We start from the raw sequence: 63,008 nt of genomic DNA on the forward strand, positions 1-63,008 counted from the left end.
CCTAATTTATCTGGATTTGTGTCAAAGATCATTCACCTGTGGTCCCATGCAATCATCTACAACAATAAATATGACAGGGGCATACATGCACATAATCAAGATAATTACTTTTTAGCCTGTGTCCAAAGCTGCAGGATGAAATTCATGTCTCTCTACATATTCAACATATGAATGGACACATAACAGCACCGTTTACTAATTTGATTATTTTAATCTGTGAATAATATGGATAATTCCATTTCTAAAAATCTAGAAGTTGCAAAAAAAAAAGATTTCAACAACAATATATGACGTATATCTTTGTCCTGAGCGTGGTGAACTTGTTCAGACTGTACAGTATTGGGGCCATGCTGTTCTTTTTACAGCAGAGCTGAATGGGAGGCTACGGTACAGAGGCCTCACTAGGGGTCTAGGGTTTTGGCAGCAGAATGTGTTTACATAGTAATTAGGACTTAATTGTCCTAATTAGAATCCCCAAACCCTGATTACTCAAAGCCTTGCAACCTGCTGAGCCAAACGACCTGACTTTGCTCATGTCGTCAACCTAGAAACTGTATAATGCTTGTTCCAAGAGCATGGAGTAATTTTCATTTCCAAAAGGCTCTGATAAAATGGAGGACTATGTAAACTGCCCAGGGAGCATTGGGAAAAATGGATTTCCTGGAAATGTGTTTCTTGCCTAAGGCCGGGAATGTTAGCAATGAAAATCATATGCACAGGCCTTTATGCATAAGGGAAGCCTTTGTCACAAACTGAATCCTACAGGAATCCTCTATTGATTTTTATTGAGCAGATACATTTTAATACCATCACATCACATTTTCTTTTCTTGCCCTCCATTCTATGTCCCCCTGTTTTTCCCTTTGTCTGGTTTCACCGTCTCTGTCAAAATCAATGGCAAGGGCATCTGTCCTAGCCTCTGAAGGAGGGAGGGAGGGCAACAAGTAGAATATAAACACACCTGTCTCTCTCATCCTTTCTACCTGCCCTCATGGGGCTCTGTGCAGAAGGCCCCATCCACGGCCCATCTAAGCTCTGTAACCAGCACTGCCAAGCCCAGCTCCCAATAGAGCACACTGGGCTGACAATCCGAACGGTGCGTGTGGGAACGTTGGGAAAGTTGGCCGTTCAGCCGGCTGTCCGGCTGGCTGGCTGCTGCTGTGCTGGAGGGAAGCATGGACCATGTCAAACCACAGTCAGTCTTTCCCAGGACTCCGCACAGCTGGACGAGCCTGGCGCTCTCAGGTGCACAAGGCTAAATCGATTCACAGCCAAGTCATGAGAGGCCACCACACATCATTGTCAGCCAGGAAGGAGCATTGCAGAGTGTGCTCAGTGCCTTCAAACTAGGATTTTTGAAGTTTTCTACACACAGCAGTTTGCATTATGATCAAGTTTTGCAAAATGTACATGAAATATATTTGCAGAGACTTTAACTCTATCTTTATTCATTAAGCACTGATGTCTTAGCTAAATTAACAAAGAGGAGAGGTTTTTTTCTGAAGCCACACCACCCACAGGGGGCGTGTCTTTTTGGGACCAACTGATAATGTTGGTTGCATATAGCTGCAGACTTTGTCTAATTTATTTTTCTTCTGCAAAAACAGACTGAACCGAAGAAAAACACAGGGGCAGCCTCTCAGTGTGTGATCTGTGCTTATAGTCCACACCTTGCTCACATCATTTAATGAACCAAGTTTTCTCACTAATGAGGCTAGCAAAGGACTCGAGGGTCAAGATCACTCCCCCCCTCCCCTCTCTCTCTCATATACACAGTTACACACACACACACACATTTGTTAAGAAACTAGGTACACTTTTGAAGCTTTTAGTTCATCAGTAAGGACAGGTCACAGTCTCTTCATTAGACTTAAGTTCATTAACCTTCAACGACATCAGGCAATGACGTGTTGTTGGAATTTCTGATCGTTGTGGGAAATCGCACTTTTGTGAGTCATGTAAAGTAAATGCAGGGAATATTAACACATTTACCAGAGATCATTATTCATATACTTTTATGTTGCTTAGCAACCTGTCTGACAACGTTGTTGCTGGGGAGAATATTAGGAGTATTATTATCATCATTATGAATGATAAATTAACTTGTATCAGTAAACCTCGGCTTGATGCCGTGCAGCCTAACTGAGGATGAGTGTGGCAGTAGATTCAGACAACCAATCAGCATTGGAGCGATTCTTCCTTGACAGGAGAGTCCCTTTGTAATTTTAAAGATTCTTTCGAATGAGGCAAATAAACATAGTTGTTACTCCACAGTCGTGTCTTGTCTAGTATAGACATTCTGGTGATGAATCTTGTATCTGTGCATCTGAAGGCATCCTTCACTGAGAGGCAAGCACAATCACAAGGAAATAATGCTGACATGCACATACACACACATACACACACACACACACACACACACACACACACAATCAGATTCTCCATCTCTGCAGGTGCTGTCATGAGCCCACTCTTCAGCCTCCCATCTTTTCCCCAGCTCTCCTCTTCTTCCTTTGTTCCCAGACTGCACACCGACATGTCCAGGTCTTGCCTCTGGGGAGTTTAGCCTGGCAGGAGGCTTGTTTTCAGAGCTTTGCTCTTTTTTCCCTTCCTCTTCTTCTCCTTTCTCCTTCCTGGGTTTTGTTCGTCTGTACCGGTGCTGGCTAATTACCGGCACATTCTCCTCCTGCCAACAGCGTGCTGCTGCTGTCGAGCGCCTCCCCAGCACCCACCCTCCCAGCCACCACCACCTCCCCCCACTCTTCTGTCTCTCTCTTCCTCCTCACTAGAAGAGAGCGGAGAGAGGAGGTGGAGGGGAGTGCCGGGGTACAGATGTGTATTAATGAAGCAGTGAAGGGCAGGAGGTGACTCATAGAGAGGGAAAGAGAGATGGAGGGAGAGAGGAGCAAAAGACTATTTGCATGCAGAGACAACGAGAACCAACACTTCTACAATGCCTCCCTCTCCTTCTCCCTCTCCCTCTTCTTCTCCCTCTACCTCTCCCTCTCTCTCTCCCTCCACATCCACCTCCCATCATTCTGCATCCTCTCACTTTCTACCCCTCTCCCTATCTTTCCTCCTCTCTCTACTCTACCTCTTTGCCTCTCTCCTTTGCTCTCTCCGGCTTGCTGCCACCACTGATTTGAATAATTCAGCACAAGCCGGTATTCTCCAGGGCCCCATTGTCTGTGAGCGGCAGGAGAATGAGAAGGAGAGAGATAGGGTAAGAGAGGGGAAGAAGATAGAGAGGGGGAGTGCAGGGCAGTGTGTGTGTGTGTGTGAGTGTGTGTGGGGGAGGTGGGAGGTCCACCCTGTCTGCTTTCACCTAGCTGTGGTGTAAATCAGCACTAATGAGGTAGAGGAGGAATACCTAGGCCACATAACAGACTATAGAAGCCTTCACAAGAAAAGCGCACTAATGCTCACAGGTAGTCACACATTTAGCAGTCTACACGCATACCACACCTCTATAACCTTCATTGCTCTGCTGTGTTTTGGTTATTGACTTGTTGATAACCCTCACTCCCAGGTGTGCTCAACTGAGTGCATGTTCAATGACATCTTAAAGGAGGAGGAATAGTGGAGAAGAGAGCAATCGTAGCCAACAAACACAAGACAAACAATCATTGTAAGTGATCAATAGCATTGTTAAGGTCATATGTTTGTAAGTGGTCAGCAAACTAACCTAACATTGTGAAGACATTTGCATTAATGACAATGAATTCATCGTCCACATCAAAAGGAAAATAGAATAAAATCATGACGACTGGTTATCTGCTGGCATGAAAAGGAAACGCTGCTTTTGCTTCCTCCATACATCAACAATGGATCTGTAATCTAACAACAATCATAGAGTATGCTCGTGGCGTGTGAGTCTCCTCTCTTGAGATTTTCTGATGTTGTACTTTTTACTGTGCTGTTGAGACCATTTGTAGTGTTTACAGTTGAGTGAGGAAGAGACAGGATTGCACGTTAAATATGCTTTAAAAAAAAAAAGAGATCACAGACAATGATTCAATCAGAAAGAGTGGACGGACATCCAAAACTGCTGAGTACACAAGTCACAACAGATGCTCTCCCATTCTGTCTCTTTGACTTTTGCTCGAGAATCTCCTTGATCGTACATCTTTCCTGCTGTCACCCTAATCTCGCAATCCACCACGGACTTCCCCGCACGACAGGCGCAACAAACACAAAGACTGGACTCGGTGTGACAAACTCCAGAGACTGGTGTCTACGCTGCAGCTTCCTACACCCTACTGGTGATTTGTTCTCATAAGAAAATATGTCAGTAATAGCTACACCTTCATGAATATGGACCAATGTGGAAGCTTTGTACTGTCTACACAGTGACTTCAGTCAAGTACTTTTCTCTTAGGAGATGACACACTAGTCCGTCAGATGTAGGGCTTTTAGTTTCTCAAAAAAAAGGAAAGAAAAAAAGAAACATATAATGTCTAGACATCAAAGGAATGACGCAAATGTTGTGAAAGGGCTTTCTTTTGTAAGTTATGTGAACTCGCTGTCAGGCATCGCTATAACGTGCATTTTAAAACATTTGAGAGTGTAGATTCTAAACTAAATCTTGCACATTATTTCTATCAGAGCGCCTTTAGTTCTATATTTGGCTCCTGTGGGTGAAGAACTCAATAAAAAACAATGAACATGGGGGAGGCATGATCACAAGTTTTTTATATGGAGGAACTGATTCCCTAGGTAGAATTTACAACTGTAATAATGTAATCTGGGGAACATTTATTGGGTTGTTTGTCTGAAATAACAAGCTAACAACGTGTTAGATAGGCTCAATTAACCAGCGGATCACAAAACCAGCAAAATGTCTCTGCCTTCTCCTCATTTTTCTGATTGTTTGCTATTCTCCACCCCCATAGTTAAGAAGTCTGAACCATTAGGTGTTTTTTAGCCATCGGGAAACAGGACTTTTCCACGCATTATCAAGCTTCACATGATGAATGAGTATAATGGTCAAATAATCAGCTTCAGGGTTTTTCTCAGTTAATCAAACGCCCATGTATGATTGTACTCAATGGGTGGAAAGAGCAGAGAGTAACTTTTTGTGTTTGCCCTCTCACTTTGTCTGCGGCCCCCCATCACTCGCCTCGTCAAAAGCATTGACTGGAAGTCCTCCAGGCCAACAGCAAATTTGAGAGATAGATCGAGTGACATAAAAAAGGGAGAGAAAGGCCGACTCAGAAGAAAAAAAGAATCGTAATAAATGTAAATGATGTTGCAGCCTCCATCACAATCATGGTTTTGTGGGTATCTCGTGTGTGGCTGTGTGGTCAGAATTATGAATTCAGTCATCGTCATGGCCATGGGGGAGTTATATAGATAAAGGGAAAGGAGGATGCAAAAAGAAAGAAAGAACGATATTCGACATCTGTTATGCAGCTGGGAGTATTTCTAAGGGACGCCAGGAGAAAAAGGAATTAAACACATGGAGGAGGAGGGGACGCTGAGGGAAGGCTGAGAGAGAAGAGAAACACAGGATCCAAAATGGATGGACTGGATTAAGATGGCAGGAGTAGAAGAACACCTCATATTAGCCTGGTTGTATTTCCATGTCAAACAGGATTCATTTCTCTGTGATGATTAACTTTGGAAGTCTAGTTGAGAACCAGACTCGCATGCTGACCTTTATCGTAAACCTGGCTTTTACAATAAAGGTGGGCAATTTGCACCTTGCCTAAAGTTTCACCTAATGAGTAGTAAATGTACAGCAATGTCAGGGTTCATGTAACAGCAATCTACAGTTGTTGAATGCAAATTCAAAGTCCTCATCCTCTTCCTGATAACAGCCTCTCAACAGCTGTAAAGTGGCTGTGAAAATAGGGCCACTCACTCACACACTCACAGACACACACACACGCACAGAAAATGTACGGCAGAGTGGGGACCCAGCCACGAGCTTCGCCGCGCTGTGTCACTGCTACAGGCCCTGACAGTAATCAGGAGGAGAAGTGAATGCTGAGGAAGTGTCAACAGAAACAAACCCTGTGGTTCGTTTGGGCCAGATTGAACTGATAGCTCATTGCTAGTGACATAATTTAGATGAATGGTGGGTGCAATCCATCAGAGGAGTATCGCTGGTGCGAGTGTGGGGAAGAGGAGGGTGAGTGACCCTCTCCGTGCCTGGCTGCCAGTAGGGATCCCATTACCCTACACCTGTTAACAACACCAATCCCCTTGTATAAACAGTAAAGGGATCTTTTTATCGAAGACAGGGGGAGGGAAAGAGACAGACGGAGAGAGAACGTGGAGAATGTTAGAGGAACGAAGGAGAGAACCGAGAGGAGAGATGAAGCTGAGGAATAAAGAAATGTTTTCTTGTTTGGTTTTAGAGAGACTAGCTAGGACATGATGGATGAACCCTGGGTCTGGATAGACAAGTCCTGGGCAGATGGCTCAGATACACGCTCCAGTCACAACACAACAGCCTCCAGACTAAAGCAAGAGGGACATCTAGTGGTAGAGAGCTCAACTCCGCCATAACCAGGTTATATATTACTCCTGGATGTTTAATTTAATGTTTTAATGTTTTTAATGTTGAGTAATGTCTGTACACTTAATGAAAGTATTTGTATATTTTTTGCCTCATCGCCATGTAATGAAAAGATTATTCACAGCAAGTATCGATTAAACTCGTTAACTCCGATAAGAAAACCTCTCTGTCACTTTTAATGATTTCAAATGAAAAAGCAAGGAATAATAACAAATCCCTAATAGATGTTGACACTTCATATTTATTTAAGAGTTCAAATACTTAAATAAAATGGAGGAATATACACAACACTTTGATACCATGTGTGGTTGTTGTTGGGAGGAGTGAATTGTTTTTGGCTGAGAAACCTGTGAGAGTAATCCCAGCAATGTGTTAATACTTATAATTAGAGAGCCAAATATGTTATATGCATGCTTGTTGTACAGCAGGTTTCATTTGTTGCAATCAGAATTTAGATGTATTGATATAGAATGAAATATACAAATAGCACAGTGTGAAAAAAAACATGTGGAACCTCTGTGTAGATAGGGTTTATAATTTAAATGTAATTTGTTATTTAATTTGCCAATGAAAGATATTATCATCCCTCGATGAATGGTTCGTGCAGAAAAAAATAATAAGAACAACTATGGTAGACTAATTGCTCTTTCTTAGAAAATAATAGGCCAAAAATCCAAAGCTGTCCAACTTGACTAAATTACCCTCCTATGGCTGGAGAGTGGATATAATGAGAAGAAGAAGAAGAACACAGGCAGGTTTTAAGGTAAGATTTAGGGGCCGCAAATATCTGCATGTTTTTTTAAATTATCGTTCAGTTTTCACTGTCAACTTGATATATATTGGAGTAAGCAAATAAGACTGTTAAGCTAGTTCTTTTTTAGCTATCACTTTCTCCTGACTTAAAACAGGTGAGAAGAGTTGCAACAGCACATCACGGCTTTGAGACTGATGTGTGGACATACTCACTTTCTCTGCTTTTGAGAAATTACTTTCTCCTGCTCTCCGTCTGCCGAACTCAGCTTATTATGAAAGCTCTATTTGGCTAATTCAGTTTCGTCTCAGCAAATATTTTTTTTTAAAGCCTCTGATTAAGTTATAAATGTATCTGGGGAAAACCTTGCTAGATTTATAACAACACTGGCTATCAAAAAAGGAATGTGTCTGAAACATATACCGACCTGGGTGTGAGACGAGAGCCACTCATCTGTCTGTTAAAGTTGTAGCTACTACCAAGAGATGGTAGCTTAGCTTAGCATAAAACTGAAACAGCTAACCTGCCATGGTATAAAATATATATACAAGAATAACCAATCAGCACCATTAATGTAGCATCATATTGAACGGACATGAGTGGTATATCAATCTTCACATCTAACTCTTGGCAAGTAAGCGAATGAGTGTGTTTCCCAAAATGTCTAACTATTCGTTTAACATGGAAAAGTATTAAATAAACATCTAATCGCAGCAGCTCCCACAGCCCAGAGAAAGTGAGTAGTTATTCACCTAAATATCACATTCATTAGTAAAGCCATCAGGAATGTTGAATGCTATGATGAGGTGCATGCATAATAGCCTATTAGTGTTTAACACAAACCTGTGGGAACTAGACAAATGTTAACCTGTGTAGAAACTCATTCAGGAATGTTTTAGTTTCTAAATGAAGTAGTTTCATATTTCCACAATGCTAATGACAGTGCGACTAATTCTCTCCATTTCCATCTCATCAGTCCCCAGTATCACTCATCAATGAGTTTGTGCAAATTGCAGTGTGTTGGAGCACAAGTGGTGCAGCCCGACGAGCAGCATTCATCTTCCGAAGAGTCACTCTCGTCCTCGTCCTCCCTCCCCCTCAATACCTTTCTCTCCCTCTCTTTCCATTCTCATTTTGTGTCTCTAACGAGTCACGTCCATCTAGCAATTATTATGAAATTAAAGCTATTTTCCGTGGCCGATGTTTGCCCCGGTAATAACCACATAGAGATAGGATTCATTCATTTAGCCTTTTAGTTCAGCTCAATTCCTGTCGCATTAGCAAGAGGAGCAAAATCAGAGTGTCACTCAGATATTCTGCTTAATAGCGTGGGCTTTTTTTTTCTCTTTTTCCTTTCGCGATCCTCCTAACCCTATCTCCCTGCCAATTACGCTGTTTAATCTATATGTAGATAATGGTGTCCAGGACCTCCCTGTTGAAATGTCAGGTGTGAAGAGGTTATTAGCTAACTTTTAATTACTGTCCATCATTCACCAGTCAGCAGGACCGATTGGCCCTCTCCAACTGTCCGCTCATCTAGTCTCTGAATGTTCGCTGCAGAAAGGGGAAAGAAAGGCGTTGAGGAAGCACCAGGTCTCCGACTTAATATCACCATTTTCACAGTATTAACAGGATTTAGCGTGTGGAAGAAAGACATGGAAGGGTTGAGGATATGGTGTGACCAGGTAGATCATGTGTGAGAAAGTTTAATGGAAGCAGATCATGTGTTGACTAGTTTAATGGAAGATGATTTTAAAGTTTAGAAGCAGAGAGCGCAGGACATGCAGAAAGAATCAGCAAAGAAGAAAGTATTTTTGGGACAGCGCTGCAGAAAAATCTATGCAAGTCATTTTGCATCATCATAAAGCAAGAAACCATGTTCTCAGATTTTCATAAAATACTACAAAATGATGTTGTGTGGTTTTACAGACATTGAGTTCTTGGATGTTGTGATTATCTGAAGAACCAGCAGGCTGGTTAAAACAGAGATTAGCAGGATTTTCCTCTTCTTTGAATGTTTTAGAAGTTTGCAAACCATTTTTGTGAACTCCCCCTGCCCTTGCGTTGAATCCACTATTGTACATTATAAGACCTGCAAATGCAAATGCTGCTGCTCCCCATTTCCATTCCTGCTCTTGTATTGGGGCCCACAATAATATGAGCACTGGCCATGAGCTCTGGGGTCTGTCTACATCTGCTACGTAGCAGATTGCAAACGGGCAACTTTATGATACAAGAATAAATGTGCAATGTCAACAATAAGAAAACTAGAAATGATTTCTTGGCTGTACATTTTTTATTTTTTAACTGTATCATAAAGTATATCTCTAACTAATCCAAGTTTGGTAAATAATGATAAAGAACTGCATTTTTCCTTTTTGCATTATCATGCTGCAAGTTTCTTCATAACTCCTGCTGGTGTCTCCAAGAGATGACTTACAACAAGTGCTGATTACAAAGCCACAGAGAGAAGCACTTCTTCCCAAACTCACTTTTTCTTCTTCTCCCTCGCCATCTTTTACAGCTTACAGACAAATTCCATTGGAGGCAGAGAGCTGTTATTTCAGCAGGCATCCTCCCTGTGATGGAGGCTCTGGTTACAGAGAGCGGCCTCTGGTTCACACACATAAACACAGACACACACACATGCACTTGTGCACAGACATTCCTTGTTCTTTTTTTCGGAGAGTAAAACAGAAATACACAGTTGGTAAAATCTCCACAAAATCTGAATCGTTGAGATAATTGTGGAACTATTTCTTGCTTTCTGTCTCTCTCTCTCTCTCTCTCTCTCTTGGCCACACATGCCTCTGTGGCATCCATGTAAACTGGAGCATTATTGTGTTTTCAAAGAATGGCTAAACTAACAGTCATCCAGAGATCATCATTAGGCCGATTAATGTTTTTTTATACCAACATACCTGCCTTTGAACTGGAGTTTGTGCGATATTCAAGACTTTAAGTGGAGCCTCAGTGTTCTGTGAGGGGGTTTGTGTGTGTTAAGACTCTGCTCTCTGAGCTGTGTGGTGAATTACAGCTGACCCATGAAGACCCTGAGCCCCGCTGCTCCTACCTTTGGAACCCCAGTCATCTGGATCACATCGGGCTCAGATGGGGGGCAGAGCAGAGCCCCCTCTGTCTGACACAAGCAAAGGAGGAGGATGACGATTTATTTTGCATATTTGAAGAGACACTTGTACACATGCTGATGTTATAAATGTTACCCCTGGCATTGCCAACCAAGAGTGTCTCACCTTTGTGTTGGATGACACCAATGTAATTTTTTTAAACAACCAAAAAACAGTCCATGATAAATATGGGGTTGAAAGTGAATCAGAAATGCAAACAACCACAAAACAGTAACTATTTAAAGTGTAACATCCAAATAAAATAAATACAGTGAAATCATTGCACCACTGCAAACAGGTGTCCATTGGTGGCAAATATATGGAATAGCTGCACCAAACATCAAATCTTCTGATCTGATGAGTTGCTGCCCCCTGCTGTAACACTTTATGCAGGAAATATTGAAATATTTCCATCAATGTGTTGCAACATGTATCAGGACCGCATTGTTATTTAAAAGATGTTAACATAATATTCAGAGGTGACACAAGGTGATCTAATTGCATTACCTATAACGATGACAAAGTGTTAAATGAATGTAAATAACCCAAACTCATGCCGCTTTTGAGTAAAAAAACATCCTGAAAACATTTGTTATTTATGAATTGCACAGATTTAAATTATTATTATTATTGGTAATAGATGTATTCTGCAGGACTCTCCGTAGCGATGAACATGCTGTGACAGCAATCATTGTTCAGTGTAATTCTAGCAATCAAGAATCAAGAGAGTAAAGATGTTATTTAGGATAATAGCGCTCCTGGAGTTGACACTTCACATTTCCATAGAAATAAAAAAACGTCTAATTTTCTCGCTGGGTTCAGAAAACATGTTCCTGGACAAGACGCCGCTGTTCCTATTGTTGTGGATAATTGTAATGCTTGTCTGCACGGGATCTTTTGTATTAGACTCCGTAAGTTGCAGTTTGTCCTGTAAATAGCAAAAAAACAAAAAAGATATGATACAATAAACCATGTTTTATTTATCTGTGAACATTTTTTATTTCAAAAGCATGTAAAAGGACAACTGATAAATTAGCAATATAGTACAAAACTAGTTGTGTACATTATATTTATTTTTCTTTACATCCATGATACTTCACACAGTGTATTGTTTGGAAGGTTTAAGGAGTGGTCAGTCACTGTGGATGCTAAAACGGCTAAAACGGCTCTATGAATATAATCTGCATTGATATGTTAAATGTCTTGTTTGAGAGAATAAACACACACACACACACACACACTGTTGTGCTCTTTCTTTCACACACAGGCACATCAATAAGTCATTCTTAAAAAACTACATTATGTTAGTACATTCAATAAGTGATGCAACTCCTTAAAAAAGGGTGCTTCACTAATTCTGCCACTCAGCACAAAGTTAGTGATTTTAGTTAGTTTTTGTTAGATTATTAGTTTATTAGTGGGTTAGTTTGTTAGTTTGCAGAGACCTAATACAATCTATCTGGTTAGTACCTGTTCATTTAACTTTAGGAAATGTTAGTAGCGTGTTTATAAGGATTTCTGAAGAGCATGTCATTGGTCATTGACACAGTTAGACCTATAGCTCCCTTTGCTAAAAAGCATACACACTCATGGCACTAGAAGATGCTTTGGATAAAAGCTTCCATGTACTGACATTTAATAAGCAGCCCTAGTGCCACGAGGCACGCTTTGATTTAATTAAAGAAGAACAAAGAGACGGAATAATTTGATTGCAGACGTCGGGATGTTTCCGTCACAAGGAACACGGATGTTAGTAAGACAGGTGGGTCTTAAGAGCCTCACCACTGTTAGTATCAGTACCGTAATAAGTTAGTAGTGGAGTTGAGGTTTGCCTGTGGTGACAACAAGCTAGATACTCATCTGCAAGGGTTGACCACACAGGTAGAGACAGAAAGACAGTCTCTGAAGATGTGAATTTAGCCTGTGAAGTGAAGACAGTGCAGTGATATTATATTTTGATCAGATCATAATGGGTTTTGTGAGGATTCTTAAGTATATGGTCAACCCAGTTTGATATCAGCAGCTGATTCTCCTCCTCTTTCCATCGAGTGGTTAATAACATTTCCCTTCCCAAGTCCTGAAACCCTTCTAGACGTGCTTACTTTAACAGTTTTCATACATTTTCTTCTTTAATAATTCATCTTAGTCTGTGATTTCTAGAAGAAGGATTACAGGATCATGAGAGAGGAGCATGTGCATCGGACTGCGGGCATAAAGCAGAGGGTTAGTCAGCGGGTTAGAAAGAACAGAGCCAGCCATCAGCATTCAGAGTACAGGTTAGTAGTCATCTGACTGTTAGCAGACATTAGTATTGTTAGATATTAGTCAGATTTTGTTAGTAGAATCCAGACCTGGGTAAAAAGCTATTTGCACATAATTATTAGCATTTGCTGTAATTTGCGGAAGTATCAGATGATGGGGAAGTAGGCATCGGGACAGTTTCATTAATGCCAGAAGGCATTAGAAAAGTACACACCATTCATTTCCAGCGTCATTCTTGCGATTATTTAGATCACAAGAACCCCCACCTAACTGGTACTTCAATGAGGCCTGAACACATGCTAAGAACCATGTGTAAATATGTTTTAATCCTTTGTCTGGTGCATTCAATGTGTTAAAAGAAGAGAGATTCAGGCATTTAAAATCTGTGCAGCAATGACAAATCCACTGAAAAGCAGGTCGTTGCTTAAGGACAATTACAAAAGTGTTTTATCACACAGACACATGCACAGATACAGGAATAAACACACAAACAAATAGAGCACATGCACACAAACACACACACACACACACACACTGACACACACCTGCCCACACACAACAGTAAAAATACAGAGTACACACAGTAGAACCTTAAAAAGAATTGGTCTCACGCCCAAATTAAGTTAGGTTTCAAGACAAAAAAAGAACATATTGTGTGAATTACACATTGTCAAAATGTGAGAAAACTAGTCATTCTCTCTCACTTCAAACAGATTTGTTTTTCTTTTATGCCACAAGCTTAACATATCAAAGCTTTCCAGATCTGGATCTGGCACTGTTCAATTTTATCTTTGGTGAGAAGTGAGCACATGTAAAAACATTGTTTCTGGTGAATTTAAAGCGTCTTATACGAGGAAAAGTGTCCAACGTGTTGGACAGAGTAACCAAAGCCATGGAGCGAAGAGGTCAATGCACACGCAGCTGAAGAAAACAAGCGTGAGAGGTGCTTGTTGGCTGCAGTGTGTTTTAGATCAGCCAAAAAACTCATGATTGTGGGGGTGGATGAAGCTATATTAGTATTACTCACAGCCGAGAGAATGTGCACATTTGAAACGGGAAGGAGCGCTAGAGCAAATTATTTTGGACTCAAAACACCAGCCGTTGACACTGTCTACAAAGCAGCAGGGACATTTTGAATTCTTCAAAGCCCTTTTCAGTGATACACAAAAGCAGCAGAAGTCGTCTCTCAGTGGGGAAACACCTGGACAGGGATCCTCTCCTTCGGAGGGTCTGGACATCGGCGATGGCACCATGCATCGATCGTTGCTTGAGAAATGACACGACAGCTGTTAGAGGCAGAAATACAGAAGAGATCTTCTGGTCGTTCTTATTCTTAACATCTTAAACCAGTTGGACATGACATATGACATGAGATATTTTTGTCCTGGTCTAACAAACATTCAAACAATGTATTTCCAGGATAATCCTGAATAATGTTGAATAGCGAATCTGAAAATATGATTATGCTAAATCTGATTTGGTCATGGTCTTCACTTTCAGGTTGGTTTATCTCCCCTCTTTACCATAATCCTGGAAAAGGATAGCAGTATATAGCTGAAAATATGGCAGCGATTTAACACATAACTAATCTCCCATGTTCTATCTGCTCCCCATTTATCTGCACTCTCAGCAGGCACAGGGGCTTAACAGTCTCTCTCACACACACACACACACACACACACACACACACACACACACACACACACACACACAGGGACACATCCTGTATGTGGGCAAAAAGCAAGATAAGAGTCCATAAAAATTGGCTCTGCAGTTTATATTCATCAAGACCTATATAACAAGTCACAGTGCAGATGGTAAAGTGAATATGAGAGGAATGAAAGTGCCAGTGGTGTAAATCTCCTGTCAGATCCTTTACCAGTCTGCGAGGCAGCACAGCAGAGGGCGATGGAGCTGTGAGGTCCACAGCGAGCGCCGATCTGCTCCTTCATCCGTGTAACTGGAGAGGAATACGCAACACAAAGCAGCAGAAAAGTGGGAGGCAACCCAACTGTTACATGTTCTTTCGTATTATTGTTTCTCCTTACTGCTTTTGGTTTAAGACAAATGAGTACACCTACTGCCAACAGATATACGCTACAGTGTCAGTTATCTGACTAATGCTACTAAATTCTACATCTGATATTGTGTGCCATTAAAAACTATCCTTTGTGTTTTTTCAATAAATATAATCCAGCCTGTACACATAACCTGTCCTGCTGTTGGTTCCGATTTGGATCCTCCCAGTGTCCCGACTGGTGACATGACAGCAGCTCTGTAGATGAATCCAGTAACACCGGCCACAAGGTTTCCTAAAATATAAAGGCAAACTGAAAAAGTACAGCCGATGACGATTCACTGTGTTTTTGCATTCCTTTTGGGGGATTCAATGGCTCATTTTGCCCTATATTCACCTAACAATTATAGAAATGCATACAATCAATATTTTTTTTTCTGACATTTCTGTTGTCCAAACACTGCAAAATAAATAGAGTACAGTGGCTGCAGCTCATGGATACATCTATCTGGAGATGAAAGACCACTAGGCTATATGCATATGTACTGCACTGCCTACCTACAGCAACATCTTTATTAAATGAACCATCAATCTTATCTGCCATGTGTCCACCAAAAATAGTTTTTCTATAAATATGCATATTTTAATATTCATAAAGCCTGCAAGGATGTAGCTTGAGAAAAGACAGACCAGGCCCTCCTCTGCAGGGAATTAAACGAGTTCATGTTTATAGTTTGACAACAGATTCATCCAAATTAACTAGTTTGAGTAGGGCAACAATAAATCGTTTGAATGTCAAATCACAATAACAAAATCCACTATGTGGTCTTTTTTTCCTACCAGTGATGTCCAGGTTCCACAATGCACGTGACCCGCAGCATCAGGCGACGCGAAAATATCTTCTTATTTTTCTTTTTCTTCTTCTTTTTCTTCTTCCATACTGCCGAACTAGCAAATGCATGCCTTGTGTGCGCTGTGATTAGCCCGCAGTAGAAGGCTGGTCGCCCCCTGGACCTACGCGCTATACGCACTTCCTCGAGCCGCGGCTGAGCGTCGTCTGCATGGCCGCCGAGACAAGCAGATGTGGGAGTGCCGACAACAGCTGCGCAATGACGGGAGACCAGACCAAGGGAAACGGGAGAAAGTGGAGATGGAAGCCCCGGGACAAAGAAAATGGATGGGAGGTATTAGAGAGAACAGAGACGTCTTTGAATAAGAGGGACTGCACAGACCCGAATTAATCAGTGGTCTCGGTCTCCAGCTGCTGCCACAGGTTTATGGTCTTTTGTATGCACGCCCTTCATCCACCATCTGTGTTTCCTGGGCAACCGAGGACTGCCTGCAGGCACCAGCAGCACACAGCACCACCAGCACCACCTCAAACCAAAAGACCATCCTGCTGTAACTGAACTTAAAGGGACATACTGTGACATATATCATGGATTATACACATGTAATATATAATTGCTCCACATACATGGCCAACACACACAGTTATTATTTATTTCCTGCTTCTCATCATATATATATATATATATATATATATATATATATATATATATATATATATATATATATATATATATATATATATATATATATATATACTGTATATATGAGATATTTAGCACACAAATACACAATAATACTGTCCATATTCAGCTGTGTTATGATGATTAATTTCAAATTACATTCATGTTAGTGATAACAGCTAATCTTAAAGTGTAACTAATGGGTTGAATAATTAATTGTGAAAGTGTCATGCCTGTTTGTTCATCTCGTAATATATACACCTAATTAGCATATCTGATTGATATGGTTTCATGTTTTGTAATGGTGGACTTTTGAAAAGTTGTTTTTGACCTTTTCTTATATAAATAAGTGAAATATATAGACTAATGATAATAATCATGATAGTAAATATAGTACTGGTAGAAGAAACGCATATCCGTGTGAGATTAAAAAAGCATTGAAGATGCATCTTGTATGTGGCTGTTATACTGAACACTTGTTTGAGGGATGAAATAAATTCAGAGATGTGTATGGTGCATGTTTGTGGCTGAAGCTGGTGCTAGAGGAAGGACATTGTAGTTTTAATTTTGGGATATCTTGTGTATGGGATCCCAGAATATATCATAATACAATAAATCCTCATAAATTGAAAATGAAAGTTTAAAATGCAGATGATTTCACAATGGCTAAACAATGAGATTCCTCAACGAGTGAAGTCAAGCCAGCTTCTAACACATACAGAACCATGTACTCGAGACTATATATGCCACCCAGCAATACACTGTCAAAATGCTGAACTGACAAAAAGATTGATTGAAATCCCTTCTCCAAACCGACCCTGAGAAGAGGATCACTCCTGAAAACGCTCTCCAGCACCCTTTCATCACAATAGCCCATCTGGTGTATGAGATGGACACCAGCTTGTAGTACGTCACTGTGTGTCCAGTATAAATTGAATGGATTCATGATTGGATGAATGGACATATTTGCCTTCTGATTGACTGATTCATTGATTGATTGATTGATTGTCGTGTTTTTTTTCCAGTGTGGACGAGTATAACAGTACAAAATACTGGTATGCCCAATTGAAAACGTATAAAGAGGAACTTCCTTCTGACAATGAGGTTAATGATGGTGAATGGCCTTCACCCGCACACCTCATGACAGGCTCCTTGCTCTCGTTATGAAAATGCCTCGCTCAAACAATGGAGCAGCAGCTGCTTGAGTTATAGACACTTCTGGATCAGCTGAAGAGGAACCAGCTGTCAGCCACAGTGCAGCCGGGCCAGGAGAGGCCAGCCACTGACGAGTCACCTGATGAAGGTCCACCTGTTAAAGTCAAGAAGTGTAATATTATATTATTTTATTTTTATTCTAGCATTATATTATAATATATGTAGTTTGGAAAGAAATCATTACAATGCAACTGTACATTTCTGAACTGATGACCACATTATTGTTTGATTAATTCCACAATCACACAGATGCTGTAACACTTGTTAAAAGATGGACCAGTCTTCCGAAATGCAAAACAACAACATAACTTTATGTGCCTGGTTCTACATATCTTTCATTCACATTTTACACAGTATTATGACTAACCAACAATCCCAAACCCTAAGATATAGGCCTACATGTTGAATGATATTAAACAAAAAGGCAACATTGGAGAATTTGGACACATCGAACATTTGACATTTTACTTGAAAGATGACTACAATTATTAGGTATTATTGAAATAGTTGCTGATTTATTTAATGTCAATCAACTAGTTAAATCAATTAATCTCCCCCATGGTCTCCTTTGTCAACAATATTTACAAGTTATACACAATATTTTGATGTTTTGAAAAAATTTGACACGTCCAGTTGTGGTTGTTTGTTTTGGAAGTATAAGATACCTAAATATTGTAATTTTAGTCTGTCCCTTTGGGCATAATATCTCAACAAGTACTGGCCCGGTTTCCAATAAATTCATGCTCCCGCAGAGGATTAGTCCTTTCTTTGGCAACTAAGTAACCTTTTCTTTAACATCAGCAAGTAAAATGTTCTCATTCAACCCATTTTAAAATCGAAGGGGCTGATATTAGTATCTATAATTAACTCTTGTTTTGTTTCCCAAGCACTGGTGCTGTTTTATTATTTACAGTAGGTAAATGTTGCTTCCTAATTGTTCCCATTGAGCTCTCCTGAGCTCCGTTGTCTTATTATTGTATTTGTCGTTTATTTTCTTTCTTTTATGGTTTAAAATACCAGCATTACCCACGTCTATTTACATACTAATTCAAATAAAATGTGCAAAAGTGCTTCACAAACAGACATTAGGCAGACAAACAAAAACAGGAATGAACGGAAGAATACCAGTGAAAGAAATCATACGTTTTGGCTTTTATATAATACGAATATCTTTTTGTTTTTGTGTCTTATTATATGCTAATCAGCAAGAAACTGAAAGACACCGTCTGTGTCGTCCACCTCCACCAGCAGGAGGCGACAGCGTGTGAACTCACACAAATGTGTCCTTCCGGAGTTGCCTTACAATGCATCGCTAACCGGGAATCTCACAACATTCTCGCGCGACATCTTCCATACCGTCCGTGCCTCCACGTCACAGCGGGGCACTTCACGCCGCTTATGCATCAGTCGGGTCTTGCAGGTCTGTCAGGCCTGTGCCGAGTCACCGACCATCTCTATCTCAGCAATGGCCGAGCGGCTAAAGACTCCTCCCAGGTGACCCGGTGCAAGATAAAGTGCATCGTGAACGTCACTGAGTCCAAGAGCCGCTGCCCTCTTCACCCCGGGGTGGAGTACGTCCACATCCCGCTGCCTGACTCCCCGCTGTCTCCCCTCAGCGAGCATTTTGACGAGGTGGCGGATAAAATACAGTTCACTGCGGAGCGCGGCGGCCGCACCTTGGTGCACTGCAACGCCGGGGTGAGCCGCTCCGCCTCCCTGTGCATGGCCTACCTGATGAAGCACCGCGGGGTGCCTCTCCTGGAGGCCCACAGGTGGGTGAGGACCTGTCGACCCGTCGTGAGGCCCAATAACGGCTTCTGGAAACAGCTCATCCGCTATGAGATGGAGCTCCGCGGGTGCACTTCTGTCCGAATGGTCTCCTCCTCCATGGGAGAGCTACCAGACATTTATGAACAGGAGGCCAGAAATATGATGCCACTGTGACGAAACTACTGCTTCAGTAGGGATAGTATTAACAATTAAACAATGTATGGCCATAAATGTACTGTATTGTGTGTCGCATGCACATTGATAAACTGCTGTTTTGTCATCTGAACAAAACATAAAGGCTTCATTTACTGATGAGTTATTATAGGCTACACTACATCTCAAAGGAAACTATTGTACTCCTTACTTCAATGCATTTATCTCACAGCTAGTTACTAGTTTGTGAGTTTAGCCTACATTCAAAACATTATACAAAACATGCATCCACATGCTCATTGGCTTGTTGTCAAGTGGGGCCCCTGGTCACATTTCTTTATGGTGTCAGCAATTGTACCAAAGAGTGTTTCGCAATAGATTTCTCGGGTGTGTTCAAAGATGTAAAACTATCCAATATTTCATAAAAAGCAGTTAAAAAAGGAAGTTGAGTAGTTTTGTCTTTCCTGCATCATCTAACCTTAGATTGTGCTTGTGACCACTCAAGTGGTCCTGACCCCTTGGTTGGGCACCACTGGACTAAATTACCCAACTGTATCTTAAGTAGGGAAACAAGCTCCACCTTTACCTTCTGCAACTTAAAACAGTTTTGGAGTTGTTGCATCGGTATAACCTATAATATATATTAATTTCATATTTAATGGTCAGCCAAGGTTGTCCTTTTTCTGCGCTTTACCTATCAATTATTTTTTTACGATACTTTGCAAGGTGTTGAGTTTTACGTTGAGGCTTGAGTATGAAAGTCCTGCACATTAAAGCAACAGTGAATACAGTAAAGCAATCCAACTCATTAAGGCTAGAAAGTACAAAAAGCTTTTATTTTATACTCATCTCAGATGGTTCATCAATTGGTGTACAATAAAAGTCTAAAAGGACATCAGGTTGTGTTTTATGGACAGCTATTCCTCACAAACTTAAATATACTTAGTTATTTAGCTATTTAATCATTACACATCTTGAAAACATGCTAATTTCATGCTGACTGACTCATGACGCTTTCTAATTATGGTGCTTATTTCACTCATGAAAAGATGGACAGCTATTCCTCACAAACTTAAATATTATACTTAGTTATTTAGCTATTTAATCATTACACATCTTGAAAACATGCTAATTTAATGCTGACCGACTCATGACACTTTCTAATTATGGTGCTCATGAAAAGAGCAAATTAATTAATTAATTTTCTTTGCAGATTTAACAATAATATATATATTTGAGGAAATAATATTTGTTATTGAGACCTCAGGTTAATTTAGGAAACAGGCACAATACAAGAATCAGACATTGAATCTCAGTATAATGCACAATTTGGCACAAGTCTGTAAACTATGAACATAAACACATATCTACTGTAAAGGAAATAATCTATCTAATGTATTAGTGGTCAACCAGAAACTCCCTCCAAACATTGTCCAACTACCTCCTACAGAATTGATGTTAGGGGAACAACATTTCAGACTAGAGTGTAAATGCAAAGTGGACCAAAAGAAGAAGTCACAGAGGTGTCGAGCAGTCAGACAGTAACCGGACTGACAGTTTAGATAAACAATATTTTAATGTGAGTTACACCTCATATAACATTTAGACTGAATAAATTAAGAGGCCTTTGCACATGAACCCAACACCACAACAGCAGTTAAAACATTCAGTTGCATCTTAACATTTTGGGAAATATACTCATTTTCATCCCTACACCAGAGTCAAATGAGGAGAGTTAATGAGTGAAGTTTAAAAGGTGCTGGAAGGAGGCTTTTGTAACCTCTGGACAGAGTCAGGCTCGCCTTTCCCGTTTCCAGTCCTTACACTAAGCTACTCTTACGGCAGCTGGCTGTAGCCTTAAACTGCTAAAGACGAGATTTGGAGCATTTCTATTGCCTCTCAATGGCTGACAACGTGGCAAAGACTGAAGGTGGGTCCTACACTTCAGCAACAAAGACACCAATCGGACCGGCATTACCAGCTGTATCCGCCTTAGGAGGGCAGTGCAGAGCAGCTGCCGAGAGCTCACCAGTTGGGTACACCGACATGCACAAATTGTTGTTAAAATGTTAATGCTCTGAATTCCTTACAGTGCACCTTTAATGTCATATTTATTAGAAATATGTGAGAGTTGTATTGATCTTCTCATCTAACTTTCAGCAAGAAAGCAAATTGGCGCTTTTCCTAAAAGTATTTCTCCAAGCAAATATTTCAGATGTTTAAGTCTCTGCATTTAGGCAGTTAAAGAGGGCGAGCACTCTGCTAGCATCTCGTTTGGATAATAAAGGTCCCTACATTCATCTGACCAATACCACATGGTTATGAGCACGAGCAGAAATCCCATTGTGATACATTTTTGATACAACTCATCACATCGACATTTAAAACAACCTCAAAGAAATTTTACACAGTATTTTACAAAGAATCAGATGGCTTATTTAGTGCACAGTGCAATCACGAGTCTTCTGGAAACCAGACAGCTAATATTTTCATCTGCTACTGAAATATCCTGAGTCCAAACCTTAGTCAGGTCAAATTACAAGATTGCCATACAAGTGGAATAACGACACAAGTGCAAAAACAGCATGCTTATTTTACCTTCACTGCATTTCACTAATTTCCTCAATAAGGCAACAGTGTCGTCTGCATAGTCATACGATAAGCATCTAAAAGGTATAAAATAGAAGAATGTCCATTTAACACAAGGTTAAAACAATGCAGAGTAGACCATGAAAATATCTAACGCCAGTATCCAATCACCCTCTTCTCACACAACTGCCAGTGTATTCAGCTGCTTGATTCATTCAGCTGCAAGAGAATGACTTGAGCTTAGATCTGAAAGAAAATGTAAATGTGATATTTAAAAACAAAAAATATTTAATGTTACTATATTATGATTTTAAAAAGGAGGGGTGTGGGGGGGTATTTCTTTATACCAACAACTTACTTGCTGTTCCAGCTTTTGGTATTCTGTGGATTTAGGGCGACGTGTGGATCTGGATTTCTTCCCTTCCAAAAGAAATGCAATTATCTGGGAAAAAGAGAAAAATATATCGGTATGGTTTCAACTGACTTGGCTTATTGAAACCTGATCTACAAAACAAATATGGATATCATTTAATGAGACACATTGCAGAGAATCTCTCTCAGTAACAAAATAAATCAGCACTTTCCTAAAATGTCATGACATATTTCTGCAATGTTAGTCCAATCCAAATGTTTTGTTAACTACACAAGCATTTACAATTATAATTAGTTAAATTATCATCTAATTATTCCATTGGATATATAGTGGAGACCCGAGTGCATAAAAAGTTATTCAAGTTCTAGCTCAGCAATTAGTTACGGCTTCATTTCTTGCAACATACCAACCTGTTTGACACGCACATAACATTTGCAAAACAAATCTAGATCAGTGGAAACACAGAAAGTATACTTCCAAGAGGTGTGAAGACATTTACCTTGCGCTTGTTGTGGTAAGTGATGTAAAGCACTGCTACCAGCACAGCTGAAGAGACTAGGTAGGCAAAGAAATGACTGCTTTCTTCCTCATCATTTATACTAGTTGGGTCATATGGAACTTTCTCTCCGGTTTCTCTATGTTTGCTGTCCTCGTCTACTGGTTGGAGCTTGTCGACGACCTCTCCTTCTGTTACGTCCTCAGTGCTGTCCTCTAAAAGTGTTTTGTCTTTCTTGTCTTTGTCTTCTGGCTCTTTCATTGTGCCCTTTGCCCCTTGCTCCTTCCCTTGCCCTCCTGACTCTTCAGATGCTATTACATTTTTAACTGGAGGAGACTTGGGTTGTACTTTCAGATCTGTTAAGTCAGATGTGGGTGTGCTTGTATGCTCATTTGTTTGGTCTTTGTCAGTTAGATTTTGCTTCCCTTTATTAGTTACATGTGGCGGTTGGTTAAGCTTAACATCCACCTGCTTCTCTCTCCGACTTGGTGCCTTTGCTAGCGTGTGCGTAAGGTTTGTTATGTCCAGCTTGTCATCCTTAATTGGCATTGTTGTAAGCTTTAGAGTTGTCTCTGCTTTTACAGCAACTGTACTGGATGCTGCTGATGTATTGGTGGTGCTAGCTGACTGCTTCAATTTATTTTCCTGCGTTTTGTTTGAATTTGTAAGGTCTGGAGAATTTTCCACTGGAGCCCCTGTAAGTTAAAATAAAAGAAAAGAAAAATAAAGTTTTTACCAAATGGTAAATGGACTTGTGCTTCTATAGCGCCTTTCTAGTCTTTTGACCACTCAAAGCGCTTTAACATTACATGTAATTAACCCATTCATACGCTGACACCCACACATACACCGAAGACACAGATGTCAGGAGAAATTTGGGGTGAAGTGACATGGATTCAATCGAACCACCGATATTCTGATTGGAAGACGCTCTACCTCTGAGCCACAGCAGTTGTTGGTGACCATAACGTGACAATTGACAATTAGAGGATATCGAAGAATGTTAATAGAAAGTGTTAAGACACATCTACTTGCCTGTATCCATTACTTTTCCGTCTTCGTTTACTTTTCTTCTACTTTTTTTGTGATAGTCAAACTTGTTAGTAATATCTTTTCTTGTCAACTTCACCTGCTTGATTAAATAAACCAAGCATATTTATAAATACCAGGACGAGCAGGGAACCGCTCCATAGGCCCCTGGGCTTCTGCATGTCACTTGGTCTTGCTAATTCAATATTTGAACATTTGTTAGTGAAAGGACAATAACAACTAAGGTGGTTTCTGCATTAACCTAGTGACCATGTCTTGTACTTGGGCTTTCTAGAGGAGTTATATATATATATATATATATATATATATATATATATATATATATATATATATTCCTATCTAAAGGTCATTGCACTCAAATTGTCACAAACTATATGATGCACAAAGAAATAGTGGTAGAACTTCATGATACTTACTTGTGTATGTGTAATTAAGCTGGTATAAATAGTATGTTGTGTGCACTGTACTTAAAGAGGACTTGGCAACAGGGTTCATAAACCAGTAGATGTGGTTTGAGGGTGTGGCGTCCCAGGCCCTCGAATCGACCGTCACATTTTGGGGATATGACGTTTACATAAAAGCCAGTACAACCATCAGAGGTGTTGTCTTTTGTGTAACGTGATATTTGGTTTGTGTATAGTTTGGTGACAGAAACGTTGTATTGCAAGAAGCGTATTAATACACACAAGTAAAGCCTACTTGAGTTTTCGGTACGGTTTAAAAAGCAGTGACGTGTAACGTTAGAGGTATGATTTCCTTTATTGAAGTAATAACCTGTCAAATGCACTGATGTGATTTGTAGTGAAGCCAACACTGTCCTGTAATTAGCTCAAAATACCTCCGTTTAAACACGTGATACGTCATTATAGAGCGACAACTAGCTTAATGGTCTAATTCAGTAGGGATTATATGAGAGGCAAACATTTCACTGAACAGTCTCAGGATGAGATCAAGAGCAAAACGACACAAACATCCACTCACCTCTGACCGAGCAGAAACTCAGAAATATGGCGAGGAACAAGAAAGCCGCCCTCATTGTGTATGCACTCCGAATAACACACAAAACTAATCTTTGTAATCGGTCTCTTCTTTGAGCTCACGCCAGAATCCGCGTTGACAAATCTAAGACGACAGGTTGGAGGTTTTGGTTTGAGTCCGGGTTCCTGCTTCCGTGTCCAAACGGTACAAACCAAACATGCTCTTCTTCTACAGAGAGAAACGCAGCGGTGGGCTCTAGCGCCGCCGAGCGGTGGAGTGCTGACATTACTGCGTGTCACATGGCAGCGATGCGTGCTGGTTTCAGCCGAGGAGAGCTTGGTTATATGTGAATGAAGAACGAATGGAGCCTTTTCGTGATCTATTTGTATGAACTTTATTCTCTGTCGTTAGCATATTGCCAGTCCAGCTGCCTTACACAACACACGGGCACTCTCACCTTTCTTTATATGCATCAATTCAGGCTTTACGTTTCCTTGTGTAAGGCAGGGCGGTTCATCACACCATACTTTGTGTAAACACGTGTGATGCTTCACTAAGAATAACAGGAAAAGCAGGTATGTGTAGTGTTGAGTAAAAAAAAGTGATCACGCTTACAGGAAAAAGAAACGTCTTCTGCAGTAAAAGGAAACTTTGTTTGTTGGTGAAATAGATTGCGCATTTGTGCTTTTAACTATTTCTAAATACATGGGTTGAATGTTGGTATTGGCAATACTGTATTTAAAAATGCGAGTTACATTTTCAAGTTTCAATCAGATTCAAATGCCTACATTCAATGTCATTTATCACAACCATAATACGTTTGGCAGTGCAGCTCTCAGGTCTCCATCAGGTGTCACCAGGTGAAGTCCCTGACCCTGACACAAGACATCATCTGGAAAGACTCCCCTTCAAAAATTGCCATTGCCATTTTCCTTTATACCTGCATAACTCTATATACATTTTTCAGAGTAAAACATGCATGCTTGAGTTTTAGTCTCGGCCTTCAGTGCTGAGATAGGACCTAACTTTCACAGCTGCATTGTTTAGTTGGATTTGACTGGCACATGTGGAAAGAAAGGGAGACTAAATATTTAGGCCAGATTCAGCTACAAATGCTTCTGTATGTGAAGCCGACATCCTCCTATTGTAACATCCCATTGTTCACGGCTGACCTGGACTTGTAAAGGTAAAGAGAGCACTAATGAAAGGTTAAATGTTATAATACACACACATATATATATATATATATATATATATATATATATATATATATATATACAGTATATTTATGTTGTTTTGTATTGCAACAATAATACTAATTGTAATTCTTATTTTATTGTATTTAGTCAGGAGGAGTTGAGTAGATACATGTGTGTTATTACTGCCACCAACAGGCTACGTGTGGACACCATATGATACACCCCACATGAGGTGATTGTGTAAGTATTTCACCTCATCAGCAGATGGCAGTATTGATATACACTGCAACTGAAAAAAGAACTGAAACTGATAACTTTTAGTGATATATATTCGAGAGAGTAAAATACCATTACATAAAAATAATTGTCATAAAGTCACTGAACTTTACAGCTGAGCACCACAAGTAATATGTAACAATAATATAGGGATTAGATTTGAATTGGTTTGCAGTAGAGATGAGATGTTAATTAGAGGTGTTTTACATCTCAGTTGGGTGTTGGGGACCTGTGGGTTCTTGTAATGAATATGTCTTAATTGTGGCAGGCTATTTGACATTTGAAAAGTCAGATGATCCCTCTCATTCTTAACAGCCATTTGCATTTCCATCTTTAAGGTCAAATGGGGATGAATAATACATTAAGGAGGTTCTTAAGCTCACAGCCAGCTATACCTATCTTCACAAAGGCACCAGCTGAGTGTTGCTAAGCTCAGTGAATGTTATTGAAACAATCAATAATATCACTTTGGGAAACCACATGTGTAGCAAACACAGCATCCTGTTATTAATAAGAATATAAGGTCATGAGTGAGTGGAAGATATACGATTATTTTGTGATGAGTTTTTTGTTAACCTAAAGAACACAATGCTATGAATTGATCAGGCCTGTTTTCCTTGTGTGTATGAGTAAAGGATGCTGTCAGGTATGCGTTTCTGTTTTATCGAAAGTGTTAGATAAAATAAAACCATTTAAACAATTTTTGTGACTTATTAAATGACAGTACTCGATGCAATATTGCTCCGCATGTGAACTATCAAAGGGTTAACCTGGAATAAATTCAAGATCAAAGGAAGGCCCAGAAAAGAACCTTGGCAAGAGATTGGAAGAATTTAATGAGCAAAAATTAACATGTATTAAATCTGACCTCGTGCTTACATGGCAGATGTTGAGTGGAGCACAAACCAGATACATTATTAGAGATAAACAGTGGCGTGTTACATTTTGAGTGGTGCATGGGAACTTTAAGCTATCGTACCTTTTATTGTGTTTCAAATAAATATTGTGTTTAAAACTGAGCAAAATGCCCATTCTTGCTCATGTGTCATGTTACATTTCATTGATCAAATTGTATTATTATAATAATAGTTTTCATGTGATTTCATTCAATGATAAAACACATACACAAGATAAACATGCAAAAAAGCAAGCACAGGAATGTATTTAATAGAGGAACAAACTTGAAAAACCAGCACATTTGAAACCATTCACATGGGGGCTGAGTTTCATAATACGGGTACTGTTTTAGGAGAATGGAACATTGCACTGGATGTATAGCCTTGAGGAGACAGATTTGCTGGCTATTTTGACAACTCATTACCTGTAATTTCACTGACAGTTTGGTGAAGTGACTCGGAGCAGGCAGCCGAGGCACCAGAGATTCTGTGGTTTGTGCCTGGAATGATGTAAGATAGAACGGCAAATAAGCGAAGATTTATTATGGCTAATGATGGTTTAAAACAGACTTGACAGTGTGGTGCCTCTACGGGGCTAAACTGAAACACATCCTCAGTCAACCTGTCTGTAGTTTTAGAAATGGAGGTAATGATAAATAATATCTGCTCACTAAATCTCTGTAAAATCCCAGATATTTATGACAATGTTGAAATCATTCTTGTGGGATCTAAGCTTAAAACCAATTAACCGAAACTGCCCTGTTGTTCCAATGTGCCCGATGGTGCGCTCTCTGGAAATGTATCTTTACTCGTAAAATAAACATTCTGAATGTTCCAATCAGCGAAAAGTAACATTTCCCAGCTCCGTAGATCTCCCTGTGGGTAGGATCTTGGTTAAGTTAGTAGGTGGTGAGGGGGGGGGAGGGGGTATCAGTGGGCTCCTCCAGGCCAGCCCCTCCTGCCCCCCTGCTCTGACATAATTGGTCCATCCCTGGCACCACTCCTCATCTCCAAAGCCACCAAAAACTGTAACCTACCTTGTGTATTTTTCACTAATTGAAATGCCTAATGAGGTCCCTAGGGCTCCATCCCATTACCTCTGAGTTAATTAAATCCTAAGCAGTGTGCCAAACGGTGAATAAAGATGCAGTAAAAGTGCAAGAGGTACAGGGAACCCAAGCAGGGTTACTGTGCTGGGATGGGGCTGACCTGCTTTTTTGTCATTGTTGTGGGACGCTATATTCTGAGAGGGAGCAGACGTCTATTATTTTTTTATTTGAATTTATTTTGGGCTTTACATTTTGTTACTCTGGTTCAGACGCTCATTTTCCAGTGTGGTTAACCTAATTCTGCTTTATTAATCATTAAACTCCCTGCCACCATCAGCATGGTTTTTATGACGATGTTCTTTACAGAACTAAAGGAGAACACAATACTAAATATGGCAGGTGTGTTATGGACACTTATTCAATTTGAGTGTGGCTGTAAATTATTCTGCTCATTAAATCTACATTTGTAACAACTTCATAAGGCTATTATCAACTTGTTATGCACTGTGGTCACTAGTATGAGAATATTAATCCAAACCAAATTACCTTGTTAAACAAACCTCACTTTATGAAATGAGAAAAACATGAGCTGACAGAACACAAAAATACAAAAAGAGACATTACTTTTAAGAAACAATTTCAAATGTTTATTTAACATGTCAAAGAAAGAAGGGGCACACACATGTGAATTGAAAAGGGGGCTGCAATTATTGGCCAGTACTATGACTTAAACTTAATACTAACATTAATCAGGTTTTGGCTAAAAAGAAAACGTGTTTTTGTTCCTTTTTGTTTTTTATAAAGAAACGTTATGTACATTGGTTCTTTTATACAAGAGGTTCATTGGATAAATGCATCAAAAAGAAACCAGTTCTGCAGTAAACTTTACAAAAAATACATTTTGTTTTCATTCAGAGTTGTAGAAAAGGAGATAGTCAAATATTGACCAATAATATTTCTTCCTTCTCATTATTTAGAAAAAAAGCTGTTCTAATACCTATTGTAAAGAAAAGCAATATACAGCACAATAAATGGGAGAAAATTGCCTTTGCGGATTCATTCAGTTGGTTTGGTAACCAAGGAGAGGGGCTGCGACTGGAACAGGGCATGATGGGAGTGAAGGGCTGCCTGATGGAAAGGGGAAGGGGGGGAGAGCATGGAGGGGTGCAGAGAGGTGAAGGGGATTGGCCGGGTGAGGATGGGTGTGGTCGACTGGCTACCTGAAGTACCAATAGGGATTGAGAGGTGGGTGTGGGAGGAGGAGGAAGAGGAGGAGGAAGAAGATGTGGATCCAGAAGCCTTCCCAGATAGGGAGAAGTGGTGGTGGTGCATGCGTCCCTCCGGTTTGGTGGTGAGCGATAATGGCTGCGCCTGCTCGGAGTGAGTGGCGGCAGGAGCAGCCGGGGAGGCCAAGGCTGCAGAGGGAGTGGCCGGTGAGTCCAGCATGCTGCCGTGGGACGACGCTGGGCTGTCACACATCTTGTCCGAGGGCAGATACTGCACGCACTGCTTCTTGCTTCTTATTGAAAAGTCTGGCGGAAACAAAAGAGAAGTGAGGAAGCTGAATTATGGATCTGCTGCTGGCTTCAAATCTGGTTCATGTCCCTCAATGCTGCCGCTGACAGAAGTGAACGAGTGATTATCAAAACAGTGAAGACGATGGCAGTGAAAGTTGGGAAACATGATTCAAGTCAACTTGAAAACACATTGCATCACAGTGAGTGAAACACGATGTTAAACATATTCAGATGGGATGCATTCATGATGCCAAAGAAGAACAGGACCCACTACACCAAAATGTGCATGTGTGGAAAGCTCTCTTAATTTGGGGAAATGACAGCGGTCGTTTGGTTGCATAACAACAGACATACCTGCCACTATTAGCATTGAACCTCATAAGCTGCTTGTCAAAGTATAGAAGCAGGGAAAATGTTAGTAAGTATTAGTGGGGGAAAGAAATCCATGCAGAAAAGCTAGATTAAAATAATAGAATAAAGGTTCAGTGCAACAGGTTGCACTTTCCAGTTTGTGAAGAAGAAATCCAAATAAAGGTGGTCGGAAAGAAAAGGCCCCTTACCTTCTGGTTTTGAGTCGGGTTTATTGTCCCTCTTCCTCTTTTTCCTCTTTCCCTACGCAGATGAAACAATGCTGTTAAAAACAGATTTTATAGCGAAAGTAAAGCCCTCAATGATTTATAAGAACAAACGTGTGATTACTGTAATTAACCGAAAGAGTAATATTGGACCCAGCCTGGTGAGAAAAAGGGTTGTTTCTAACTTCCACTACTTATCAATAGAAGAGTTGATCGTGGAAATGTGCGACTCACATAGTTATCTCTCGCTGACCACCCTGGATAGAGCTGAGAGTGGAGTTGCCTCTCTTTTCTGGCCAGCTCGTAGTATTTGGCTTGTTCCTCTCTTGACAGAGAATGCCACTGTAGACAAAAATAGAAAAAGACATATCAAAGGATTGCTAAAACACACAGAGTTGTAAACTCACATGTCCATCTATGCTACTTACCCGTCTTCCAAGGATCTGGTTGATGGCAGCGCTCTCTTTCAGAGTGCACTCTGCCACTACTTTGGCTCTCATCTCCTTCATATACAGCATGAAAGCATTCAGAGGTTTCTTGATATGAGGCCTCTTGTCCTCTTCTTTCTTGGGAGGAACGGGGGATTTCCTGCTAATCCGAAAAGTGAAAAAATATGCTGTTAATAAACCGTGAGGGGTTGAGAGGTGGTGGCGAATTATAGCCAACAATGGGAAATATTGTGCACAACATAAGCAGGTTTTGGTAAAATTAAAGACTTTATTTTAAACGTTCTTACGCATGCATTGAAGGGCTCATGTCACAGGGCTCCTGTTTGATAGCCGGGGAGACGATGGCGGGATGGGGAATGCCGGTCTGGTGGAGGCTGTGTGGACTAGTCACCATGTGAGGGGAGAAACGGCTGGACACCAAGCTGTGAGGGCAATAGGATTCAACATTTTAAGAGTCTGGTTTAACAGCAAACCTCTGTTAACCTGACAAGAAGAGGTTGAGCTAACTTTGCACATAATCGCTCTGCCTTAACCTCCGGGTGAAATTCACTGTGCCTACTGTGTCCGTCTAGACCAAATTCATACAGACAATGAGTTACATGCTTGCTTTTTGTTGAATTAGAGACTTTTTCAAAAGCCCCTTTATGGCTGGAGAAAAGTGGAGTGTGTTGTTACCATGGTAACATCATGGCCGTGACACCTGAAACCACTTTCCTTACCACGTACCAGAGAGCGCTCTGACAGCCGTCCGCACAGAACACCTTCACAGCGTCTTTCTTTATTTCCAATTGTTAATACAATGGAGCATTGTAATGAACAAGTGGGGGATTAAGCTCTGTATCCCTCTATCATACACTCTAGTTAATGTTAGAATTGAAAATTCCTCTATTTTAACATGTCACACAGTCATGAGAGACCAAGCACAATATAGCCTTGTGCTCGCAGTCCAGAGTCATCAGCTCCACCTTAAGGTGCTCTCAGTGTGGACTTAATATACAGAGAGACTTTTCTAACGGTTGCAAATGTAACTTTGGAGTCCAGGTTGAAAATGCTCACACAGAAAAATAGTTTAAAGCTGAATCCTCATTCAATATTTACTGTCTGAATGAATATAATTTCTGACCTAAAGTAAAGTATAAAAAAAACCGTGTGTAAATTCATGAAGTCTAATAATATATCTGTTATTACAAACTGGTGTGTTGCTTTATTTTTAAAAAAATTCTATGAACCACTTAATAATTTATGCTGTATAAACAAGGAGGTGCCATATCATCCCCTCGGTAATAAACCTATACTGACTAACTCTGTAAACATCCCACATAGTCCCTAATGAATATCCTTGCTGCTCCAAGTGATGGCATGCACTCAAGCTCCACATTTTGTAAATAATACTCCCATTAGCATTAATGCAATGCAGTCATATGTATATTTCATATAGTTTGTTGTTGCCATTATATATTTGTCTTACTTTTACTCATATTTGTTTCATTTGTATTGCAAAATCACAATTTGAAAGCCAAAATAAATAATAAATGAAATACTGTAAAGGTGAGATGTGCTTTGATTGTTGTGAGTGAATGAAGCTACACATCCCATTGATCACACAGATTACATTACATTACATTTAGCTGACGCTTTTATCCAAAGCGACTTACAATAAGTGCATTAAACCATGAGTCCAAACTCAGAACAACAAGAATCAAGCAAGTACAATTTCTTCAATAAAGTTAAACTACAGAGTACTATCCGTAAGTGCCATTTAAGTCCTACTAAAGTGCTAAACTACAAAGTGCTATCGGTAAGGGACATTTAAGTGCTACTAGAGTGCTACTACGGCTCTACCTTCCCTATTCAAGGTATAGTCGAAAAAGATGTGTTTTTAATTTGCGACGGAAGATGTAGAGAGAGATGTAGGAGCTACAAGCCGATTGGCAGAAGCCGAGCGAAGTGAACGGGCTGGGGTTTACGGTTTGAACATGTCCTGGATGTAGACCTGACCCGATCTGTTCGCAGCACGGTACGCAAGTAGCAATGTTTTGAAGCGGATGCGGCGGCTACCGGTAACCAGTGAAGGTCGCGGAGGATCTTTCTGAATATTTGATCTCACATGAACACCGGAAGGCTCGCTACAAATCTTTCCCATTTTGAAAGTGGGTCAGAGAGTTTAGTCTGATTGGACGTGTAGGTTCAGGTGAGCTTTGATTTGTTGTTATTGATTCTCAGCCCTTTCATCTGTGCGGAGTGTGTGAGTGTTGTGGGGTGGCTCAGAACATTGGCCTGACCACAGAAGTTTAGCTCAGAGAAAAAAGACAGGAGAGGAGTGCTGAATGCCATAACGCCTTCCCTCTATTTAAGAAGCTGAACTTGTCTGTGATAGACTTAGCCCTCATATCCCTTTGCACATTTCTGTAACGTGTTGCCAAAATAGTTTAACAATGTAGACAATTGAGTTTAACGGTCCACACCAGCCAATTCTTGTAGCAATTGTTTAAAAAAGGCTGGCATGGAGAGGCAAGAGGACATGTGATTACAGCATGTCATGGAAGCAGCAGATATTGGATGTCTCCCTTTGGGAGGGTGGGTGTGTTTGCCGAACACGATCCGCTCACCTGGACATGGATGCATTCATTGCCAGCGCTGGATAGGGGTGACGGAATCCCCCCGGAGGGATGGAGTACATGGGCTGGCCCTGCCTGAGAGACAGAGGGAGACAGAGTGAGGTGCAAGCTGGATCAAACACAGCTGACAGCTAACCCACCAGCACTAATCCTCTACTCATCAACTCAAATCCCCTGCTTGTGAACAGCGCCGTTGCAATTCATTACGAGAGCCGTGGCAGAACTCATAAATGTTCATAAATTCCTCCTGGTGAAAAACATTGGCTATTGTACAGATATGGCGCTCTTGCACTTTGACAACCGAGCATACAAATCAGACATAACTTTAAACAAACATTTAAGAAATGGTGTCCTTGTCACCCCTTTTATTATTGACTTCAATTGTATCAAACTAATTAGTTGTGCTTTCCTAAATCTTAACTCAACTCAAGCCACAGAGTTAATTGGCCAGCATCAGCGATTAGTAAAACACATCTGGCTGAAAATAAAAGTGACTCACTGTTGCATGAACCAGCCCAGCGGGTGTGCGATGGAACCAACAGCACCTGGAGACAGCGGGTAGTATGGAGAGAGCTCTGACGGGTGAGGTGTCCGAGGAATACCTGCAGATAAGAAACATGCTTTTTTAAATTCAGTCTATACTTGGTGAGGTGACATCAGCTCTTCTGCTTGTCGAGATATTCAAAAACAATATTTAACATCTCTGAAAATAATTGCCATGCTCCTTGATATATCACCCAAAATATATCTGCCTTCAGAAGTACAGCAGCTGTGGTGAAATCACTTTGATGTTTCCAATAGTGACCAGTTTCCAAGGTGGAAAAAAGACAAATTGTCCATAGAAACATGCTCAGTACTTTCCAAACTACCCCATCCCCCCCCCCCCCCCACACTTCACTGATTCACTTCACTGTACAGTGTACAGTGAAGTGAATCAATGTCCATCTATAAGAAATTACCTGTCTTTGAGTCGAGGATCTCCGGGGAGAGGTGTGACGGTGGCGTGCCGGGGGAGAAGTGTTCATTGCTGTAGGTGATGAGGGGTGTCAGTGGGTGGACATGGTGGGCATGCTGCACCACTGGGACTTTATTGGACTGTTGATGACGAATAAAAAAAAAAACGATAGAAGAACAGACACAAAGAAGTTATGAGCAGGAGGTGACAAAGGTGTAACAATGGTCTGACACATAACATTTACAAGATAGTGAATGTAATCCATCAAAGCTATTATGCTTGTGGCTGAAACAAGCATATAACTATCAAACAGTGTATACCGCACATGAATTCTGTTTCCCATTGTTCACAAGAAATGCACGCTGTAAATAGGCCATCATGTGTGAATACCCTCTTCGGTAAACATAACATCAGTCAGTGTGTGTGACCAGCCCTGTGATGCAATCTGGACCAGCACCAAGGAACACTAAAAAGCCCTGCAGACACATGCCAAGACCATTATGGTTATTTAAACTGTTTGTTCAGTCCAACAAGAAAAACAACGGTGCTACCAAGCCCCAAAAGTCACACCAGTGATCCCCAAACAAACACAACCAGGCGAAGGTAAACTGAATACCATAAACAAGTGTAGACATCATCTCCCACTCTGTCCCCACCGCAGTCATTTGATGGGAAGACAGAGACGCCCACGGGTGGATTACACTGCCACGTTACACTGCAGATGACCCTGATGTAGGAAACACACTGAAAGTTCTGAAGAACAGAAAGATGGCGCTTCCTTTAACTTGCAGCGTGGACCTTTTAGCTGTTTTAACAACACGCACAGAAACTAGCCGAGATCCGTCCGGTATTGCGACCACGACGAGGATAATGAAGACAATAATAATAACCAGCGTCTCTACTTTCATTAGGCAGCGCTCAGCCTCGCAGTCATTTCCCCTGGCTGCCTGGCTGAATAGAGCACTTGTTGGCTCAACTTGTCACATGGGAGGGTCAAGGGGTGGAGTGGGGTGGGGGGGGAGAAAGGAGTCTTGTTCCTCCAGGCTAACCTTTCTTCAATATCCCTCCCCACCCCCTTCTCAACCTCTCGTCTCTCTCCAACGTGGTCTGCTAGGGAACAAGGTTTGCATTGAGACTTCTGTACACTCTCTTGCTTCACGCTGCTAAGAATTGTTCCAAATCTTTTTCTTTTTTTTCTTTTTAAAAGGAAGGTCCAACCTTTTCCTCCTTTTAAATCTTTAGCAAATTGGTTTCTCCTGTGCCTAAAGCACACTTTGATTCTGTTAATGCCAGATGGAGTGAGGAAAATATTTACTGGTGTTAAAACATGGCTATATTAAGATCACTTTGCTCTGGACTTTTTGGGGTTTCTCCAGACTTAAGAGCATAGAAGGTCAATGCATATTATGATGCACAAGGAACACCATTTCACACAACATGGAGAAGACTGTGATGAAGCTTCATGGCAGAAATAGTGTTGACCTGCTAGGTTGAAATCCCATGTCCCACATGTCATGTATATTTGAGTTGTGCTTTGTTGTTCTACTTAATGTACAATATGCCTGAATTCTCCATATATTGTGAGGGCTGTTTGAGACCTCTAGACCTGGGTGCCAACACATTTTGGGAAGCACTTCAGTGAGAATTTGAAATGGTGCCTATTAATTATTCATATCCTGGAATACACCAATCGTGTGCTCTACACATATTTCTAAGTTTGAAGGCACTAGTTTTAACTCCGGGATGTCTTTCAGTTCAACAGCCCCGCAAAATGTGGAGAAAAATGGAGTATGCAGGTTGCACATATGCAAAACTATTCTGAAATGTATCCGATCTGCCAGTGTCTCCGTTAGGAATGAAAATGGCTATTTCATTAAGCAAATTCCTCTTCTTAAATCAGAATTTTTTTTAATGATATAAATACAAATCTGAATACGCTTTTAAACAAAGAAAAATGTATTACGTTCAGAGAGCATAACATGTGGTTTTGTGAAATTGAAAAACTTGACTAATGGCTCAATCATGAATTAAACCAAACACTAACGAATCAATGCCTTCTTTCACTTGCTTTATGTGTAGAGGTAATATTCCTCTTGCCCATGAGAGCTTTATACGTCTGGTTCATGATCCACAAGCAAAGTGTAATAAGGAAACCACAAGGAACATGAGCCGTGTTTTAAATATAAACAACATCTACGTGATAGGACCGATAAAGGGCAGCCTGGAACCAGATGGTATCTACATCGGCAGACAGAAATCATGCTCTTTACATAGACGTGCTTGTTGCAAACAGGTCTGCAGTGGCGCATACCTCTCAGCGAGCAAGTGAAAACACCCAGAACTGGTCTTCGGGTTGGACATAGTAACAGGAAGTTTTAAAGGGGGGAAAAAAACAGCAAAAAGTTGCTGAGCCGGTCAGAGAAAAGATGTCTGTCTCTTAAGGGTTTGAAGCTAAAAAGGCCGAGGTGGCAGTACCTCGCTTGGCTGTCCAACTTGGAACGGCGCTAAGAAAAGCACAGTCCTTGGTCAGTGTGGGTGGAGGGGTGGATTTCATTCAAGCAAACATGTTTTTGGATCCTGCACATCTGAATTGAATTACTAGGCAAACAGCCGATGGGGAAGAGAGCTTAGAACAAACTGAATAACCCTGCAGCTTTGTGTGTCTTTATGCTTGGTGATTCTGGGTGGGAGGCTCAGAGGCCTTTCAAAAAACTCTAGGAAAGACAGAGTGAAAAGAATGCCTGGCATGCTGAGAAATCCTAGCCTTGTTTGTCAACGCCAACAGGAAGCGGACGTGAGAGGGAACTGACCGTGTCGTATGTCTTTAAAATCAACCACTCCAAACTATGCCATTCATCACAGACAACGCGTGCTTTGCGTCTGGTGATCGACTCTGAATGGGTCAACAGGAGTAATATTCTAGCCTACAATAATACAGAGCAGAGCGGCGTCATATTACGGGAGTGAATATCCCCAGTGGTAATTAGATACATTAACAGGGCTCCTAACACAATCAGCACAGCATATATAGACACAAACATGGACTGGGAACTAGTGTGGTAATAAATATTTGTGAACTGACAGATCAATTCTAAATCCTAAATTTGAAGTTTGAATGGAATCAAAGCACTGGTTCCTTTTCTCATTTCTGAAAAGGATTTTATCTCTGCAGTGGCCCTGCAGACCTCAGATCAGTATTCAGTTCAATCCTCCCAAAGCCTTTGATTTCATGATGGATCCCGGTTGTTCACTGCCTAATGCAAAACGAGAGAATCTCCACGGACTCCCAGTCAAAGGCCTGTTGGAAGAATATGGGTCTGAAGCAAGTATACGTATCTCTTTGGGAGAAAGAAACCAGCAGATTTTCAGTTAATATCTTTACTTAAAGTGCCATATAGTCCTGAGAGTTGGAGATTGAACCGGACACATGCAGCAAGACAAAAGCATCTCTGGAATGCAGCTCTAAACCTTACCACTTCTATTCACTTTAACCATTCTGTGGCTAAGTGACTTATGACACGCTGACAGGACCATATCCCTCAATGCCTTGATTACTCTCGACGGCACTAATACACTATTGAAACAAAGAGGGCAATTCTTGTCTTGCTATCAAGTGATCTGCACATATTCGAGCACTGAGAGCACCGTGTTCTGATAAGTTACCGAGGGACAGACACCGCTGGTCAGTTCCACCTCATTAGAGTCACAGCTCCTTCTAATCCAAAATAACTGTCCTCGTCAGTGTAGTCAGTAATGACAGAGAATAGGCATTATAGACAAATGACTGCAAGTGACTGAATGACCTCAGAGAGGAAAGTACGCGGCCTTGACATCATTATCAGCAGAGTGTTAATGACTGTGAATCGATGCGTTGCGGAAGATGAGTACGAGACGCACATGATTCAGACAGCAACGCGTCCTCTCCTCTCCTGTACTCTCCTCTCTGGTCCAGCTCGGTCACTACTGATGGCTGACATGTTCCCTATACTGCATCACCTGGCCCTGCAGCGTCTTTGATGTATTATTCATGAAGAGCACAGGGGTCTATGTGGGGGTGTTGGGGTGCTGAATGTATTTATGTGTGCACGTACATGTGTGTGTATGAAAAGCTTGCTCCCGTCTTCCCAGTCCTCCCACCACACCAGCACCACCATTACTACCAAAAGCAATACCAACTGAATGCTAAACAAACCTGTCTGTTGAATAATTGAGGATCTCAGGCCAGAGCAGGCTCTGATTAGCATAGAGGCCTTATGGACCCAATCTGCACAGTGACAGGATGGTATTTCCCTGGACTTTGGTATTTCTACTTAGCAATCTCTTATCTTGGTCCAAATTGCCAGAATTAGAAGAAATATCACAGCAACTATAGCATTAATCTCTCTCGGCATTTGTGGGAATGATATAGGTGATATAATTCACCAAAAATCGTCTTCAAGCGGAGGCTTGCCAGTGGATGATTTATTACGTAATCTGTAGAGACACTTGACTGAGCAGGTCTGTAACTAATCGACTACAAAAGCCTTTTCAGTACACTAACATTGTGAATAGTTGATATGCATATAAAAATGTAAGATGTACGTGTGCCTACAAGCAAATCTTGACAGATATTCCAAACCATGACAGTCCATCATAAAAGCAAAACAATTGTTGTCAGATTCAAACCCGCTTGCAGAATGATTGTAGAACTACAGGTCTGCTCCAGGAGTCCCTGCTGGTGTCTCCTCTCCTCGGGTCTCTCTCTTCTGGCTCCTCTTGGCCCTGGGCAGTAATCCCTGGCCCCCCATGTGTGCCCATCCGCTCCCCCTTGCTCTCATTAGTGCAGTGTTGGGGCCTGGGGAGCCTGCAGGCCTGGGGAGCCAGCCTGCTGCTCCCCTCCCACTATTCCACTCTCTCCTCGGCTGGAGTAATGAGCACATAATCAGCCTGGCTCCCTGTCAGCAGCAGCACACCAGAGGGGCATGTGGGCTCCTGGCCCAGAGTGGGGGGTAAGGCCACAGCAGGGTGTTTCACTCTCTATCCTCTGTGCCAAGGGTACACCGCACCCGGTATTAGTGTTTCCCACCACTAATCAAATGACCCTCAAGTCACAGGTCACCAGATCAAGCATGGCGACTTCCTCTTTTAGTTCACATACTGAAGGCTAATAATACCCTTTCAATGAACTTCCCTACCTTTTATACTGCTTTAAAATGAAAGTGTTGCACGAGTTCTGAGACACTAATGTTATCCCATTTTCTTTTTCAGCCAAATTAAGTGTTTCATTTGCAATCTTTGGCATTGGACGGCACATTTATTAGAACTGTGCTATTCAATTGCAATACAAATAGTAGAATGATATTAAATAGCACACATTATTGACTAATTTAAAACCAAGATACAAAGAAGCCTCTTTTCATGCTAACAACAATGTAGAACCTGTATAGATATTTATAAGTTCATATGTGTAGGTATGAAGGCATCTAAAATACATTTAATTGCATACAACAAAAGGATAAACGTTGTAAACTTGAGGAAAGTAGATATGTAAGCACGCAAAGGCAAAGGCTGCTTATTATTCGGATGATGTGAGTAACATTTCTCCGACAAAACGGTTGGATTCCTCACATTCTCAGTCTTCTACAATGTTTCTTTCTGTATTGACTTTTCTAGATTAAAGACATTCAAAGAGATGAAGGCCAAGCAAAAAGAAAAGCACTGACCGAGCCACGTGAAAAGTAGCAGCAACCACTGAGGGACAGAACAGAGAACTCAACCTCAGTCGATGTGCTTTCATTTCCTTTAAATTCAACTGGTATTATCATACTCAATGTTTTGACCTTTTCTCTTACGGTAATCATGTCTCCATACTTATGTAGATTCACTGATTTTATCAAATTAGACATTATCTAAACTACTTAGAATACGTTTTCTTCAACAAAACTTCACACAGGAGCTGCCGTGTCTCACAGAAAAATCAACAGGGTCTCTGCTAGGTCAACATTTATTATAATAAATATGTATAATTGATTTCTATTGAGACTCGTCAGTCCTGGATTCCCATGAGCAAACTCCGTCCCATCACAACAATGTCCCATTGACTGCACTCAATGAGGACTTTATCATGTGCATCGCTGCGATTATGTGATCCAACAAATCAACCACAAACTCAGCAAGCACATCGAGACAGGATATGTAAGGTCAAGTATCAACGGCTGTATTTACTACAGCTTTCTGCTCCGTGCACTGCTTAATATGACTCCACTAACCAAACAACGCCCTGGCACAATCAAGCAGATGAGGTGCCAGATAGATGCTCATGTTATCTAATGTTTTCAATCTCAGACACACATCCCCCAGTGAAGCCACAAACCAAACAGGTCTGCTGAGGCCCTGCATTGTCTAACCAGAGTGAGACACCAGGATGACTAGTTCACACCTGTGTGGGAAAGTTCAAGAATGACAAGGAGGTTCGAGCTGAGAGATTTATGGAGTTTTTGTGGCAAAAGACAGACAGACTGCTCAGCAGTTTGCCTGCGGGTGCTATTGGCGTTGTGGATGGATGGATGGGAACCAGTAAATTTACATGCACACTATAACTTTGTTTTTGTGAATTATTACATCACGGTGATCGTTTGATTAAAGCATGTTTCCCAGTAAACTGATTTCCCCCAAGTTAATGTGATTTATTTGATAATTAAGTTAATGTCCCGTAAGATGTAGCCCCGAGGAACCTTCATAAAATAAGGGAGGGAAAGTGGTGGGACACGGCTGGTGTTCACAGTTATTTGACATGACACTTTCCCCCCCACCTCCTGCAATCAGTCGTGGTGCTCTTTTGTCAAACACAGTTTTTTTTCTGGTACATTCGGGTCTGAGTGTCTACTTACTAAATGCCCCGGAGTTGGAGAACGGGAGTCTTTTAGTCCTGCAGATCCAGGAACGTCCAAAAGAGGCCATTTCATCTGCAGGTACTGCGGGTGACAGAAAAGGAGCAGCATTTTATAACAGAACAACATTCGGCAGGGAAATTATACACAGTAATAAAAACATTAAAATACATAAGATTTAACAGAGTGCATTCAAAAGAAGACATGATGGAGAGACCAAAAAATATAATCTACGGCTCTATTTTACAACAAAGAAATGGCCCTGCCGTGCTACTTAACTGAAGGGACTGAAGCATGCAAAAGTAGTATAATGGCGTCTAGCCCGCAGAGATCTCCAGCAGACACCTGTACCAGCCCCACACCCCGCTGCTGGAGTCAGACAGTGATTTCTGGCACGAGGTAGAGTAGGGAGAGCAATGTGAACACAACGGACTGGTGGAGGACTGTGAAATTGCCGTTTGTCAAGGAAAAACAAGAGGCCAGCTGTGGGCGCCCGTCGCTGAGCGGGTGGGAAGAGACAGCTGGAAGGAAGCCCCACTTACAGAGCAGCAAAAAGGCTGAGCTGCGGACTCGAAGCTAACTCCCGTCTCCATTGGTTTGGCCTTTTGACCCCCAAAATAGTGCCTCCTCCATTCAGTATCCCTACTTTTCACATATGTATCAAAGTTATCATAAAGGGTTTTGTGTAAGTGTTTGCTCTCTTGTTTTTTCTCACCTAACAGAGATTTCCATCACCGTTTTACCGCTGGCCGTTCCTCAGTCGCTGTGCAACAGAGTTAGAGCTGTTTTATGATTTACTGCTACAACAAGCTGAGCATTTTTTTCTTTCTTCCTCCAGCAATGGAGATAGCATGAAGCCAGAGCTCCAAAAGCACTGCTCCACCATCTGGTTTATGAATCAGTTTAAATACCGGACACAGCAGCTCGTCATGCATGGGGATTTTCTCTCTGGACTGGTACAATTTCAAATTAATTAAAAGGGTTTTATATAGGTTAAATGTTCCTAATCCAGGCCAATGTAATGCTGAGACATAAAGGTATCATAGTACGTTATTAAAGATGCCTTTTGTGCATGGAAAATATTATGGGTTGTATACATTTTGTCTGGAAGTTGCGATTACACAATCTCCCCATGCACCCTCTGTTATTATTCTACAATGTATACTGTCATTTCTATTTAAATAGCGTTGCGCTCATGGATTCCTATGCACAAACAGTTTGGCGTCCACCCATAGCAAACACATGATGAATGGAGAAGATAATAAATAGTATCAGACTTTTTTTTTCTTCTTTTATTTGTCCGCTTTTCAAAAGTTCTTGCAGGATAAATGATGACAAACAAGCAAACTGGAGGAGTCATGCATTCAGGTTCTGATTTTTAAAACTTCATTCATCACTCCGGGTTTGTAAGGAGGAAGGAAGCTTGGATGGCTGTGGTTTAAAAATGGAAAAGACATTATAGCAGGGGGGGGAAAAGGGAGAGGAGGGAAAAAAAACATTTTCAGGAATGAGTTTGTCGGAGCAGGCAGAGGGTATTGTTTCCTGACAGCTGGGGTCCAACAGAGACCGAGGCAGGGGGAAGGGGACCCTTTTTCCCTTCGAAAAGGGGGGAAATTCTTGGAGTTGACATCAGCCCTCTTCATTTTCACTATACTGCTCAAGGCTGAATCGTAAGTTCCAACTAATGGGCCCAAGTCCATACAACTGTCAGGAGGCAGTTGCTTTTAGAGGCTGCTATTGAAACTTTACTCTGCTGTGTGCATGGCGCCTAATGAATGCTGCTCTCCGGAGGAAAAATCCAAAACAATGCAGTTTTCTCTGTCTAATCTATGTCAATCATGAGTCCTTCCACAAATGAAACGAGCGCTATTGTGAGCGTTTGGTCTTGCCCTGCCGTGCCCACCCCGGCTCTCCCGCCCAATCCATCCCTTATTTGACAGCTTCTGCCAGGACTGAGGAACATGCCTCCAGGCACTTTTTTTACTGAGCGCCTACTTTTCTTTTAATTGCCAGCGTGCCCTATGGAGCAACTGTTCACACACTCCCTGAAACATCCAGCCAGGTAATACCAGCCGCACACTGTCACATTAGCTCCAGTCCAGACAACTGCAGCACACCACTCACAAACACATGAGAGGGAGAGAGGAAGGGTGCTTGGGTCTATGAGTTGTTTCGGGAAACAAAAGGCGAGGACTTGTGGGCCATGCTGCTCAGCAAAAACTTTCTCGGTGAAAAAATAGACCACAAGGGAAGTGTAAGAAAAAAAGTAAGGACAGCTGAATGATAGCCAGAGCATAAAATGGATGATTAGAATAGTTATGACATGTGATATTAAATGGTTGAAAAAGGCCGAGACAGGAGATATATTGTTATTAATGTAACTGCAGCACATGTAGTGATGCTTTACACATGCCCTTATTTTATAAGAAACAAATAACAGACATATGGTTGGGCCCATAGCAATGTCTGTTTCATCATGGGAGCTGGAAGCTCTGGTAAATAGACTCGGACGGACTACTGAAAGAAATGTAACTAAAGTGAAGTTTAGCTGATCCATTTTCATAACTCTCTAATTGTCTTCCAGCCCTCCTTGCTGCCTCCAACACTCAGAATAGACATCAGTAGAATGTGCTACTTTTACAGGACCCAGATGCGACAAAGGTGGCAAGGATGCCACTGAAATTTTCCAAAAAGCTGCACTGGAGCCCTTTGGTTTTTCGAACAGAGAGAATGCAACATATGCTCTGGGGCATGTGGCCTGCCAGAGCTGGGTTCTAATTGTTACATCGCTCTCACAGAGTGAAGGAAAACCCAGCCAAAAGTCTTTGTCATCTCTGAAGTGTGTGGTGCCATACTGCAGGCCAACATCAGAGCATGGAGAAGAGACAGATGTCTGGACATTTGCTTTCAAACTAAGTCAGACACTCTGCCAAAGGGACAGAAAAAAAATCCCAAACTTTACTAGCTACTGTCTGTCGACTTCAGGGCTGCAGAAACGTGAGTCAAAAATAATATTAATGTTGAATTATATTTTTATAATTCTATAAAAATGTGTAAAAATACTGAAAAGTATGCATAAAACATTTCTTCATTCTGGAAAACCGCAGATATGCGTATTCACTATTACTATCTAAAACAAATGACATGTTATTGCATCTTATGCTGAATTGCATTAACTCAACTAGTCAAAAGCAAACACTCCGGCAAAGTCAAACAACAAATAAAAGAGTCAATATGTATAAAGTGGCAGCTCAGACGCTTGTGAAATGGCTTCGCCTAACTTGTGTTGAATAGCAGAGCAGCAGGAATGCCTCGACGGATCGCTCCAGCAGATAATGTCAATCACCTACTGTGTGGAGAACCCCTCCCCATTGTTTTCTTTTACCCCCCAACAGAAAACAAATGGGCCGCACAGCTTGCTGTTTGGCTGAGGTGTTAATTACCGTCCCCTGCCCATATGAACAGCAACTTCAGACAATGGCCCTGTCAGGCCCCCTACACAACAGTCCCTCCCTGAATTGCTCTGCTGATATCACCTGCTCCTGCAGGGCCATTGACACCTCAACCTGATCTATGCATGAAACACAATTAAAGCTTCTACAACAAAGACAATGTGATAAGTAGCCCCCGCCTTGTCTCAGAGTTTGCATTAAAGCTCATTGTTTACTAACATTAGAGGCAATTACATTGACAATTCTTAAGCAAACTTCGCCAGTCATTGTGCTAATTAGTGTGTAATTGATGGGGAAACGACAAGCAGCTCAGTTGGTCAGACCCACAATGCACTACTGTGCCACTGCAAATTGTTCTGAATGGGGACCATGTCCTATTATCCGGTCCACTATGAAGTAAGTAGATTAGTCAGGGAGGAAGTTATTAATTAAAGCTATCTTAAAAGAAGGTACAAAGAGAAAGAAACTACAAATATATATTGGTGAGGGTGTAATTGATGGATCATAATTTATCATTTTAACAGATTAACTAGATTTGGGATCCTAGCATTTTATTAGTGGAGATATGGTTGGATGTGTGTATAAAAAGCAAATCAGGAACCTGTAAATGTAAATATTTAGTCTCTTTACGTTATATTAACCCTGAGAAGCCTGTGGACCTGCAGTGGAGATAGCATACTGCTAATGGCTACATCATTTGAAGTGTCCATTAGCCCATAGAGGAATGAAGTTAAGTGACTATGACAGGGGCACTCCCTCAGTTTGCCGGGCCTCTATTGTGACCTGGTTGGTCGTCCTGGACTCTTATTCACAGCCAGTAAAAAAAACTGGGTCAAAGGTCAGACATCCAGAGTGCTGTGGTTTCTATGGCAACGTGGCCTATTAAGGCCAGGCTCATTGCCTCTTAACATGCTCTTGTACACAAAAGAACTATTAGTGCAAAGAGGGAGAGAGGAGAGTGAAGAGGGGAGGCAGCGCGAGGGAGGTCCTAACAACACAACGACAAGGTTTTTCCAAGATTTCCAAGATGGTTACACTCTGCCTGCTGCTCCAAATACGTCTGTATGTAGCATACATGGGATACCGGTAGCCCCTCAATGAGTTTAGAGGAGACAAAGAAGAAACTGTATGTGTCAGTAATCTATTACAAAATATGAACATGATTCTTGTTCTGCAAATTAAGTGGACTAGTGGACATTTACTGGAAAGTATTGGAAATACTCAACCGTTGAAAAAGTCAATGAGCAAAGGTGTCACATGCCCTCATGCATATTCTGTACAAGGCCAAGCGAGCCAGAAAACTGGGTTTATTTGAAAAGTCCTGGAGGGAATTTACTGCTGTTTCAGTAATAAAACAGCATTAACACTATACAAGGCCAAGATAAACCCCCTAAAGAGCTTCTTTAATATTCTGTCCCAGTGAGTCGGCAGCAACTTCAGCGGGAGTTTGCATTTTTGCAACTCAAGCAATTATTTGTATCAGGGTTTTCTTTTTTTCTTCCTTTTTGCATGACATGATCCTGAGTTATAGCTTCCTGTATGCACAAATTTAGAGCTCATGTGAGTTTTTAAATGAAGCCGCCATTGTTCTTCTTATTCTGTCTCGCTAACTTCCAGGTACTTCAAATCAGACGTAAAAGAAACAGTTCAGTCTCACTGAGGTTAAACGTAGGAAGAAGTGAGTAATTCTGTTACAGAGCACAACTGCAGGTCATATAAAACTCACTGTATAATTAGACACACAAGAAAATAATTATGCATCTGGTAAGAGCAAGGCCATCTCATAAAGACTGAGAGGAGGGTGCGAAGGCTATTCAAGTCAATTATGTGCAGTCAGTTATGTGGTTTCCTATACCTGGGAGATCTGCTCTCAATTGTCCCCAAACTGCTGCGCTTAATGTCAGCGTGATCTGATGTCAAGACAGGCTACACCTCATGTCAAAGATGTCATCCTTTGCTATGTCCTGTGGCATTGTTTGTCCAGTTGCACAGGAACACAACTTTATTATTGTTTGGGGAGTAGCCTCGTTTTCATTGAAATTCACAGCCGTAAACGTCTGTATAATTAACTCCAGAACACGATGTGGTTACCCGAGGTGGCTGGATGTTTACAGTAAAGCTCAATCAAATGTCTGTGTCTGTGTGTGTGCGTGTGTGCGCGCGCGTGTGTGTGTAGGTGTGTCCAAGTCTACGCCAATGACACACAAGTGAGACCTGAATTTTTCATTATGACCGAACACAAATTGACTGGAGAGCGCATTGGTTACCAATATAATAACAGCGGTGCCTGCTAAGGCATTTAGGAGGCAATAATCCAGCATGTACACTGCACAGGACAAATACCGCAGAACAGTAATCACTCCAAACTCTCAGGAAAAACAGAAGAAACATTTTTTTCTATTCTTTTTCTAGTAACATCAAGATAAATATTTACTTACCTTCACCTCCGAAAGAGTACATTTGAGTGTGTCTGCTAAAAGTGTGTCTCAAAGTTTGTTTGTTTTCTGACAGGGCACAGTGGGTGATTGTTACTTTTTTTTAAATGTCCTAAGTGTAGCTGACATTGGCAGAAGAGGCAATGGGGCATCTTAAAGGGAAAAAGTCCGTTTTGAAAGACAGAGGTGGGCATAAGTGGGTTTAGAAGAGAAGGCCAGAGAGAGAAAAAAGGGCCTAAATTAAATACATTTGTTTCTGCTCTCACATACCACAAGTCTTATGAAAACAGAGGGCTGATTGTGTTCACTCTGCAAGTCCACCTCCCCTCCTCCTCTCTCTCTCTTCACCACCACCCAACACTACCACCCCAGCTCCACACCCCCCCAACCCCCTGCCCCTGAGCAACAGCACCCCCCCCCCCCCCCCCCCACACACCCACCCACACACACACACACACACACACACACAAACACACACACACACACACACACAACCAACACCACACAGCTGCCTGCAGATGCGTCCTGTATTTGCTCACTGAGTGTAGGCGCAAATCTCCAGGCCCCCGCAGACCCCGGGCCCTGCCTCATCTCACTTTTTACTACCTGACATCCCTATCACCCCCACCGCCAACCCTGCACCCCCCCCCCCCCCACCCCCCCCCCCCACCCCCCCCCCCCCCCCAGACCCCCCCCCCCCCCCCCCCCCCCCCCCCCGACCCCCCCCCCCCCCCCCCCCCCCCCCCCCCCCCCCCCCCCCCCCCCCCCCCCCCCCCCCCCCCCCCCCCCCCCCCCCCCACCCCCCCCACCCCCCCCCCCCCCCCCCCCCCCCCCCCCCCCCCCCCCCCCCCCCCCCCCCCCCCCCCCCCCCCCCCTTACTCAAACATGCAGACACATTCACATGCCACAGGTATGTTTGACGAGGGATACAGACTGTTTTAAATTAAAACCACAGTTAGTGAGGACATGACACAACAAATTGTCAACACTAGCTTCAAATGTTCTGGAAGCAAAACAATTCCCTAATCTGCCATTTGTCCTTCTTCTAACAGACAAATCAGACAAACAAAAACAAGGTATAGAATTTTTAGTGTGCAACGAAGCGCACAACTTACTACCCTGACATTCTTCAGGATCAGTTATGAGTATTGTCAGCAGACTGCAGGGAGGTCTGGAATGTCTGCCAAAACTTTTTTATACCGTAACACATTTGTAAAAGTCATTCCCCTGCAAACTACAGATGTGAGGGCTAAATCATGATCTTGTGATAGGTGTGGCCTGTAAATTCAATTCACGTTCACATTGAGGGATCGTTTTACATGTCTTAAACTTTGTAAAGAATACATTTTTCCAGTAAGAACGTATAGGTTTTCGGGGTTGTAAAAAAAAAAAACCTTTAGAGAAGTCGCAAGGCGGGATGAGGTGGGTCACGAGGTCCCCTACCTCTTCAAGGTTCATCAGGTCCCTTGAAAGCAAAACAATGGAGTAACATTCAACAGCAACTGGCTCCTTCAGGCAAATGTAATTTTTTCTTTTGCTAAAAAATTGCCCGGTCAATATAACATTGATTAATAGGAGCTGTTCCGCTTTTTAAAGTGCAGAAAAATGTCCACTGAGAACTCAAGGCTGGACATGCTATTAAAACAATATATACAGCTGCTGCTATCTTTCACTTTTAATACAATCTAATGAGAACGGCAAGGTGATTACTATCATGGGCCTGCTGTAAATATCAAATTTCCAGGGACAGAGTTTAGGAGAGGCCCCTTACAATTACACAGTATTCAGGAATGCAGAGCAACATGGAGCAGAAGACAAAATGCTCACATCCCATTTTGGACGTTAAGCTCACACCACATGACAGAAGAGGTTTATGGATGGCGTTAAAGAAATAGGAACGTTTATCTTACACAGAGAGCTGTTTCTGCGAGCCCCAAATCTGCCTCCACAATGCAACAAACTTTCCCTCAATCCAAACTGCACACTTCTGCAAACAATTAGTATTAACTCAAGAACTGTAAGCTGCTCAGAGAAAAAGAGAGAGACTGAGGGAGGAAGAGAAAGAGAGAGAGAACGCAGGGGGAGTGACTGGAGAAAGAGAGAGGTGCTTGTGCACAATTACAGCAGGGATTTATGGCCTGAGAAACAATTTATAAATCACAGCGCCTGAGCTAATGTGCTCCAGATTGTTCTCCATGCAGCTGCAATTTTGGTCTGCGTGAAACGGCATAATAAACCTGGCTAGAGGACATGTTTGGGTGGTGGTGGTTGGGGCGGGGGGGAGAAGTTGAGTTTGTGGGTGGGGGCTCATGCGGGTGAGGTTGTGTTTTGAAGGTGTTCGGAACAAAGAAACTGAGAACTTTTTTGGGTGTGAGATTTTTGCTGACTGGTGCCATTCTTGATTGTTAATTTCAACAGAAAAAGAGAGTCTGTGCAGACACACATTCTCAAATCATGCAAGTAATACTAAATACATTCTATGGTAATAGTGGGCTTACACAGTAGCCGGACAGTAAATTAACTATTCCAAAACTGTATAAACTTGAATAACAAGTTTCCACTTGAGTAACAATTAAAGTTTTGAGCAGGAAACCAAAGACATTTTTATGACTTCATTGTGAAACTATGAACTATATATAACCTTATAATTACACTCTTGACATGAGTGAAATTAAATGTTAGGTTATAATAAGAAAAGACAAATGTTGCAAAACTGATCCCTGCATTGTGGCTGCAGGCTGTGTGGGAAGAAGGGATCGGATGTGCTGTGGGGAAGCCTGGGCTTTTGTGGCCACTCAGCCAACTGGCCCTGAACCTTGACCTCTAACCCTTCACCCTGTGGGGGCAAACAAAGCTCTGAGTGACATCTGAAACTAGGACACTCTGTGGGGAGAGAGTGTCTGGACAGGACTCAAATAACCCCATTAACTCCGCAGAAAAGATTTATGGCTTTTATTCTGCCTCTGCAAATCTCGACGCTGACGAATCGCGCAAATCCGTCAAAAATAATCAAGCAATTAAAAGGTGTGCACCATGTTTTGTTGTGTTGATTGGCCAATACCTACATCTTGCACAAAGATAAGCAAAAAAAGTTCAATAATTAACGACTCAGAGCAGAGTTGTGATTAGTGGTGACACTCACATATGCCGGCAGATAGTCCGTATCCAAATAAATTCTGCTTATTACGAACAGCATGGAGCCAATCTTCAGGCAGTTTTAAGAGAGTTACTGATGCATATTTACCAGCACCTCTGATGGATTCTATTACAAAAGATTACGTAAACAGCTCTGGCATTAGTATACTGTAAACAAAAACAGAGAGAAAGGTTGATGGTTAATGTGCTGCGGTGAATGCAAGCCTCCGTCGCCAGAATGCTGAAAGCCACTGTAGTATTTAAATCAGGCAAGGAGGGAGGAAGACTGGGCCAAGCATTCTGTAGCTCAGCTGTGAGGCTCTAAGCCGTTGCCCTAGGGTCTTTGTCCTGCCTTTCAGGGCAAGTCTGAGGTAGTCAAAGACCCTATTCATGACCGGCGCTCCCCTGCCAACACACCCATACAGCCCCAGTCAAGTCAGCCGAGAGCTATAGAGCCTTCCCATTTCACACGAGAATCAGACCTGCCCCTAAAGCCTGCTTCAGGGATTTCCAATAGCCAGCCCCTCCAACCCATGTACAAATCAAACAAAAGGGCTCCTTGGCCTACTCCATGTCATATAAGGCTGATTAGATCAATTTTTTTTCTCATGTTGCTACTCTAAATTTGAAGCAAATAAGTCTGTCCACATGTGTAGGGATTTGGTATTTAGCCGTGTACATGGATGAAGGATTATGTCAGCAGAGGATGTGGAAGTGCCATCCAACACTCCTACGTCCATCGTTATCTTACAATACACAATTCACCTCATGCTAGTACACGTTTTATATTTCATAGAAATAGAGGCAGACCTGAGTATGTCAAATGATTACATCGTCAAACAAATGAAGCTAATCATACTGATCATCTGAGGCACAAGGGGAATCCCTTTATCTCAACAGAGTGGCTTGTGTCTGAGGAGCCTGCAACAGCCATTACTAATAAATAATCACCATCACATTACCTCATAATATTAAATTGAGCAGATAAGGTCAGAAAAGGGTGATATTGTGTGGCCCGGGGCCAATGTCAAATGTCAGAAGTTGTTCTGCTGCTTGTTTATACTAACAGGATCCACAAGTCTGGTTCCAGATAATGGGACTACACATTTTAGATGACTGGTGTCTTGCTCAGCTTTAATCGAATTTGTCGCTCCACAAGAACATTGTGACTTCTTAACAAGTGCAATTGGTTTACGAAGATAACTGGGAAAGCTAGGGACACCCAAAGGTTACGTTCTTATCAATATTATTATGAGCAGGCAGATTTTTTTGGGAAAATTGTGTGTATGATATTTTATAAACAATTATATACAATGATCACAGACCAAAAATAATTTTATCTAATCTAAAAATATTTAAAAGAATTACAAAAAACAAAACCGTTTTTGTAGAATATAAAATTAAAATCTCTACTTTTTGTGTGACATTAAGCAAACCACAATGAGAATACACTGACACAACAATAGCTACAACTGTGGCGTTAAAAAGAATGTTGTGAAGACTTTAGCTCTGTCTTCCCTTGTATTTCAGACAAAGGCAGAGGTAGTGACCACATGGTAGCATGTGTCCTGCTTCCATATCTGTATTAAAACATGGAAAGTTCCCTGTGGCTCTGTTTAAGATTTATGTAGTAGAACATACGATCCATTACATACTCTACTTGTGTTTTTAGAGCCAGAGCTAAATTCAGATTACAGATGGCACGTCGGTCTCATCGGTTACATCATCAGTTACAGCTGTGAATTTACAGCATATGTAGCTTTTTATCTCTATTTGTTCACAGTAAAAGATAGGTTCATGCAACGTGAAAGGTGTAATAATCGACATGCATGAAAGCCTAACCATAGACTGGTCGAGGTCTGTGTGCAGGCTTACGCAGGTGCAATGTGTTGACGTGACGTGCGTCCGTCACGGGACGTGAGCCGCACCCGCAGTCCGAACTTTGTTCCACCACCATTACAGGGACAGACTCAGTGGGAAGCAGCCAAACTGATTTACAACCTGCAACCAGAAGAACAGCTGCTCAACTAACCCTCATCCTGGACAGATATCCATCCACTTCTTAATTTTGTATGATACGAAGCACACACTGTATGACATGGCCTTTCACAGACCCAGTGCAAGGAGAGCACATTTATACGTGAACCGAAGTGAAGCTTGATGAAAATCTTAGTAGTAATGATGCAACATGTGCACGATCTGATAGCCTCCTGCTGTTTGCTGATTGGTCTGTGACTGTGAGGGAATGGCAAAGCATTGTGGTCCACGGTGGAGAAACTGCCGCTCTGTGGGAGACTGAGTCTCTCAGATAAGTGAGTGCCTCAAGGTCTGGAAGCCGGCCCCACCTCGGGATAACAGGCAAAGGAATAGCAGGACCCGTATCTGCCCCAGTTTAAGCTCCCACCACCACATCTCATCAACAATCTCTCCCCCTCCCGCTCTCTCTTTCCCTCTCTCCTGCTGCCTGCAGTGCTTAAACTGAAAACAGCTGCTTGGAATACCAGACTGATGAAACCCTGTTTAGAGCTTTTTCTTTTTCTTCCTGCTATACAATCACGTTTTATTAGCATGGAGTGAAGCGTTTAAGGTACAATTACAGAGGAAAAACATTTCTTTATGTGAGCTAAACAGTAGTGGGTATGGCTATGAGAGGACTGTATACACGTACATATGGAAGCGTCCAACAGCCGGTGAACTGGCTCCCCACACCCGGCTATCAGTTAGATACAAGCACGGCTGTGTAAGGACTGTTTTCAGCATCTGTTCATCTGGAGGGTTTATTGAAACTTTCTTCTAGAGCCTTGTAGGGCTGAAACGACTCAATTATCTGATGAATTGATTGACAGAAAATTGATTGGCAACTTTTGAATTATGAATTAATTGTTTAAGCCATTGCTTAAGCAAGTTGTTGTGTTTTATTTGACAATATACAGAAAAAGAATTGTCTTTTGGTCATAAAAAACAGGCAACGTTTATGATATATATAATATGACTTTTGGTTGTGGGAAACTAAAATTAGTATTTTCACTATTTTACAGCGCAAAACAATTACTCAATAGAACAATCTGACTCTAAAAAGAAGCACTGGTGTGCAGCCATAAGGTATTGAAATCCGTAAAGTCTGACTAACAGAACGCAAACCAAAATATATTCAAATTGCATGATATTCTGTTATGACAAACAAAAGCGGAGAAGGGGCAATTATCTAATATTCGGATATAAGGAAATTTAATGGATTAATCAGTTAGGCAATTAATCCATGATTAGGAATAGTTTTCACCACAAATAGTTTAGTTTCAGGCCTGGTCACCTGGCAGAGAGTCTGGCTGCTCTCCAGATAAATCCCCCCATCCATGCACCCGGGCTCCATGTTAAGACCGCAGAACAGACATGACTAAGCTGGTATTCACATGACATATGAAACGTGTCTCCAACTCATCTCCATCTCCCAGAGCTTCAATTTATGGCATAAAACTTTAACTTTTTTTGATAATGAGCAGCTGTGGAGGACTGGAGATAGCATGCTTTGTACTTCCATTGCTTTAACCTCAACTCCACGATTTTCGGAAGCAGAGCTTTCGGGGTGAACTCAGGTGTGTTAGAGATGTTCACCTTTGGCCAAATGTCTCACAACACAAACACTCTCAAGACAAGTTTGTCAACATTTTGAAAAAGCAATGTACCAAACTGCACAGTAGCCAGACATAGTGAACGAGAAAAACACATTAATTGATAAAAACACATTTGCACACATATTCATCTTGGCACATCAAAGGGATTCATTGATGTCACTGAACATGGGGAGTCTGCGGCTGGAGAGGGGAGATGTTGGTTATCCTTTTCTCAAAGGGTGCTGAGATGCTCCTGATGGGGCCCCGCGCTCGAGAAGCCAGAGAGCGCTATAAACAGAATTTCTAATGTCAGGCGGGCGGGTGGGTGGGTTTAGGTAGTGAACTAGCAGAGTATGGGGTAGTGGGAGGAATTGACGCCAGCTCATGCTTTCCACAGAGACCAAAGAGGGAAGGATACAGACCAGGACTGACACCATTTCACACAGTTCTATACAAGTGATGTTAGGAAGACAACATGAGCACCCTCGGTCTGAAAACGAGACGCATGCTCCTGTAGGTTCTTTGTGAATATACTAAAGCTGCAGAATACCATTATGACGACTTCTGATTTTGATGGCTGCTACACAGTGACTGATTTATACAAATTCACTCACTGTGACACACTGGGTTTTATTTGACCTAAAGTAATTTCTGAGACACACCATTGTTGAACTATGCAACAATCTCAACTGTAATCAAATTAAATGCTTCTATTTTAAAATATAGTGCAAACATCTTCCTCTTCCGTCTCAAACTAAATCATGATTAATCTAATATTTCAATCTTTTTTTTGCCAAATTGAATTACATTTCCTTAAGCCCTAGTACTGAGTTCATTACCAAAGTTAATCCCTCCAGGCAAGAGCTCTCAGGCAGCGATGGCATTTCTGTGTTTGCCCGCGACCTGTTTTTAATTGTACAGTGCCACTAGATTGATGTGGATGTGTTTGTCTTTGAAGGAAAACGTCTTTTAAAAACTATAAACCTCGTCAAAAAATGTTCACTCTGTTGACACAGTGCTTGGTTAAAAAAATATTTGTGCGCTAACATTCAGGAATACAACACTGAGGGTTGTGAGCACTGAACACTGTCCCCTCTGTTGCAAAGTATCCACAGAGCTCACCTGAACACCCCCTCCCCCCACACTCTCAACCCCAACACTCACAGACTTTACACACACAAACATGCAGCACGGACGCAGCATGTGTGCACATTCTCACTCACACACACGAAGAAAGGTGAGCGAAACGCCAAGTGAGCCACTCGATGAAAAGACACCTCCACACAAACAGCGTTTGCTTATGCAGGGAGAGGCCCTTTTGTTCAGAGGGACAATGTCTGTGTTGACTTTTTCTTTGTCCAAACATTTTGAAGCACCAAAAGCAGGAGAAAGAGCGGAAAAAAAGAAGTCCGAGAGGCATGCAATCGTAACCACAGACATGTTCAGACTTATACAAGCTTGCCATTCATATCTCAAAACATTTTTTCTTCAACAATCACGCTCCGCAGTTGGAGTGTCCCACTCCGTATTTGATGAAGATATATTTGAGCGGCTAACCTCGCTCTCGCTTACGTGCCACCTCTCACACACAAGAGGCATTTCACTCTTTAGTGACGATGATGATGATGTACTAGCAGAGTTATCTGAAAGTGCTGATGAAGCTGACGAGAGGTGGCGTCAAGCAGAGTGTGTGTGCTCACCAATTAAATCTGGCACTAGTCTGTCACTACGGGAACAATGTGGCGATAATCACATCAATGAAGCGACAAACAATAAACTGGATTTGCCGGGCTGACTGGGTCGGGAACGAAACTCTCTCTGGCCCTGCACACCGCAGCGGGCAGTAGTCTGGTGGAACATCTCTGCAAACATAAAACCTCCTCCTCAGCTCTCAGTGGATTACAGCAGAATGTCAGCTCTGAACAGGCTTTAAATCAGTTATGCTTGGCCCTCAGGGGAACTCTGTGCTGATCCCATGTCGGTCTGTCTGTCTCTCATTGCTCATGATAGGGTTGCCACATACAAATGTAAAAGTTTGGCCCCAGATCCTTCATCATCTCGCACGTCCGGGAGTGAATCACTCCACGACGACTCTTGAGCAACATTTCGTTTATATTATTGAGCAGCGTGTTGTTTTAAATGCTGATATGTGCGGAATATTACTGCTTGAGATGGCTTCATTATTGCGCAAAAAAAAAAGAGAAAAAATGTCAGACCGGAAGGGTCAGTTGTAAAAAGACACACACAAGGAATGTAAACAGAATAACTCACACGTTTTATCCTTGATTACAAACATATTTAAATTACATTCAAAGCTAAAACTGGAACTCGTAAATGAAAGCAGAGGGTTCTATTGGCCTGGCGTCATTCACATGATCTGCTTTCAGTGTACTCTAATTCATATCAGTTTTGAATATCAACCACACCACATTTAGAAAACTAATCTGTCAGTCCCAACTGGGCTTTAAAGACAAACACTATAATAAACTGGGATTGTTTGTTGAGAGGTTACAACACAAATAAGATTAACCTGTGGGCACATTTTTATTTCGCAAGCCAATCATCGTTTTCTTCAAACTAAGTTGTTGGCCTGCCGTGGGTGTGGGCAACTGGGAAATATCATCCGACTGTATCAAACTTCATCCACAGGTGTAAACAAACCAAACCCTCAGAATGTGAGCCGAAAATAGTGCAAAATCAAACCTCCCATCAATCAAATTCACTGCGTTCACACTAAGCCATGAGCCACATGGAGGACCTTAAGACGCCTGCTAAGTATGCCAGCCATTGTCTGCCTGCATGTTTTCTGCCACGCTGATGATTGACACAGTCAGCTCGCTCTGTCCCATTGACCTCATTCTTTTCTTTTTCTAATATGGGGGATTATACCTCTGAATTTCAAATCCTCTTCAATTATTTGCTACTTTGCCTAAGTAACAAGAGCAACGGTTTTTATTTTTTCAACTTTGTTTTGCTGGACATAAACACACGGAAGTGAAAGGCTTTCATACCAAAGACCGAAGACATAACAAAGCAGAGACTATATAATAGGCTGCTAAAATTCGGTCAGCTACTTAAGACTGCTAGTTTTGTTCCTGAATTGACCAAACACATCTACCATCCTTGCTCAAACTTCTCAAGAAAAAGCAAAACACATTGTGAAGCATTTACATTATTGCATGTTTATCTCTTATATTATTCCTGCGAAACTCTGGCGGCCTAAAGCAACAAGATAGACGAATCTACACGCTGGTGTGTTTCACCTTGTCTGAGCAGAGTAGCCTTTTAGTTAATGAGCCCCGATGGAGACCTCCAATGAAGCCATCAAGACTGTTCAGAATAACAATGGTCAACTAACGCCTTTCTAATTGAATGGAAGGTAGAGGGAGGCGAGGGGAGTGGGCTGGAACAGTGAAAAGGAGACAGAAAAAAAGGGTGGGAGGGGGTCTTTTCAGTCAGATGCCTGCCAGGCTTTAACGAAAGTACTTGTTTTTGGGGGGGATGTGACATGGATTGGGGGAATGGACGAGCTCAGAAGAACACAGCTCTCCAACTGAGATATTTCAAGGAAGTTTGCATAGTTAAATTGCATTTTTGTGGGTTACTGTTCCAAATATTGTTGTTTAAATTACTTCAAATAGTGCATATTTGTTTGGAATTTGTGTTTTTTTGTCACTACCAATAAAATGTTCTTTGACCTTAGTGTTTAAAAAAGTCATTACCTTACATATGTGTCATATTTACAACATTGCTAACTCATATTTAATTATCATAAAGTCCCCTATGCTTTATTAAACCTGCTGTTAAGGCATGTTTAATACGTGATATCTATGGCTTATGCCGGCGAAACCAATGCAACAATAAGCGCACAGTACGGATTAAAAGCCCTTTCCAGCCCTCATGGACAACTGATGTGATGCAACAAGTAAATTAATGTGAACTCTTCATCATCAACTGTCAAATGTATGGAGACTTTTTGTTGAGTCTCTGGACAGCTGTCATGGACACTGTAGTGAAATGCCTCCCATGTGTGTCAAAGCGAGGTATTACATTGTTGTTACAGGGGACTTCAGGAAGAGCATCTTTTTTTTTTTTCTACATTTTCTGCAGAGAATTTGTGCAAACGGGTTAAAAGAGCCGAGAGTTACTCGGCTGAACACTGAGGAAAAGCTTTCCTTAAAATGCACATTAGTGGCCAACTTAAAAAAATATCTTGTAATTTGTAAAACACCGTTTAGAAGAATATCCGCCTCTCCACTGCCAAAAATGAGAGAACGCATGGAAGATAGCTTGAGCAAGGCATGTTTGCGATATGATCAAAATGCAGCATGGGTGTTTGCAGCGTATTTTCGACGCGGAGTTGCCATAAATCATTCAAAAAACAACAAAAAAGAATGACTAATGTGTCTGAACTTTGAGCCGAATGAAAAGTTGTCAAATGCGAGTCATGTCGAGGAGTGGTTGGCAGGGAGAAATGAATATCCCCCAAAAAAGAACAAAGAAGTAGTTAGTACTCCTTGAGAGGCCACTCGGAGGGAATATGGCGGTCTGGAAGTGCACAAGGAACTTTTACGCACGGGCAAAGTTTTTTGCAGAGTGCGATCGAAACGAAGAAAAGAGAGCAAAACACAAACACATCCACTTGGGACACTTACTGTTCTTGCACTCGGAGACAGAGACCCGTTTGATAGGTAGGGGTTGGAGAGGTCCGGGATCATGAGAAACGGGTAGCCAGGATAGTGAGGACTCTTAAAAAAGCCACCATCTTGCTGTCTCCTCAGCGCTGCAGGGGGAAAGAAAAAGTCAGGCTTGATACAGGCACACAAGCCGCACAAGAGTCAGCACATACAAAAAGTAGCGAGTTTGTTCTTATGGGTTACCTTCATTTGAAGTAGTCTCTGGCTTTCTCATAACTTTCTAAGTCGGGTCTGGTGTTGGGGGCGCCCTCTCTGCTTGCTGACAAGGAGAGAAATTACACACACGGAGGGGGGGGGGTGGAAAACTATTGAAACTTGAAACAGCATTAAATGCTATTTTTCGTCCTTCTGAGTAGCGTGGAGACGGTTTTATATGCGCAGTTCCTTACCTCGGAGTCGGACGAGCTGCTGTTGTTTTCTGACTCGTTTCACCAAGGAGGATTTCACATCATCCAAATCCCTGTCCGCTGACACATTTTCGGATATCTTGTCCTCCTGCTCGCCCTCGTCTTAAAAGATATCATCTCGTCATGGCCCCCAAATCATCCCCACCACCTCCGTTCAACTGTGGCATTTTGCAGAATTGATAGTGTCGAGGGGGAGAGAAAAACAATGGCAATAACAATTGACTTTTAAACGCTCAGTGTAGTCCAAACGTGTCACTAGAGTAGTAACCTAACTACGATGAATTGTTCATGTTTCAAAAATTCCGTATCATCCTCTGAACGTGGTCCCGCGGTCATGACGAGCCGTGTGATAATAATCCACAGTTAAAGTTACCACAGAGTTACAAAATATTGATGGATATTTGGCGTCAGCGGCCGGATGCGCAGAAAACTTGGCAAAGTTTGGTCTCCGTCGCAGCTTGTGGACAACTTGTGTCTGTCCGTGTTGTGCTGCTGAGGAATGGGACTCTCTCTCCTCCGCGAGCCCGCGATACCACATAAACTACAGTCCAGGCGACCGGGAGGCTTACTCCGAGAGCAAGAAACACGTCCGATTTCATCTCCTAATATCCATGTGTGAGAAAACAATGGCTCGCGGTTTTTTTTTTTTTGTAAAGAAAAAAAAAAAAAGAAGAAGAAAAAAAACACGAGACGGTCAGGCTGCAGTTTTCTTCACTTCTCACTCGCTTCTTTTTTTTTTTTCTCCTGGAGAACCAGCCGTCGCGCTTTTCTCTAACAATGTGTATAAAACAGCAATATAACCGGATGTAAAAGTATATATATTAAAAAAATGTTCAACGGGACGTGATCGCCCTTTCCCTCCACATTGCTGCCGGGGAATGCGCCCCAGAAAAACTACTTGGTTGTTCAAGTGGAAGAAAAGCGCAGCCCGGTCCGGAGGGGCGGAGGTCAGCAGTGAAAACCGACACTTCATTCACCAGCATGGAGATCAGCTATTCGCTCTTCCCCTCAGCCGCCAGCACACAGCCAGCACACAGCCAGCACAATGAGGGAGGCTTGTACATGGAGAAATACAGTAACCACATATAATAAAGACAGGGTTTATATTCATGATGATGATTCATTATTATTAGTGTTGTTATAAGCATTAGGATTATTATTACTGATCGTGAAGAATATATCTATAGAGGAAAAAAAAAACTATGTTGTCTGTGTCATTGGAACCCAACTTGTGTGTTTCCCCTTGTTTAAATAAACTTGAGCAGCAGTCTATATATCCTGCTGATATCTCCAGTATTGTTTGTCAGGGCAAGAGACCACACTGCCTCCATCTGTGTGAAAATAACAGACCCGGATTTAGTGAGAAAGTCATAATTACACACTGCCATGCAAATTGCGTGTCCTGAAACACTACGCTGGGAAAGACAAAGCTCAATAACACCTGGGATAAGCATTGGCCCATTATGGCACAACTGTACGCATGACAGTGAGGCAACACGCCTCTGAAAATACAGGCCTCTTATGACAAGACAAGCCTCACTTTTCTCTCTCTCTCCCCAGACTGACAGACATGGCCCCATTGTTGTTTTGAGGAACAGGATTGGAGGCCCGGATTTACAACCGTCTTGGAAGAAGGAAGAAGGGAGGTTACAACTTGTGTTCTTTGTTCCTGCTGCAGTAAGCTGCATATACATCTTGTGTGGTTTTTTTTAATTAATGAAAAATAAATGTTCTGCTCACAAAGCATCAACTGTTTTAAAGTTTGGTGGAACCCAAAAGTTAGCTGCTACTTTTTTTTTTGTTTCCCTGAAGCTCTTTTAGAACATGTTCTATGTTCACCTGTCTAAGTCCAGATCCAATGGACCTCAGCCTTCTCTTTACTTCTTGATTGCTATTCGACAGGCTTCCCCCCGTTTGAGAAAAGAAGTCATTGATGTTGTCGACTGCGTGTCAGCAAGCTGAGGGTTGACTGACAATTCAGCAGTGTCTCCACGGGCCTCATTATATCCACACTCCTCCTGGGTGTGTGTGCAGGGCGCGCGTCCGTGTGTGTATTTGTATTCAGTTAGAAGCAACATCTACTGTAGTTGCATACTGCATCGTCTATGCCATTGCATTGTGGTTATGGGAATAGTGGGTTTATCATACATAACAAATGTTTGCACTTGCATACACACACATAGATGAATAATTGCCTCAGGGCTACATATCATCTTTGTGTTGTGATACAGTATGGAGAGAATGCATTCTCCCGATGAGGCACAGACAAGTTGTTTGTCCACATTTGTGATGCAGTCTTTTGGTATAGTTTCCTATATTTTCCTCTTTTTTTTTCTTAACGTATCACATGTCAGAGATGTAACAGACCATGCGTGTCCCAGCATGTGTAATTACAATCATGCAGTGTCATGCACCATAGCTGTATGAATGATTGATAAAAGAAATCAAATATTAAAACAACGTCAACATGGAAAAAATAATAATGACATGCATAAGCAGTTGCTGAACAGGAATATCTCCTAAATACTGACACTTCTCACACGCGCACAAGTTTCAGCAGTGTGTTATTAAAGCACCATTGGCATGCAGTAAGTAGACTGTTGTTCACAGTAAGCTGTAACAGCACAATGAGATATAGCAGTTCTGTGATAAATGTGAAAAAAAAAGAAATCAAGTGTATCTGAAATGTTTTAATCCAAGGTGAGAGAAAGCCACCAATTAAAAAATAAAAGGAAGCCTATTGTTACAAATGGGCTGCAGGCGTGAACATAAAGCCACAGTTATTGATTTCTTTCAGCTTTGGTGGAAAAACATAATTATTATACATATATGTGTAGCGAATGATAATTCCAGGTGTTTTTAACGTGCTTTGTGTTGGTACGAAGCCCCTCACTTACTTTGATGTATTCATCAAAACGGCTGCACTTGAGTATTTAATGAGAGTTAATTTCTTCATACCTGCAACACGTGAGACATCATTTGTATGTATCTCTTTTTTGAATGTACTCATGTATCGCTCCCTTCCCTCTTGCCTTTTTGGAGTGGGATTGGTTTTAACTGGAAGTTGATGAGGGGTCAGGAGAGATGCGAACAGCCACAATCTTAGCCTGGGGGCAGATCGACTGGTGGCCAGAAAATTTATTCAGTGGATGCTGTCCCTGCATCTGCCTTACTTTGAAGTTGGTCTCCCAACTCTGGCTTGTCGTACGTGACAGTGTGTTAATTCCCCCCCCCCGAAAAAGCAGAGATTGAGCACTCGTGTGTGTCGATTCCCCGTGTATGTCTTTCCACGCGTGGTGTGTGTGTTCCTATCGGAGTGTGCTTGGGGTGTTTGTGTTTGTGTGGCATTATGTGCGTGTATGTGTGTGTGTGTGTGTGTGTGTGTGTGTGTGTGTTTGAAAAAGGGTGAAAGAGGGAGGGAGGAGAGAGGGAGAGATGCTGTGTGCCCAATCCAACTCGCTTTGGAGAATTCAAGGTCATTCTTTTATGTTTTGCCAACCATCGGTCAATCAGTTTCCAATCAAAGTGGTGCTTAATTCAGCAGTAATTTACCATGTCCTCATCACGTTTTCGCCCTCACTGTTCCAGATGTGTTAAAGCATTTCCCTTGTCTTCTCTCTGATCTGATGCAGTGTGTCCAACATGTCAAGCTCTCTAATAATACTAGTTAAAGTGTGAGGAGGACATGTCAGATCGCACAATGTGCTATTGCTGCTTCCATCTATCTCACTTCAGGAGATTTAGGTCTCACTTGATTGTCTTTGAAGCATACCCAAATCATGTTCTTTCTTTAATCCGTCGTGTCCTCCCACAATGGCTCCATTCATTTCTTTGTACAGCTTTGAATTTCTGAAGATTGAGCAAAAAAAAACGTCAAACCAATCTGAAACTATTATAATAGATGTGGCCTCATATTGTTGCATATATTATGCTGCCATTGAGATTCATGCACAGTATGTAAAACATATTGTTTTCTAGTGTTTTTATATAACTAAAATACAAATTCAAGGGTTTCAAATCATTCAATATGC

The 63,008-nt window shown here is 41.7% G+C and overlaps 3 protein-coding genes and 1 long non-coding RNA gene across 5 annotated transcripts; 1 reads left to right on the plus strand and 3 right to left on the minus strand.

The window, feature by feature from the left end:
* Window positions 1–11,360: 11,360 nt before the first annotated feature.
* Window positions 11,361–16,117, minus strand: LOC117736393. The gene is made up of 3 exons (XR_004609967.1): window positions 15,522–16,117; window positions 14,544–14,976; window positions 11,361–13,930 (listed from the first exon to the last, which is right to left on the minus strand). It is a non-coding gene; the product is annotated as an uncharacterized LOC117736393 (long non-coding RNA).
* A 2,634-nt stretch (window positions 16,118–18,751) lies between these two features.
* zgc:153044 (uncharacterized protein LOC751678 homolog) lies at window positions 18,752–19,785 on the plus strand. The gene has a single exon (XM_034541831.1). It carries the CDS (start codon window positions 18,827–18,829, stop codon window positions 19,370–19,372), a length of 546 nt encoding a protein of 181 aa, XP_034397722.1. The 5' UTR covers window positions 18,752–18,826; the 3' UTR covers window positions 19,373–19,785.
* Window positions 19,786–20,877: 1,092 nt separating this feature from the next.
* Window positions 20,878–25,058, minus strand: tgoln2 (trans-golgi network protein 2). Its single transcript, XM_034542231.1, has 4 exons — window positions 24,841–25,058; window positions 22,813–23,504; window positions 22,299–22,382; window positions 20,878–22,186 (listed from the first exon to the last, which is right to left on the minus strand). Exons 1-4 carry the CDS (start codon window positions 24,893–24,895, stop codon window positions 22,181–22,183), a joined length of 837 nt encoding a protein of 278 aa, XP_034398122.1. The 5' UTR covers window positions 24,896–25,058; the 3' UTR covers window positions 20,878–22,180.
* A 3,823-nt stretch (window positions 25,059–28,881) lies between these two features.
* On the minus strand, window positions 28,882–59,900 carry tcf7l1b (transcription factor 7 like 1b). 2 transcript variants are annotated; one of them, XM_034541742.1, is made up of 12 exons: window positions 58,960–59,900; window positions 58,754–58,829; window positions 58,529–58,656; window positions 41,241–41,324; window positions 34,376–34,511; window positions 33,916–34,018; window positions 33,408–33,491; window positions 31,086–31,220; window positions 30,778–30,937; window positions 30,584–30,691; window positions 30,335–30,386; window positions 28,882–29,789 (listed from the first exon to the last, which is right to left on the minus strand). In XM_034541742.1, exons 2-12 carry the CDS (start codon window positions 58,782–58,784, stop codon window positions 29,314–29,316), a joined length of 1,497 nt encoding a protein of 498 aa, XP_034397633.1. In that variant the 5' UTR covers window positions 58,785–58,829; window positions 58,960–59,900; the 3' UTR covers window positions 28,882–29,313. The 2 variants fall into 2 exon arrangements, with proteins under 2 accessions (XP_034397633.1, XP_034397632.1); XM_034541741.1 differs by having other exon boundaries at window positions 30,778–30,940; window positions 58,960–59,880.
* Window positions 59,901–63,008: the final 3,108 nt, after the last annotated feature.

This window comes from Cyclopterus lumpus, chromosome 9 (assembly GCF_009769545.1).
Source record: "Cyclopterus lumpus isolate fCycLum1 chromosome 9, fCycLum1.pri, whole genome shotgun sequence".
Taxonomy (NCBI): Eukaryota; Metazoa; Chordata; class Actinopteri; order Perciformes; family Cyclopteridae; genus Cyclopterus; species Cyclopterus lumpus.

Coding starts and splice junctions, on each gene's coding strand:
- zgc:153044 (XM_034541831.1), top strand. CDS start 18,827: ATGCATCAGTCGGGTCTTGCAGGTCTGTCAGGCCTGTGCCGAGTCACC.
- tgoln2 (XM_034542231.1), bottom strand. CDS start 24,895: ATGAGGGCGGCTTTCTTGTTCCTCGCCATATTTCTGAGTTTCTGCTCG. Junction 23,505..24,840: donor GAGTTTCTGCTCGGTCAGAG/GTGAGTGGATGT, acceptor TTTAACTTACAG/GGGCTCCAGTGGAAAATTCT. Junction 22,383..22,812: donor CTTACCACAACAAGCGCAAG/GTAAATGTCTTC, acceptor TCTTTTTCCCAG/ATAATTGCATTTCTTTTGGA.
- tcf7l1b (XM_034541741.1), bottom strand. CDS start 58,784: ATGAGAAAGCCAGAGACTACTTCAAATGAAG. Junction 31,221..33,407: donor ATGAATGCATCCATGTCCAG/GTGAGCGGATCG, acceptor TTGCCCTCACAG/CTTGGTGTCCAGCCGTTTCT. Junction 29,790..30,334: donor ACCCGACTCAAAACCAGAAG/GTAAGGGGCCTT, acceptor TGTTTCCGCCAG/ACTTTTCAATAAGAAGCAAG.